We start from the raw sequence: 72,089 nt of genomic DNA on the forward strand, positions 1-72,089 counted from the left end.
CATCGAACCCACGGAGTGGCTTAATACCTGACTACACAGTTTGACTTTCATTTCCATTAACACAATTTTTAAAGGGTTTGGTTGGATTGGTTTAAGTATAAACGATTAATGTTATAGTTATGTGGTTCTTTGAATCAAACATTTCTCACAAGAAAATCTATTTTCTGATAAAACTGTCGACCTTAATAAATGAGTATTTTTAATTTAGACTCCTATAAAATTTTTAATATGTTGTTTGTAAACAAGAATTTGCATTAAAACATATTGACATTGACACTGTTGGCGTTGACAAATCCAATATGTCAGAATACAGTAATCTGTGGAGAATATGACATATATTTTCGTATGCAGTGCCCCATTGCGTTTGATTGCAGAACTAAAAACCGTATTTGGGGTGGGGGTAAGGAAGTGTCAAGCCCCTGGTCAGCGAAGCGCGCTGCAAGCGTTTAAGGGCGTTAGACGCCGCGTTGAGCGTTGTAGTTTTCCCTTCGACAGTCCCGTTTGCAGCGCGCTTCGAGTTACTAGACATTGGAGGGCATTGGAGCGTACACATGTACGCGCGCTCAACGCGGCGTCTAACGCCCTCATGTGTACTAAGCCTTAGCCTAAGTAAGTTAATATTATGTTCAATCTGAACGACTTACAACGTACAAGTATATGTTCCCTTCGGCAACCTAACTAACATCGGGCTCAATTTAGGAATGTATATTAAATTGCAGATTCAGATATTAAAATTTAATATAGGTACATTCCTAAATTGAGCCAGATGTTAGTTAGGTTGATGAAGGAAACATCTACTACTTTATTAAAGAAATGAAATAAATAGTTTTTGTGGACGCACACATTCCGACCGTGTATGTGGGATTTCCATGGTTCTCGCATTCGTGAATGAACCCTTGTCTACCTATACTTCACGAGATTTTATTGAATTTGATTTTCTCAAATGATTTTTGATGAATTATTCATAAGGTGAGTTGGTGGACTTTTCGTTCGAATATTTGTTATCATTGCTGTTTGTCTTAGTAATTTCAGTGATTTCATTCGTAATTTTGCGTTTCTCATTCATTTGTCACTCTGCTGGTTTCTTGTAATTATATATTGTGTTGGGGCGTTTTCGGAATTTCTCCAATATTTATTTTTTATTGTTTTTATCCATTCATATCTCACATACGACACCACATGTTTTAATTTCGCCCTCTTCGCATTTCCAGTCAATTTCAGTTTCAGTTTAGAATTCAACGCCGCCGTGTTGTAGAATTTCAACCAGCTTTTCGCATTTTCGCTTTTCACCCGCTTTAGAAAAAATTCGCATAGTAAAACCGCAGTATTTAGTGTGCATCTTGGTGTTAGTGCATCACAGTTATAGTTCAACCCGCATTATTAGGATTGTAGCTTCACCCGCATTTTATTCAAACCAAGGAAGGTCGGGATTACCACCTGCATCCCGAGCCGCTGTGGGAGTGCTGTCCAGGTTTATAAACTTCATCTTATTTTACCTTCACCCTTCCTAATTTACTTCCTTTACTCGAAGGGGAATTTGGAAATAACGCACCTGGAACTAGCTTGACCCCAAAAAACTTTGTAGTAAGTTAAATTGTTTTTCATTTACAGTCCACTCAAAATAGCATATATAGCATATAGGCCTTTGTAAGTACAAATTGTATTCAATAATTGACCAAAGGCCGTACCATTTTGATCCTTATCGGACCGGATTTCATTTCATTTTATAGATTTCTCAAAATTTCCATTCGACATAAATGTGGTGTGGTCTGTGAGATAGACGTTCCGGTGCAAGTTTTTGCAGTTATTGTTTGGTTTCACATATAGTGTTCTCGCTCATTTCAACTACTTCGCTCTTTCTCTTTCACGTCAGTGAATTCAGTACAGATTTTTTTTTTATAAGTAACATATTTTATATTTATATTTCATTTCAATATGCCGAATACCACGGAAACGGATAAGAGGCAAACTAAGCTGAAGGCCTTGGAATCCAAAAAACAAATGTTTTTCTTACGGCTTCAAAAGCTTTCAGATTATATTAAAGATTTGAATAAGCCTAAAGTTGCAGAATATTTCAGAATGGGTTTATACTCTATTGAAACGACAAAACAAAGCATTATGGAAGTTGTAGAAGAGATAAATATGATTCAATTAGACATAAATCCAGATAGTTCACCAAATTATCAAGCAGTTGAAGCTGCTGAAGATTTATATTGTCGTATTAAATTAGCCGCAGATCAGGTAGAAAAAGGATCGTTGGATTCTAGTAGTAGTAGTGGTACAATTTCAAAAATTCCATTAAAACCGCAACACAAATTACCTGCAATTGAATTGGTAGATTTTAATGGTGACCCTAAAGTATGGCCCATATTTTACCAAAACTTCAAGAGTTGCGTTCATGAAAATGCTGAGCTAGACGATGCGGGCAAAATACATTATCTGCTGAGTAAACTCAGTGGTCGTGCCCTCACTATTTGTTCTGGAATACCTCCAATTGCAAATAACTATGAAAGTATTTGGAAATTGTTGATTAATACATATCAAGATGAAAGATTGTTAGCTTCCACGTATTTACGATCAATATTCGAGTTCAAACCTATAACTGTGGAGTCATCCAATAATTTGAATCATCTGATTTTTGATTTTTGAATTTGACGTATCTGTTAGTGCATTCAAGCAACTTCGTCTGAAGGATCCTCTTGACTTTATACTTGTCACTTTGGCTCTCACTAAATTAGACAATCAAACTCAACGTTCATTCGAAATGACTTTGAAAGATAATGAATTACCATCCTATGAAAATTTAATTAATTTCATTAGACAGCAATCAAGGATGCTTAGTCGTAGTGGTATCGGCCCAAGCACGCATAGCACACCAAAATATTCTTCTGATAAACAGAAATCTACCAATCCTACGTAGCGTCTAATTCACACTCAACTAGATCTGGTTCAATTCAATGTTCATTGTGCAAGCAGTCACATCTCATTTACAAATGTATTCAATTTTTGAAAATGTCTCCATTTTGTCGTTATAAAGTGGCTAAAGAAAAAGGTTGTTGTTTGAATTGTTTAAGTTCCAAACATAAGATTTCCTCATGCAAATCAACAAATACATGCAACGCTTGTAAACTCAAACACCATTCATTATTGCATTTTGAAGATAATGAAGAAAATTCGAATATGAATAAAAATAATAGTAAGGTGACTGAACCACAACCTCAAACCTCATCTTCGGAGCAGGACCCACCTCGGGAAAAGGTTGGTTATGTTGTGTCCTCACACTCGAATGCCTCTACCTCTAATGCTAGAGTTTCTCTATTGCCTACTGCCAAGGTTCTAATCTCATTTCCTGGTGGAAATAGCAAGGAAATTCGCGTCTTAATTGACAGTGGTAGCGAAGAAAATTTTCTTTCATTTCAATGTTGTCAAAATTTGAACATTCCGATTATGGAATCAAATCAAACTATTATAGGAATTGGAAACCATAAAAGTGCCGTCAGAGGCATTGCAAGAAATATTTGCATTTCTTCTCGCTATGACTCAAATGTATTTTTCACTTTAGATGCTTTAGTAGTAGATAACTTGACTGTCAAATTGCCGAGCAGTAATATTTCTCAAGAATATTTAAATTTGTTTTCGAATATTCCCTTAGCTGATGATACATTCACTGAATGTTCGGAAATTGATGGCATCCTAGGATCTACTATTTTCGCAACGATTCTGAATGAGAATAAAATTTCACATAAAAGTGATTCACCAGTAGCAATAGATACAAGTTTGGGTTATATTATTTCCGGAAAAGCGCGAACGGCCGCTTCAAACGAGATTGTTCGATCTAAATTTTGCTATAATGCGGTGATCTCCGATGAACCCCTCGAAAATTTAGTAAAAAATTTCCTGGATCTTGAAGAAGTTCCGGCTATCAAACATTATACTGATGAGGAATTAGTTTGCGAAACTCATTTTCAATCTACTTTTTCCAGATCTACTTCTGGTCGATATACATTGTGTCTACCTTTCAAGATAGAACCCAATAACTTGAGTGATTGCTTTACCACCGCGTTAAAGAGATTTTTCAGCTTGGAAAGAGGGCTTAGCTCATCTTCAGTTCTCAGGGAACAATATTGCGCTATCATTTCAGATTACCTTCAACAAGGTCATATGAATAAAATATGTTCAGTCGATGATGATAGATTTCAAGACATAAGAAATCATCCTCATTATATAATCGCACATCATCCAATTCTTAAAGATAGTGTCTCCACTCCTGTTCGAATTGTTTTTGATGCCAGTGCAAAAACTACACCCTCATCTCTTTCATTAAATGATTGTTTGCACACGGGATCTAAATTACAGGTGGACAAAGTTCAAATGTTCCTCAATTTTAGATTGTTTTCTATTGTCCTTATCGCGGACATTTGTCAAATGTATCGTCAGATAGAAATTTCTGAACAAGATCGCGTCTTTCAATTAATTTTATGGCGATTTTCTCCCAATCAAGATATTGAAGTTTATCAAATCAATAGAGTGGCATTTGGTATAAAATCATCTCCATTTTTGAGTCTCAGAGCAGTAAGACAATTATGTCACGACGAAGCTCATAATTTTCCATATGCTTCAAAAATAGTTTTGAACGATATGTATGTTGATGATCTAGTAACCAGCGTTGATAGTATCGTTGAGGCAAGAGCGCTATTCGTTGAACTGACAAAATTGTTCGAATCTGGCGGATTTGAAATGAAAAAATGGTACACAAATTCTCCGCAATTATTGTCATGCATATCCTCCGAGAAACATTCTCCTGAGATAATTAATTTTGAAAAAGATTTCTTTCATGTATTGGGAATACAGTGGAAATCTGAATCGGATGTACTTTCATTCGATGTAGCATTAATTTTTCAAATTAATCAAAAATATACAAAGAGAACCATTTTATCACAGATTAGCAAAATCTATGATCCTTTGAGTCTCTTAGGTCCTGTAGTATTGTACGAGAAATTGTTTATTCGTAAACTCTGGTCCATTAAATTAGAATGGGACTCTGACTCTCCAGTGGAACTTGTTAACAGCTGGAAAGATTTTGAAAATGAATATCCTCTTCTAACTCAGGTGAAAGTTCCTAGATGGCTAGGAGCTCATACAAATTCGCCTATAACCTTAATAGGTTTTTCCGACGCAAGTCAAACTAGTTATGCCCCTGCTGTTTATATGAAAACTATTTCAAACGGTAAATCCTGCATAAATTTGATATGTTCTAAATCTAAAATTGCTCCACTCAAAGTTGTGTCTATACCCCGCTTAGAACTTTGTGCTGCCCTGCTCTTATCGAAATTACTTAAATATGTAATTTCTGTTTATTCCTCTCGTTGCCAAATAGATAATATTTTTGCTTGTACTGACTCGATGATTGTGTTAGGATGGATAGCGCAGTCTCCGCACAAGTGGAAGACTTTTATAGCTAACCGCGTTTCTCAAATTCGGTCTAATTTGCCTATAGAAAATTGGTGTTTCGTTCAAGGAACACAAAATAGTGCTGATATTGTTTCACGAGGAGTCACACCCTCCAAATTTCTTTTGAATATTGAACGTTGGCTTCACGGCCCCTTGTGGTTAGAAAAGGATGAAAGTTTTTGGCCTTTGAAATTAATACATAATGTAAATCTGTCGGAAAATTTACCTGAAGCACAAATTATTTCAATGGTTGTCACAACAATTGACGAGTTATATTCTTTCATATCAAAATTTTCCAATTTCACTAAACTCCTTAGAAGCATGATATATGTTTTGAAATTTGGTCGTATACTTTCGCTATCCGATGAAGTCAGCATTTGTAATTTTTAAATTTCCCAAAATTATTTAATAAAAATAGTTCAACATTTTCATTTTAGCGAATTGTTCAATTCATTGGAAAGAAATAAAAATGTTCCCTCATCTTTCAGAAAATTCTATCCATTTCTAGATGAATTTGGCCTCATTCGGGTAGGAGGTAGGCTAATCAATGCCTCTGTTGGTTTTGATTACAAACATCAAATACTCCTTCCAAAAAATTCACATTTTGTTACTCTTTTAGTTGAGTATATGCATAAAAAACATATACACGCAGGTCCGCATTTACTTCATTCAATTTTAATGAGTAAATATTGGATAATCTTCGCTCGAAAAATTATAAGACAAACAGTACGTTCTTGCAATCATTGCTTTCGATTGAAACCTAGACCTAACTTCCCTTTGATGGGAAATCTTCCTTCACCGCGTGTAACGACTCAACTCAAGGCCTTCATAGATGTAGGTGTTGATTATGCCGGACCTTTCAAAATTTCTTTAACTAGACATAGAGGAGTCAAAACACAAAAGGCATATGTATAATATGTCTGTTCATATGTCTCGCAACAAAATGTATTCACTTAGAGTTAGCTTCTGACTTAACAACTGACACCTTTTTAGATGCTTTAAAGAGATTTATCAGTCGTAGAGGTCCAGTGAAAACGCTTTATTCGGATCAAGGAACCAATTTTATTGGCGCCTCTAGATATCTGATCGATTTACAAAAATTCATAGTTTCATCAGAATATAGTGGTGCTCTGAAAAAAGAACCATTGAATAATCAAATTCAATGGAAATTTAATGCGCCTCTCTCACCACATATGGGTGGTTTGTGGGAGAGTAACATAAAGATCATGAAGAAATTTTTGTTCAAGTCGATAGGTGAGCAGATTCTTTCATATGAAGAGTTTTACACCGTATTAACACAAATAGAAGCTCTCCTCAATAGTCGTCCTCTTTGTTCGTACATCAGTAATGATCCTTCTGATCCGACTATGTTAACACCAGCTCACTTTTTGTTAACATCTCTACAACATTTTCCTGCTCCTGATGTTTCTAAAATAGAAATAAATAGGCTGAGTAGAAAACAACTATTAGACAAAATAGTCCAATCTTATTGGAAAAGATGGAAAGATGAATATCTTCATCAATTGCAAACACGCTCTAAATGGAATTCTGTTACAAATCCTGTAACCGTTGACACTGTAGTGGTAGTAATGGGTGAAAACACACCCCCCTTGAATTGGCCTCTTGGAGTTATCACAGAAGTATTTCCAGGTCGTGATCAGATAGTTAGAATTGCTATGGTCAAAACTAAGTACCATATTGTATTGTCCGAATATTTAGATTTATATACTGTTCATAACAATGTTGTAATTTCAGCCTGAAGAAGAGAAGAAATATTCTCGAAACGTCGGTCGGTGTGTGAATAGTTGTAAAAATATAGTTGCTAAAGACTGATAGCTTTCGTTCTTTAATATCTTTGGAACGATATTTCTCACATACATAATAGGTCTTTTCGTCTGCTTCTCACTGTAGTGTAATCTACACTACACTTTGTATCAGCTGCTTTTCAGTGTAATTGCGCAAACGAATGAAAAAACACTGACGTTAGGTTGTCACGCTCATAGACTAATAATTTTGATTTAATGAATGGTTACGTTTCTCAGAAAATCTTCTGAGAAACGTAACCAGATGATACTTTATCATCCTCTTGTAAAGTGATGAACTTATCGCACATCTTGAATTTTGAAATAGATTACTGTGACGTCCGTGACATTAACCTCAAATATTGCATTTATGGAGAGTAGAGAGAAGGAGAAGGATAGCTGCTTTGAGACCATAGATTTTTTGTCCCCTAAAATATGTACCAATAGTGTAGTTCATGTTTTCGCCAATAGGCGCGCTGGCGATCAAGGGATGAGCAAGGAGATATAGGAAAGGAGAAGTAGGTCACCAGTTCGTCGGGAAAATGATGATGTCATTGGACGCTTATGTCAAGCTAAATTGACAGAACTCGTGTCGTTAGCAGTGGCGTAGCTTCACTGGACGTAAATTGTTTAGAATAATCGTTGGGAAAGATTAACTTCGTCGTTAGTGAGTGCTGAGGAGACTTTTAATAAAAGTTTAATAAAAGTTATTGTTACTTTATAAATTAGTTTGTCAACATAGAAAATGTTGCATAATTGAAACGCGAGTGCTTTATTCTGAAAACTAAAATTAAAATTTTCGGTCTATAATACACAGGCCAACAAAATGAAAAAAAAAATTTGGTGCCAGAAATCTAACATCTGATTTTAGATGTTTTTAATATGCTGATTCCAAAAATGCCACCAGATTTTTTCGATCATCTCTAGTCTCTGAGATAGACGTTACAGGTTAAATGGTATATTTTTTTCGGATAAAGGACAACAAATGTGTTCTTTTACATAACGGTAACAAATATGGCTCAATTCCTATTGGTCATTCTACTACCATGAAGGAAGAATATGAAACAATAGCATTAGTTTTAAAAAAAATTAAATACGAAGAACATCAGTGGTCAATTTGTGTTGATTTAAAAATGATTAACTTCCTCCTTGGACAAAATATCCTTGTTTTTTGTGCCTTTGGGACAGCAGAGCTAAAAATGAGCACTGGGTTAACAAAAATTGGCCTTCAAGTGATGTCATGATTCAAGAAATACAAAACGTGATCAACGAACCTTTGGTTTCAGGAGAAAAAATCTTACTTCCGCCCTTGCATATCAAGCTAGGCCTAATGAAGCAATTTGTGAAGGCTTTAAATCGAGACGGAAATTGTTTTGGGTATTTGTCACGTAAATTTCCTGGCATTAGCACGGAAAAACTGAAAGCTGGTATATTTGATGGTCCTAAAATAAGGCAACTTGTTAAAGATCCACAATGGGCAAGTTTCCTAAAACTCCAAAACCGAATTTGAGATTATTTATGGAAAGCCTTTTCTACTAGTTATTCAACACGTAAAAGATTCGCTTCCAAATTCAGACATTTCAGAAATACACCCTTCAAAACTTCGACTATGTGAAAGCTTGTGACGTAGAATGCCTTTATTAAAGTATAGTAATTTTTGTTAATTCGACAACACTGGAACCGATCAAGAAGATATCCACAGATTACAAAAATTGTTTCTGTAATCTGTGTCTTTTCCTTCTTAAAACCGATGACATTTTGTGTCATTGTGTGTTTTTCTTGTCAAATGTAAATAATGTGATCATCAAACTTGATATTTATTACATCTATGGTGATCAGAAAACTTTCATGACCATTACTGACACAAATGGGCGTTGCCGGATTGTTAAAATGACGTAGAATGTTCACAAGAGCACTTCTGAAATCAGAATTTTCGTAATCGAATACAGACAAAATGCAATATGTTAAAATTCGAAAAACATATATTTCGAGATATTTGAGTTATAAGGATTTTTATGACATATATTTTGAAATTTAGGAAAATACCCCATTCACCACATCAATGAACGAGACTGAATCTAACGCTTGGAGTTCATTTGTTCAAGTAGTACAAAATTTTCTTGGCAATCATAAAGCAGAGAATTACGTAGAATTAGTGGAAACTATGCTTTCAAATATTCTCGGCTGTAACATGAGTACAAAAGTTCACTACCTCCACAGCCACCTAAATCGTTTTCCAGAAAACTTAGGTGATTGTAGTGAAGAACAGGGGGAAAGATTCCATCAGGATATTAAAACTATGGAAGATCGTTATCAAGGACGATGGGATAGCCACATGATGGCGGACTACTGATGGAGCCTTCAGCGAGACTGCCCTAGTAAACTCCATTCTAGAAAATCGTATAAAAGAAAATTTGTATGTGATTAGTGACTAATGTAATTATGTAAATTATGTAAGGATTTGCAATAAATACTTAAATCCATGTGTCTTTGTTTTTTTTAACTGTCAATAGTAATATTATATATTATAACAGTTATAACGTAAATTATATACACAATTTTTTTTAAAAATCTCAAAAACTAGATCTGATAGACAAAATCTGAGAACTTGTTTACATTCTGCATCCAAAAATTACACAGGAACAGATAAAAAATCGCAGGCACCAAAACGTGTGTTGGCCTGTATAATTAGTGATTATTCAATTCATTTTGCAGATCCTTATTCGGAATTCCCTCGATGGAATTCAAAATGATGTGCAATATTTTTCAGGTCTACAATACAAGAAGATCGTCAAGTAGATCTGCATATTATGTGTCAATAATTTAATTTTCTCAAAGCAAAAATAACTATATCTACTCAAACACTATTCTCTTGTACTTTTATGTAGAACTGACAACATAGTGCTGACTGAAAACCCAAAAATGTTTCGACAGGCATTATAATCTCTTTATTGTATTATACAGTGTGTATCAAATTTCCAAGGCCAACCGACAGCTCTCATAAAAGTGAATGGACTCTAGGAGGTCTGGCTATCAAATAACGAGACTACTGCTGTAAAACATTTTTGTTTCAATTTCGCGAAACTACAGGAGGATTATCAGCGTTCGTAGCTTGGTGGTTAGAGCGTCGGCTCGGTAAATTCCAACCGCAAGGTACTGAGTTCGATCCCGGGCTAGGGAAGAAATTTTCTAGTCGATACGGGTATGGGCCACCATTCACTGTTGGGTTCAGGCATTGAACTTCTTTAGTTCAATGGGTTCAGGGCTGTGCCTAAAGTGGCGTAAGGACACAGTAACAAAGCCTACACAGAACACAACTGGTTCTCCGGTACAGGATTGGTTCTGATGGATATCGAGAGAGCTTTTGATAGAGTATGGCACGAAGGCCTAATCTACAAGATGAAAAAAGCAGGATATTCGACCAAGCTATGCAAGATTATAAGGAACTATCTGAGGAATAGAAACTTTTATGTGAAAATAGATGGAGCAACCTCTCAAACCAGACAATTGGAAGCGGGAGTGCCTCAAGGATCGGTACTTGGACCTCTGCTTTACGTAATATACGTCTATGATATCCCGAAGAATGCTAGAAATATGCTCACCTTGTACGCAGATGACACAGGAATAGCGTTCAGACATCGACGCCCAGAGATCATACACCGGAGACTGCAGGAAGCCATAGATGAATTACTCAAATGGTGCATCAAATGAAAAATACAAATCAATGGAAGAAAGACTCAAGCAATATTACTGCAAAAGAGAAGATTGAGGATGGAAGAAAACCTTGAAGTTGATGGAGAAGAGGTTGAATGGAAAAATGAAGCAACATACCTTGGAGTGACGCTTGACAGAGGACTTACATGGAAAAACCACATCAAATGTGCAGTTGATAAAACAAAAGCCGCAATGAGTAAACTTTATCCACTCATAGGCAGAAGAAGTCATATGAATAAGAACATCAAGTTGACGATGATTAAAACAATTGCGCGACCACAACTCACATATGGATCGGCGGCATGGGGCTTCGCAGCCAAGACCCACATCAAGAAAATACAGGCCACTGAGAATAAACTCCTTAGAATGGCGATGGACGTACCCTGGTTTGTTAGGAACAAACAAATCTACAAGGACTTGGAATGGGAACCAGTTACAGAATTTATGAAGAGAAAGGCGGAAAGGATATTCGACAAAGCCAAACAACATACAAATGAGGAACTACGAAGATTAATCGACTAAGATTCAACGGAAGAAGCTAGAAGGTCAAGAACCTACCACCGAAGACCCAGAGATCAGTTAAGTATTTAAATGTAACCAAAGAAGAGCTTAACCTATAAAAGCTATAGGCAGCATACAAATATCAACACGACTATGATCGTGTGAGAGTCCAGAAACCAAAAGAGTCAACTGGTTAATAGGCAAAATGCCCGGAACCTATGAAGAAGCAGTTAAGGGTTTTTAGTGGGTCTCGAGCTCAGAGAGTGAGAATCCCCACACTGTTCCCCCTCAGGAGAGGGTGTGTCTTTTTCTAGAATTTTCCTCTGGAGAGGAGTGTGAAAGCCGCAAGGCTAAAGTCATAATAATGTCTGGCCTGCCTGGCGGCTATCTGGTAGATGGCCTGCCAGGTAGCCATCGTAACGACGTAGACGGTGCAGCCAGCCACGCCTGCTGTCCGCAGTCCCATTCCTTTTTCCTCTCTCTTTCACATCCTTTATAGGGGTGCTCTTTCTGCTCTCATTTCTCTACCCCTCACCCAAACCGAGAAAGGGGAGCACAAACCCATGAAAATGGTGATAACGAGAAGCCTCGGAAACAAGTCTGAACACCAGGACGATAGGGAAGAGCTCCACAGACAAGTTGACTCTGACATGAGGAGATACTTTGCCGAACTGGAAGGAACAGATCCTCTTCATCGAGTAGCACCTCCACGACTCAATACATCCAAGAAACTGTCACTTATAATCGACATCTTGAATAAGGACGTTTTACCTGAATACCTACAGAACGGAAGTTCATTGGAATATCTGCGTCTAGTTTTTCACTGTGCAGCGCTTACGACAGCGAAAACCATGGGGGCAAAAATTCGCCGAACGAACAACGATGGTCAAAAATTACACAAATTACACGCGCCAGCATGGCAGAAACATCTTCAACACAAAACAGAAAGGCTAAGAAGAGACATTGGAGGACTGACGGAGTACTTGAACGGGAATCGAGGAATGAGGTTGTGAAAGCTGCCAAAGAGATCATGGATAGAAACAGGACACACACAGAACGAGAGACGGAGAATGCTACAGCTCACCATTGCCTCGACACTCTGAAGCAAAAATTAAGTCTGTATGCAGAACGCCTGAGGAGATATAAAAGCAATTATAGCCGGAAAAGAGACAATAATTCATTCGAAAAGTCGGAAGAATATTTCTACCGGTCACTCACATCGTCGAATGGAGAAAATGGAAAGTTACCACCAAAGGAAGCCATTGAACAATTCTGCACCGAACAATTATAAACAAAACCTCAGTTCAATGGAGATACCGGATGGATTGAAGATGAAAAATCTGAAGCTATAAAATATGAGCCGATGCAGCATGACATGATCACAATTGAAGAAGTAAAATCAGCTATCAGAGGACTGCACAACTGGAAAGCACCTGGGCCTGATGGATTACAGAACTTCTGGATCAAGAAACTTTGGATCATGCATGAAAAATTGACCTCCGCAATAAATGATGTCATTGAAAATCCTGAAAGAATGCCAGTATTTCTTACACATGGCACAACATACCTGTTACCTAAAGACCAAAGGAATACAGAAGACCCATCCAAGTACCGACCAATCACATGTCTTCCAACTATGTACAAATTAATCACATCGTGCATTTCAAACCGAATTCACAACCATTGCGAAAGAAATAACATCATCGCCATGCAACAGAAAGGATGCACCAAAGACAGCCGAGGGTGCAAAGAACAACTAATAATAGATTTAGTTATCTGCAATCAAGCGTTCTCCAAGCGAAGGAATATTTACGCTGCGTACATAGACTACAAAAAAGCATTCGATTCTATACCTCACGAATGGCTCTTGACGATCTTGAAGATTTACAAGGTGAATCCCAATATTGTTGAGTTCCTGAAAAACGCCATGTCAACCTGGCGTAGTAGTCTTCAAATGAAAGCAGCAGATTGCTCCATTACAACAGGACCTATTCCAATAAGACGCGGAATTTTCCAAGGAGACTCGCTGAGCCCTCTGTGGTTCTGCATGGCCCTTAATCCCTTGTCTCATAGATTGAATTCTACGGACTACGGATTTTCCATCAAGAGCGGCAGTAGAACTATGATGAAACTGAATCATCTCCTTTACATGGACGATTTGAAACTCTTCGCATCTACCAAAAAACAAATGCAACTGATGCTGAAAATGGTGGAAGGATTCTCGGAAGACATCAAAATGAAGTTTGGACTAGAAAAATGTCGACTGCTAAACATAACGAGAGGGAAAATAGAAGATGGTACGTTCAAACTCAAGGAAGGTGCAGAAATTGAAACATTAAAGAAAGGAGACACATACAAGTATCTAGGCATAAAACAGGCAAGAAAAATCAATCAGACCCAGATGAAGGAAGAATTAACGGAGGAGTTCACCCGAAGATTGAGGAGGATAATGAGAACTGGTCTTAACAGCAAGAATCTGATAAAAACGATTAACACCTACGCATGCTCGGCACTGTGCTATTCATTTGGTATTATCTCTTGGACGACCACCGATTTAGCAGCTTTACAGAGAAAAATAAGGACGATGCTGACTAAACACAATACACATCACCCCAAAAGCTCAATAGAACGGACAGAGCTGCCACGACATCTTGGGGGTAGAGGAATTGTTGATTTGTCCAACCGTATGTCCCAGGAAATTGAAGGACTTCGAAAATATTTCTTGAGCAAGGCAGCTTCGTCAGAACTCCATCGAGTAGTTTGTGTTGCTGACACTTCTACACCATTACAGCTACACCAGGATCACTTGGAAACCGTCGAACACTCTGCAGAAAGTAAAATGCAGAAACTGATTGGCAAACCTTTGCATGGGAGGCACCAGAATGAGGTCAACCATGATTACGTCGACATATCAATTATTAATCATTATTATCATTAATTATTAATCAATCAACGAGTTGTCAAAGTGTGCAGACGTGTTGTTGTTCACTCTTGCGATTTTCATAGTAATTTATTTCAAATTTGTGATTTGGTTTCTCTGCGGTCTCCTATTAAGGTAGGGTTGCCAATTGTTTGTTCATATTCTTGGTTTGAGGGTGCAGATGCGAATAATTTTATTTCCTTTATTTTTTCACTCTTTGTTTATTTTCTTATTTGGCTTTGATTCATACCGGTTCGCGTCGTGCGCCGTGCGCCCAAGATCGTTGCCAGGAACCCGTTCTCCCCACCTTGTTGGACGTCGACCCGCAGCTCCGATTTCCTGACGCTCCTATATTGATATTTAGTATTTCTTCTTGGTTGGGGCGACTGTTTGCTAGTTTTTCACTTGTCCTCAGCGCGAAGTGCATTATATTACGTGTACTTTGCAATTCTTTATTGGCTTTTTGCTCACTTGCATGTAGGATTTTTCCAAAAGTGCTCACTTCCCTGCCACATCACTATTTCCCATCCCGTATTACCTTTTTGTTCCGTGGCCTTCTCTCTGTGATAAGTCTCTATTACAGGCCCAATAGAGTGAAGTGTCTCCCCTTTATCCGAATCCCGGCACTTTTATTATCGGTTCTGCTTGTCTTGTCTTTTTCTTCGTCTTCTATTCTCAATATGAATGCTAATCGCGTGACTGTTACAACCTGTAAAATATGTGGTAAATCAGGAGCACCAACACTGAAACTTCTGAAATGCGCATCTTGCCTAAATCATTTCCATCCTGAATGCCTAAAACTTTCCTCCTCAGAATCTAACGCATTATCTGGCACCTGGTCATGCCAGTATTGCCTTAAGGATGGTCGTATCTTGCGCAGTAGAGCTGGCATTGGTTCCGCATCTGGCGGTGGTACTGGTACTCCAGAGCCCACCGCCTCATTATCGCCTGGTCAATTCGACATTCTCATGAATAAATTAAGCGAAATATCGTTGGATATCTCTGAAATAAAGTCTTCACAGCTTGCACTCAGGGAGGAGATATCTCAGTGCCGTGTAATTCTTGAAAGGCATGGTTTGGCTATTGATGATCACGCTTGTGCTATCGGTAGGCATGAGACCACTCTATCTGAGCACCAGTCCAATATTTCCAAATGTCAATCCGACCTGCTGGATGTCATTCAAGGTCGATCCGAGTTGGGGCAGAATGTTCGGTCTCTTAATGATAGGGTTGGCCGTTTGGAAGCCAATCCTGTTGCCGCGTCCAGTGACTCACCTCAGGCAGCGATGGATCAACACGAGTTACTAGAGCGAGTACGTCGTTCTCATAATGTTCTGATTAGAGGTGTGCCTGAGGGATCTAAGGAGGCTGATGGTAGTATGGTCACTCAACTGTTGAACTCAATCGAACCCGGGGCAGACTCCTACAGAGTCGACGTCAGCAGGGTGGGAAAGGAAAACTCTTCCAGGCCAAGACCCATTAAAGTCTCTTTCACGAACACTGTAATTGTTTCCAGAATCCTCCGCAATAAGAAATTACGCCTTCTGAACCCATCCTGGAGCAAGGTCTCCATCTCTGACGATAAAACGCCTCAACAGACCACCGAGTTGAAGACGCTGCGTCAAGAGTTGTTGTCCAGACGTGGTGCGGGGGAGCAGGGCATCGACATAAAGTACATCAGTGGAATTCCTAAGATAGTCCCAGTGACAAACCGAGGATCAAAAAACTCGACATTGAGCAGCTAGAATGGAACATAACTTATTCCAACGTCCAATCTCTGCCATCTAAACTGCTCGAGTTGACCTTGTTCGCATCAAATTCCAAACCAACGTTCATACTCATCTCGGAATCATGGCTCCACCCCGGTATTCCTGACAGCATAGTGTCCATTCTAGGATACACCCTACATAGGAACGATAGCTCAACTACATTCGGCTATGGCGGAGTTTGTGCCTATGTCTGCGATGCTGTCGCGTCCAGATTTAGCGTTAAGGTTTCTTCCTTGTCCTTGCCTGGTCTCGACAACATAACCCTGGATATTTCTCTCAATGGGACTGAAATCTTAACTGTAGTATGCATTTATAGACCTCGGCCCAGTCCTCGCGATAACAAATTGTGTCGTCATCTTGCTGACCTATCTAGTTCGAGAAAAAACTTATTCATTGTCGGAGACTTCAACATGCCAGACGTTCAATGGCCCTTAACAAGTGATAGATCATGCAGCTCCCCTTCAGCCATTTATGTCGACACTATTAGAGAAAACAACCTTTTTCAGTTGGTGGACCAGCCAACTCGTTTCAGAAAAAACCAGAACCCATCTCTGCTTGACCTCATTCTAGTAAATGACCCTCATCTTATAGCATCCACTGAGTTCCTCCCACCATTTGGTCGGTCAGACCACGTTACTTCTGTATCGAAGGTGCAACTCAGCATTCCAAAATCTAGTCAAGTCACCAAGCGTATTAAGATCATAAATTATGATGCTCTCAACACCAAGCTTCAGAACATTGTCTGGAGTGATGTTTTACAGTCGACTAATTGTGTTGAATCCATGTGGTCTGCTTTCACTAGCACACTGTCACACGAACTCGAAACTTGTACCACGTATCGCTCTAAGGTTGTTATACTCTCCAAACCTTGGATTGATCAGAGCATGCTCCGTATGATGAGAACCAAGAAGTCCTTGTGGCAACGATATTTGCGCAGTCGAAGAGACTCGGACTACGAGGCTCATCGTAGGTACTCTAATCATGTGAGCAATTCAGTGAGAGAGGCTAAATCGAAGTTTGAGTCCACCTTTTTTGTCTGATAGAGTTTTTCAAGTTCGCGTAGGTGACTCGATATCATCTGCTAGAAGGGTGTCTAGCGGTGTGCCCCAGGGTTCTGTCCAGGGGCCGCTTCTCTTCTTACTTTTCACGTCAGATCTGCCTGCTAAGGTAAAGTCATCTTGCGCTCTTTTTGCCGATGACGTTAAAATTTATGGCAATCCATTATTGGGATCAATATTGCAAGGTGATCTGGATGCTATATGGAGGTGGTCCATCACTTGGCAGCTCCCACTCAACTTGGATAAATGCACAGTCCTTCATATGGGAAAACATAATCCGAAACACTCCTACTACTTATCCCACCATGCTATTAAATCTGTTGCATCTCAGTCAGATCTGGGGGTCATTGTCACTGAGGATCTGTCCTGGTCTGAGCATATAGCTGCTGTCTCCAACAAAGCCAAGAGAATGTCGTTTCTCCTACAGAAGACTTTTGGCCGTTGTGATCCTCGCACTTGCAGCGTACTCTACACCACATATATTCGGCCCATCCTCGAATATGCTGGTCCAGTTTGGGCCCCGGTGCTGGCCCGTGATGTGAATCATCTGGAATACATCCAACGAAGATTTACTAGGATTCCCTATGGTAGGAGAAGGCCCACTTACGAGGAAAGACTTTCTTTAATGCACCTCACGCCATTTGCTAACCGTCGTCTGAGGGGTGACCTGATCACAACTTATAGAGCCCTTCACGGCTTGTTCAACGTTGATGTGTCCCATCTCTTTTGCCTTAATGCTGACACTCGTCTGCGTGGCCATAACTTCAAGCTGACGAAGGAGAGGTTCCGGTCCACCAGCAGAGAGTTCTTCCTCCCCAACAGGGTTTTTGATTCCTGGAACAGCCTTCCGACAGCAGCAGTGAACGCCCGCTCTGTGAATGGCTTCAAGAGTGCTATGGACAGATGGTTCGCCAGTGCTTCATCGTGAGACTACTGTGAAATTGTATGTGTGTGTTGTGTACATTTCATTCATCTCTTGTTTTTCTTTTTCACAATGTCAACTCGTATTAATTTTATTTTTTTTTTATATGAGTTTATAGATTACGATCTCAACTCTTCTGTATATTCTTAATAATAATAATAATAATATCTGCGTCGAACTACTGGTTGACTTCCGGAAGGTTGTTTCCTGAGACAGAGGGCTTCATGCTCGCCATCCAGGATCAGTTGATTCCAACAAGAAATTACATGAAATACATCGCCAAGGATGCCTCAGTGGCGGACGATAGCTGTCGTTATGGCTGTGCGACACATGAAACTATCCAGCACATCACCGGGGGATGTCAGAAGTTCGCGGGCACGGAGTACAAAAATAGACATGATGCTGTTGCCAAGATTCTTCACCAAGAATTGGCACTAAAACACCAACTTCTAACTTCGAAAAAGGTTCCGTATTACAATTACCATCCAGATGCTGTGCTGGAAAACGAACATCACAAGCTCTACTGGGATCGCACTGTTCTCACAGACCGGAAAATAACCCACAATAGACCAGACCTCATATTGCTCAATAAGGATGAGGACACAGCACTATTCATCTACGTGGCAATTCCAAATAATAACAATCTTCTAGATAGACACACAGAAAAAATTTCAAAATACAGAGATCTCGAGGAACAAACCAGAAGACAGTGGAAGCTGAAAGATATAAAGACCATCCCTATTGTCATTTCATCTACAGGCCTGATACCGAAGAAACTACTAGAGAACTTGAGAAAACTTCAGTTCGACGAAAATATTTATAAAGTCATGCAGAAGGCGGTACTGCTCGGAACGGCGAGAACTGTACGCAAGTACATGGGGAATGCAGAGGAACACCGTCTGCTCCTACAGGAAGTGCGGGTGAAGCAGGAATCCAACCTACAGCAGGGAGGCGAGGAGCGACCCGGACCCGACCACCACCACGAGCCCGAAAACCTGAAAAGGGCTCCAACAGAGCTTAATCTTTTTGATATCTGAGATATCTGGGATAAGTGAATTTTCCTCTAGAGAGGAGTGTGAAAGCCGCAAGGCTGAAGTCATTCATTTATTCACCAAAAATCATTGTTACAATATATCTCATACTCATGCAATGAAAATGGGAAAGGTCAGATCATATAGGCATATAATGTCCTACTTGCTAAGTTGAAAGATCTTGAAAAATCCGCAACAATTGAATGGGTAAAATCTATATATATATATAAATATATATATAAATACTTTATGGTATTATTACCTTCTTCTTTTTGTCAGTCTTCAATTTCCAAACGTAATTCTTGTAGAAGGTTGATATGGAAAAATTGGCTCTTCTCTCTGTGTTTGTGGCCGGCTTTAGTTGTAATTTTCAATGTGACCAGCCAAGATTTTTTATAATAACCAAGTGTTCAATTATGCTACCTAAAAATTATATTCAAAAAAAGTATTATTGAACAGTGAATTCTTTTAAAATTATCAAATTTAAGGCAGAATGCTGGGTGATATCCTTCTTCAAAATTAATTCTTCAATGATTGAAAACAGGACTGTATTCTAAAAAATCAACATGAAGTATGATTTCGTTCGTTCGCTTCTCTTCAGGAGAAAGTGTACCATGGGAGGTAAATTGAATTTGATTGATAAAAATAGGATTTTTCAAATACGAAAAACAAAATTTTTCAACTGATCAAGAAAATAGAGATTATGATATTTGAAAGATGAATCTCAATATTCTGAACACTGTCCTGATAACCTACTGCATATGGCATCTTGAAGAGTAATTGAAAGTCATCAAGCCCACGAAAGTCCATTAAAATCGGACCACTAATTCTCAGATATCGAAAATTAAGATGAATTCCATAAATCACCCGTAGTATCTTCGGAACTAATGGCCTTTGGGTACAAAAATTGCAATTTTTCTTAGTGGCCTAGATGACTTGAAAGCAAGAGGCAGGAATGAATAAGTTGTTTGAATGATACCATTGTTGCGGAAAATCCATAATGATTCCTATAGAAATATAAATCTAGCCCTGGATGACAGCGACAGTAGTCGAAAAATAATGATTGTTTCTGTTAATGTCATTTTCTCTCCAAAAAAGTTGAATATATATTCTGACGATCAGAAGACCTCATTTTATTCCTTTGACCGGTTCTGACGACGAACATTTGATGCCGAAGCTCGTGTATAAATAATCTGAAGAGGAGCGAACGAAATAATAAAGGACAACCTCCGATACGTTTTCCAAGCCAGAGTAAAAAGGTAATCCGCATTTCTACTGAGGAGATAACGTATAGAGAAGACAACGATAAAGCTTCAAGTAGAATGCAGTCTGACAGACATTAATCCCGACACTCTGAAACTCAGGAAGAAAATTGTGACACTAAAGACAAATCCGAGGACAAATCAAACAAGACAAGAACGAGCAATTCTTCCACATCAATAATACGGATTTTAGAAGTTGAGTTACAGACCCAGAAAGATTTAATGGTTTTAGAAACACAAAAGGCTGAATTACTTCTGCAAATGAAAGGAAAAGAAATACATTCAATGAGAGAAATAGTCAGAAAAAACAACCATTTATTTGGAAAAAGGCAAATTATCAGAAGAATCAGACTCATCAAGTTCAAGTAAAAAATTTGTTGTAACATCAGAAATAATATGTCTTTGGTCTAAGAGAGCAGATTCCAACTTCCAAACCTGAAATGGGACCGTTACTCCAGTGTAGAGTGACGAAAGCTTCACATATTTTTTTACACAGCAATGGATTTCTTCGGACCCAACGAAGTTGCTGTAAGACGAAGATTCAAAAAACGTTGATGTTTATTATATTATTATTATATTCACTTACATGTCTGTCAGAGCCATTCACATTGGAGTAGCTCATTCGCCAACAGCAGAATAATGGCCATACAAAGATACACCAGCCTCATACCTGGTCCACAGGAAATCTTCTCTGATTGTGTAACAAACTTTATAAGTACTAATAGATAGTAAAGCCCGCTTGCAACAGCCGAAAATTCCTTGTAGAATTTACTCGATAATTCATGCGCCGTGAATTCTTAGCGTTACATACGCACTTTCGGAAGAATTAACTGTTCAGTTGCATACAAAATAATCTCTGCCGTTTTTTACCAAAATTTGAGAATTCTCGACTGTTACGAACGGGCTTTGAAGCAACAAGTGAAAAATTTGGATAATAAAAAAATTCAGAATACCCTTATTCATATGGAAGAAGGTATCAAGAGGAATTTCAATCCAGTATGTACACCACACATGGGAGGTTGCTGGGAGAGGTTGATTAGATCTGTCAAGAAAGGCTTGAGCCCAGTACTAACTTTACATTATTCGAAAGATGAAACACTACAGACACTTCTTTGTTATGTAGAAAACTTCGTCAATTCTAGATCACTTACTCCCATTTCTTTGGACGCAACTGATGGAGCACCATTTATTCATAACCATTTTTTATTGGATTATTGGGAGGCAGTTCTTATTTGTTCCTATTGTGATAGACTTTTTAGCACTCTGGCCGCTCCTTACCTTTGCTCGGGCGCCAGTGGGGCAATCAGTAAACCCCATGTCTGTCACAAAATCTCCAAAAATAGAGAGCCGGGGTAGGCTTGAAATTATCAGTGAAGAAGGGTATCAGTGAAGACTTGGGTGGTAGCGTCTTCTAAGTCTCTGCTTTCCAACGGATTTTAATGGTCAAAAAGAGTACCTACCTCTTCTAACTAAAACTTAGATGTAACTGATTTAAAAACAAACTCTCACTGGCAATATTAACTGGCAACACAGTAAATGATCAGTTCTTTATTTCGCCTTAATCAAATTATATACAAAAAATATACAGGTAAAAATAAATGTGGATGTCAACTGGCGGACTGGTCGGTGTGGGGCGATTGATTAAATACGGTCGATTAAATACGATCACTCCAGGAAAATACGGTTAAAATTAACGGTAAATACGGTTAAATTCTGAAAGCCTGGCAAGTCACTCCCTCTGTTGGCGGAAATCGGTACGGGGGCTGGTACCGGTCCAATTGCAGTGCATCCTGTCTCTCTCTCTCTCGGTGACCCTCAAAACGGCTGCCTGTCAGACAGACAGCAGGTCGGAAGGAGCTGTCAACCTGTAACTTGATCGATCGGAAATCGGCAAAATATTAACAAAGTAGGAACAAAATACGGTAGGGGCCCCAAGTCCTCCTGGGACCCAACGTCGGTCCAACGGTCGCGGAAATCGGCAATCTACACAGCCTAAGGCCGCTTCCTGACCTGTCGGTGCATCAACGGTGTGGTATCGGTACGCTCGGTATACTCGGTACCGAAAGCTTACCGAGCGACTATATTTCAATGAGCGTTTCCTAACTGGCTCGGTAGGAGCGGTAGCGAGAAGGAATCGTTTCGTTTTACTGCATCTCGGTATGCTTGTCCATTCGCCTCTCGGCATTTACCGCGCTTATTTGAAGGAGACAATATAGCGACAAATGAAGACATGTCGACGAGACGTCTCACAAACAGTACTGCAGGATTTTATAACGAATAATGTGTAACTGTAGGCAACTCTGTAAAATTTCTGTACAGAGCTTCCGGATCCCGCAACCTTTCTGCACCGACAAGTCCGGAAGCGGTCTAAAATGACTTAGTCAAGTTCAAAGGTTGTTCGGTATTTTCAGCTAGTTAAATGGACTAAAGAAAGCAGGAAATAGTCAAAATATCACCCCAGGTATGCACTACGGAAGGATTAAAAATGCTACAAGTGCATATGTATACTTTCAAACTTGTCGTAATTCCCACTCACGGTAAAAACACTTTACATACTTTTCTTGGCACCTAGATCTCAATCAATTCACTCTTGACTTTCAGCGCCGGGCCTCGAAGAAGTACCCCTCTCCGCGGGAAACTCGCCCCATTATTGGTAACTCATCTCTCCATTGAATACATTCAAATTGCCCAATATGTCCGAAAATGTAGCAAGTGTCACCGATATAAGGTTCCACAGCAGAAACCGACAAGGAATCATTCCTATGTGGTGGAAGAACCTTGTGAAAATGACAGATTCTCCAAAAGGATGGAATTTAGGCCCATGAGAACAACTGTCCAAAGAGTTGTGTACCAGGCTTCCAAGGAAGATGGAGTGAATTCCCCAAAGCAGGAGTCATTCGTAGACCCCAGAGCATTCTTAAACTTTGATAGGGAAATGCGTTCACTGAACGCCAAATTTTCAACCGAGAGTGTTAACAAGGAGGGAGAGAAACACACCGAACCGGATACCGAATCGCAAGTATTATATACCATGTAAATAACCGTAACCGATTTACCGAAACTTTTAAATTTGTCCGAACTAGATTAACACGAGCCTTCGTCCAGCAAAGTCACTATAACGTACGCCGTAAGGACTGGCGTCATAGGATTGGAGACCAAGTGTACCGAAGAGAGCATCCCTTGTCTTCTGCAGTGAAGGGAGTTGCCGCCAAGTTGGCTCCGAAATACTCCGGAGCCTATACCGTTGTAGACGTAGTCTCTCCTGTGGTGTATGACATCAAGGATGGCAGTGGTAAGGTTGTCCGACACATCCACATAAAGGACCTGACATCCCCTGGAATTGAAAGGTATATGCCGTTAAGAACCTGACCGAATAATTTTCCAATTTGAAAATCCGAGAAGGCTAAAAGTCTTCTTACCGACATGGTGGATACGCCAACCGACAGTTTTTAAATTACCGTTCGAGTTCATCAATTCATGAAATGACGCCGAGGTCAATAACCACGCAGCTTTCACTGGCTGAGACCGACATTTAGAAATACCGCAACGATATCTAGGGGGGTTGAAAGAAAAATAAAACTTCGTTTTATTTTTTGCCGACGAAGGAGGGGGATGTGACGAGGCAAATTTTGCCCCGCCACGAAAAGGAAATTCCTTCACCTATACTTGCATAATAAGACCAATCATCCGAAATATTTTCGAAGAAAACCGTTATGTTATCATAGGGGGTCTTTACCGATTTATATTATTCCATCGTTTTCCACCGACCAGTCCCATATTTGTAGCGGAAACCGTAAATGTCTTTTGTTTTCAGAATTCATATATTTTAGAATTCTTTCCGTTGAACCGTACTTTTTCTAACTCGAAAAAGTTCTTTCAACTTGTTCCGTTTTTCCTTCTCTTCAATTGTTTCTGTCTCTTTCCGAGCCCGTTGATTTACCGATCAATTTGAGTTTATCCAATGGGGGACTGAGTTACCCATGGTGGGGACAGTTTTCCGGGGTACCTACTTCTTCGAGTTCCGGCGCTGAAGGTCAAGATCAGTATGAATCTTTGATGAGAGGTGAGCGAGTGAAGTGTGAAGGATTAGTAAAGAGACCGGACTTACAAGACAAAAATCTAAGGCAAGTGATTCTTGAAATTATTACCGCTTCATTGCACCTTTATGGAATAATATTCTCTCTAGACTTTTGCTTGGCTGAAAATCCGAATTAACCGTGAGCTAACCATTCCCTGCTGTATATAGTGCTTTCCGTTACTGTAGGGTGGCATTTGGGTTCCAGGAGGACGTTGGGCTCCCCTGACTTTTCCGATTCTTGAATATTTTACCGTTTCATCCCGATTTCCAACCGTTTAAATTATTAGTTATAGGTTAGATTCGCCGAGTATAGAGATGGGATTCCATTACCGTCAATACCCTCACCGCCGGACTCTGTGGCCGCTGTTTGACAGTCAGCCATCTTGAAGTCACCGAGAGAGAGAGAGACCGAAGGACACCGACGGAGATCATATACAAACTACAGAGACAGAGATAGAGGGCGTACCCCGGTGAACTGGTGCCTTTAAATTTTGACTTGACTGAATTCCGTATATTTTTTTTTCGAAAACCGTTCGTATTTTTCATTCAATTTTGACTTCACTTAGTTCAGATATTTTTCCGAAACCGTACATATTTCGTTACACTTCGTTTAATTGAGACTTGACTTAGTTCAGATATTTTTCCGAAACAGTTTTTATTTCGTTACACTTCGTTTAATTGAGACTTGACTTAGTTCGGATATTTTTCCGAAACCGTACATATATTTCTTTACACTTCGTTTAGTTGAGACTTGACTTACTTCCGTAAATTTTTTTCCGAAACCGTTCATTTTCCTGAAGTGTAATTTTGCCAGCCGTCCTGCGCCGACCAGACCCAGCCGTTGACGTACACGATTTGTTGTAAATGTCTATTTTTTGTGTACAGTTTATTTTAATAGAAATAAATAATTGAACATTTATTTTTGTTGCCAATTATTTTGCCAGTGAGAGTCTTTTTATTGAATCAGTTTCATCTAAGAGTTTATTTAGAAGAGGTAAGTACTCTTTCTGACGCCTGAAGACCGTTGAAAAGCAGACACTCAGAAGACGCTACCGCCTTAGTCTTCATCGATACCCTTCTCCACTGATACTCAAGTCTACCCGGGCTCTCCAATTCTTTGGAGATTCTGTGAGAGACGTGGGGTTTGACTGATTGCCCCACTGGCGCCCGAGCAACCGTAAGGAACGGCCAGAGTACGAAAAGTCTGTCACAAGGTATATCTTGATAATCAAGGCACGATCAACTCTTTAGGTGAGAATATTTCTAGGAATTTACAGCAAGTGTAGTGGTGTATTTATTTGAACTCATTATCAGAAATTATTATCTTTACCCTGTCTTACCATTCTCATCCTGTGTATTTCATTATTTTTTGTCAACTGGAATATTTTCTGATGGTTTGGTGGCAAAGCAAAACAATAACAGAAATCAAATGTTTCCTACTGAAAACAAATTAAATATATTTTAGGTGTTCTAAGGTCGACTTCCTGCTATTCAAAGTTCTTGGAACTCTATACCAATATTTGTAAATTGTGTTGGTTCTTCACTAATTCTGGAAGAATCTCTTCTCTTCTCCAGCTTCTCAGCTTTAATGATGAGCACCTGATGATTTCAAGGACTTCTGCTTGCCCTTGGTATCGCATTATCTTCTGAATTCATGAGTCCTACGTCCTCGCAAAAAAACTTCTATATGTACATATGGACGTTCACCTTATCGAAGGACGTTGTAGAATTCCATTTTCTGGAATCCATATTGGAAAACCTTCACCGAAATACGACTCTAGTCAATGCAGAATTCTTGAGATTGGCTGGTGCATTCGAATCGTCGAAGCTCATCACGAATTCAATGGCTTGGCAAAAATATTTGAGAATTTCGGAAATACGAGAGTTGAGTTTGAAATTTTTTCGAATTCGCCAACTGAATCAAAGCGTCTGTAAAGACCTTACATATCCGCTTGTGTTGACTTTCATTGTGAAAATTGTGCAGATAATCAACTGTGCCTATTCGCTGATTATAATTCTACTCCAGAACGATGGGCATGAAGCTGAAAGACCTATTTTATGGATGCTTTTCATCTTGGTCAATAGCATTCTTTTGATAAAAATATGAAACTCTGTACAAGAAGAAGTAAGTTGGACAATAATGTGAATATTGCGCTTATTATTTAGACTCGATAATATCTATCTACTATCCCGTTTCGTGAGCCAACTAGTGCGGTAAAGATTTTTCCTTTGAATAACATTCAAGCAATTTACAGTACGAGATGCATAATTGAAATAAATTCAGTAAATCAAAGATTTTCAAAAAAATTCTGAGACAGGTCGATTAGAAGGTATATTTTTTTAATTATATACGTTCTTCTGATGCAACAAAATGTTATACAGCTTGTCCCAAATTCGAGATATAACGTCATTGGTCATTGATTATTGATAATTTTTTTAAAGGAAAATCCTAATTCTATTATGCCTTTTCCTAAATGATATATAGAGGGTGTTTTCAACATTCCGTAATCTGAAACTATCATAACATTTTTAGGAATTAAGTATCATAGCAGGTAATGTTTTCTTAGCAATATCACGATCTTCCTTACGAGGCTTAGGTAAATTAAATATCAATCATAGAAATGTCACAAAATTTGAAGGAAATGAAAAACACTCCGTCAAACTCTACTTTCTTAATCATCTCAACACTTTAAACTGAGGATTTTTCAACTAACAAGCTAAACTGTAAAAAGGACTCAGCAAAAAATCAATCACTACCTCCATATCCTTTCCTCTGATGGACGTATGGGTCACTTGCAAAATAAATCACCTATGCACCATGCTCTTCTGCTAAGAAACTTTTCACTTTTCTTCGAAAAACCTTCAATATTTAAGGAAAAAATACAAAATTTTTTGCTCATTGGCGGAGAGGGTTCATGAAACCAGGTTCATCATTCAAGTAATGATTTTCCAGAGCTTACAGACTCATACAGAGATACAGTACCCTAAAGTAGGGAAACCATCACATATTTAGACAAACTAGTTCGATTCAATCGTAAATATTAATAAAAAAATTCGCAAATTGAATTGTCGAGGCTGAAATAGAAATTGTCAATCTGACTAGAAATAAAAAATATCTTGAATTTGATAGTAGATCTAAAGGCTAACTAGTTTTTCTCTCTTGCTCCATGTTAATACATGAACCTACCACTTAATTCTGATAATAGGTTCTGTTCCTATTATGATTAATCCATAATAACTACTTGTTATAACATTTTAGTTGATTGCTTATAATGGAATAATACAGTAATCCTACCAGTCTTTCTTGTATATAAAATCTACCCAAATGATTGAGACTAATACGGTTCTGTCCTTACCTCAATGGTTTTTTTGGCTACAAGGAATAAATGGAAATTTCTTCTGCACAAATGAGAGAATAAAATATTGGATAAAGTGTCTTATGGTGATGGGTGTCCTATTCAATATTTCGTCTTCTATTGGATGGATGATTTTTGTGGTTCACTCAGGTCCTAGACCGTTTTCGAACAAAAATAGCACTGATTTGTTCGAAAGTTTTTTGGTGGACCAAATGCGCATTAAGGTATTGACAGTCTGTCGATCCCTTGAGTTGATAGTGGTTATTCTTCGAATTATCTGGAATATTGCACATTCTTATGAAGTGGGACAAATCCTTGAAAAACTAATGATCGAGAATCCATTCATTCGAATTCGAATTCATATGCGTGAACTTGTTCAATATTCCTTGGAGAAGTTCAATTCCTCATTTTTGTGATACTTGCTGCTGGACGTCATGCGCTATCAGGGACTCAATAGAAATTTGTTTAATACGAACTCTGCTGAAGAGGACAGAAGATACCTTCCTCGCTTTGAACAATCAGTTGATAAGAATTCTCGAAGATATTGAGAGAGACTCATCTGACCAAGAAGATTTAATTTGGGACAATTCAGGTCAAGATTTGAGAATAGCGAACGTTTGCCATGTACATTTTCGATTAGTGTCTTTGATAAAAGATCTTCAAGCCATAGAAACATTCAATGTGGCCCTTAGACTGATTATAAATATAATAGAAGTTGTAAACGTTATGTATACTTTTGTTGTAGCTGTTTTGGAAAGGAGAGGAATATTGTTACATTTTTACTGGGTCATCTACCAATTTTATCAAGACTTATATTATTTATATGTGGGTTTCTCTTGCAGCAAAGGTAAGTTTTTGTTTCTGACATCGAAATGAATCAGTATTTTGCGAAAATTGTTAATCTATGATTCGAAGTCCTTCTCGTCTATGAGGCATGTTTTATCTCTTTCTTCAAGTTTGCCTTTTTGTATGGATACCAGACAATTTCTGGTCATTTTCATTTCTGTCAGTCAACTTTGTGGTTGATTAAAAAAAAATGAAATTGCGCTTCAAGTGCCATCTTTAGGAGGCTATATCTAAGCAGAGGCTCTTCAGAAAAAAATTACACTATTTTTGATGAGGATAAAGAATCACCCCTTAAATTTTTTCACTACTTTACAGGGTGGGCAAAATTCGTTGTCTACTGAGGATTCCTCGAGAACTATAGCAGCTAGAAGAAAACGGATGACACATTCTCGAGATCTTTTTTCATGAATAATCCAAATCTAAAAACAGAATCGGCCTCTCATTATTAGATTTCGAGTTATAAACAGAAATTGAGATTTTGACGATTCCGAAAAATTTTCATAACTTTTTTGTCTTTGAAGTTACAGATCTGAAAATCAAACCTTCTTAGGCACTTTCATACGTAGAATCTACTGACAAAGGATTTTTTTCCAATTAAAAAAAAACATATTCAATAAATGTTTGCATTTAAAAAAATGAATGTTCACCTATTGATCCGAAATGAAAAAAAATTTTGGGTTCATCAGTGGATTCTACGTAAAAAATTGCCTGTAGAAGGTTCAAGTTTCAGGTTTGTCATTTCGAAGACAAAAAAGTTATGAGAACTTTACGAAATTGTCAACCTCAAAAACGAAGTATCGTAGGAGGCTGTGGTTTTCACCATTCTTTGTTTCTCCGAAAATGAGAAATGTGTCATCCGTTTTCTTCTAGCTGCTATAGTTCTCGAGAAAAACTCAGTAGACAACGAATTTTGCCCACCCTGTACATTTACTCCCTGCTTATGAGGCATCAATAATTAGGAACGAATTTCAGTCAGCCAGTGAAGCTGTTGAAGTTTTCCATAGAGTGAATAGTGAATTATCACAAAGGTATATAGAAATAGGTGATACTAGCAACAAAATAACTCATCCATAAATAATAGGACGTATCAACAATTCGGTTTCGGTCTTGCCATCAATTAATGATATGAATTGACTATCCAACAATATGGTTTATCATTTCATTTCTACTCGATATATTACTTGAGTAATTTACTTGATTTGACGTTATGGTTGATAATGGCTTCCACTTTCTAGCCTTTCTATAATATGGCTAATTACAGCTGGTCGTATTGGTTCTATTCTTTCAGCGATTTTCGAAAAGGAAGAACCACTATGGGAAATCAAATTACTGTTTTTCATTGCCATACATGGATTTTACATAGGACGTTTTTTCCTGATGGATAATGAAAACACTGTCTATTCTTTGGGTGAGCATGATGTTCTTTTTGTGTTTCATTCGATTTTGTAGCCCTTCGAAACTCGTGGATCGGCTCTGCTGATACAATTTATAAGCACATCCAGAAGGATCCAAGAGTTTAGTTATCCTTCAGCCCAATTTTTGTTTCAAACACCTCCTCTTATGATGTTTTACGATTTCTTGTCTAGCATACTATCGATATAATTATTTCCAGGTTTTCTGAAGTCTGCCTCATCTTATTCAAGGGTTTTCGAAGATAGCATCACAATATAGAAACTATGTTGGTTCTTCCATAAATCTGATCGAATTGGCACCATTTTGAATGATTGTCACGCGAACAGTAACGGATCCCACCCAAATCGAAAAATATCAGGGAAATTTCTAGGACTCCTCATGAGTTTAGCAGCTGCTATATCTGTAGAGTTGACTGCTGGTTCCAACAAGAAATACTGTATGTTCCTTTGGATTTTCATCCAAGTGAAAGATGTTGTTGGGTTCCATTTCTTAGAATCGATATTGACGAATATCGCATGGAGAATCAGTGAAATAAATGTACAAATTTCGAATCTAAAAAATTCAATGAATTATCAGGAAAAATAATCTGAATTTCTCGTTTTACGAAACATCAGTTTGGAAGTCTTCGAACATTCTGAACTGAATCATCGTGTCTGCCGAGAAATAACGCTCACAATAACTCTAACCTTCTTCGTCAAAATTGTGCAAGTAATAAATTGTACATATTTATTGATTTTGGTTGTACTGGAGAAAGACAGCAGGGAATCCCTCATATCAGCTCTTTGGATCATCTTTCTCTTGTTTTTGTGCACAATTTCGATAGAAATATGGAATAGGATGCAGGAAGAAGTTAGTTATAGCATTTCTCAATAACTACACTGCTCAACAATAAATTGATAGGGTTATCAGGAACATAAGTTTTACATGTGTTGCTGTTAGGAAAAACTGGATATTTTAAGTTGTTTTTATCATATTCTTTTGGCTGCAGATGGTGGTATAAGAAACCATGTGGTATTTGTTGCTGAATCTGTTGTTTTCTTATTTTAATGCAGTAAAACAATAGGAAAATAGTGTGTACTCATAAGAATTATGAAATTATAAAAATATTCCATTTTATTGGCACGGAGATAGCAAAAGAGACAGACTATTTTACGTTTTTATTATTACAAATTGAGGATAAGCACTACCAAGGTTAGAAAAACTCAGTTCTTAAGGGCAGCAAATTGTTTCTGACCTTGGGAAACAAATGAGTGTTATTCAGCCCTGTAGAATAATATCGATGAAGCAAACCTTTGAATCTCCATATAAATATCAATGGGTATAAGTTTAGCGCAGTAAATTAGTAGGTATGACAAGTACGTTTGCGGCTAGCCTCATTTGTTAAAAGAAAACAATCATTAATGAAAGTTCTTCAGAATGAAATTTACTGAAAGTGAAAGATTGAATGATATCCGAGAAATCGTTGAATATGTTGAACCCTTCATTGGGATCATTAACAATAACAACTCATATTAACTAATCGATACATTATACATACATAGGTAAATACCAATCGACCAAGTGACTATTATCAAGTAGAACGATTTCATTTCATGAATTCAGGTATTGTCATTTCCCAAATGTACCATCCAATTAACTTATGAAAATATGATTAGAGTGATAAATACGGTTGTTTATCTGGATATTTTCAGAAATATTAGTTATTTTTCTGTTAGGTGTACCTCAAGAGTTTACCTAACTTGAGAAACTCTAAGAAGATATTAATATATAATATAATATAATAATAAGTATTCGACACCACTCCGGGTGAGTTGGCTTCAAACGTTTAATGCCAATTTCTTCCTTGGGGAAGATCACAGGATACATTACAAAATTATCTCGATGGTTCTTCTGAACATTGCTCATGGTATAAGCATGGTGTATATTATAATGTACGAGTTGAATTTGAAAATAAGCAGAAAACCTAAGTGTTTCATTGTGAAAAGAGACAATTTTTCATTATTGACATTTTCCATATTCATCCTGGCTTATAATCTCATTTTCGAAGTCCAATGGAAATTTTTCTATCAGATATGTCAAAACTGCTCATGGATCGGCGTTATCATAAGGGATGTAATCGGAATACACTTCGTCAGAGTGATTTTGGCGAAATTGAAATATATATTCGAGATTCAACGAAGAGTTGCTACCAAATGCTGGACATCGAAATGACATCCCAGAGGTCCTACAACAAAGCAATATTTCGCTGTTGAAAAAAATATCGTATCATCATCTGGAACTTATGAATGTGTTGAATGATTTCGAATTGGTGATTACGCTCAATATTGCTGTGAGATTGATGATCGATATTGCCGAGGCTGTGAACGTCATTTACTTTTTTATTGAGGCAGTTTGGGGCAATGGCGATCTGATACTCCATACTAGTTGATTGATTTATCAATTTTCCAGGATGTATTGTATTTTCAATACATGGGGCTCTTTGCCATCTGAAGTGAGTGAGGATTTATTATTTTATATTTTTTATACAGGGTGAGTCTTTGACTTGTACATATAGATACTGTAGATTGATTGAACTTTTTTCCTTTACAAGTTCTGATTCGGCCTGGATAAAAAGATATAGCCATTTTAAGTTTTCATAATGAGTTATGCCATCTCTGGAAACCTGACTTCATAGTTCCGCTAGTTATTGAAGATATCTTCTCGGTATACAGGCTGGGCCATCTATAACTTTCCACCCCGAATTTTGAGCTTTGGGATGGAAACGCTCAGACAGGTCAAATTTTGTTGAAAGGGGGACAAATAAGGGTGTCCAAATGAGTTTGATATCACTACCTTTCTAGCCGCATCCCCTAACAGCTCTCATTTTTGAATAGGGAAAAGGGGTCGAGCAGCACGTTGTTTGAAATGCAATTTCCTGCGTGAGTGTATTTTTTTTTTCATCGCTTTATTATTTTACAGAGTGACAACTCCAGTATTCCGTCAATAACTTTCACACGCTGAATTTGTATCTTTGAGATGGAAAAAACGCTCGGACGGGTCAAAAAATTAATTCGATATCACTACCCCTCTAGCCGCTACCACTTAGAAAAATTATTTTTGAATAGAGATAATCGTAAATCGTGCGCTTTCGTTTAAATTGAAATAATTGTTGTCGAATCCATTTTTTGACCCGTCCGAGCGTTTTTTCCATCTCAAAGATCCAAATTCGGCTGGTGAAAGTTATTGATGGAATACTGAGTCACTCTGTATTATAATAAAGCGATGAAAAAAAAATGCACTCATGCAGGAAATTGAATTGCCTTTCCAACAAGGTGCTGCTCGACCCCTTTTCTCTATTTAAAAATGAGAGCTGTTAGGGGTTGCGGCTGGAGGGGTAGTGATATCAAACTCATTTGAATACTTTTATTTGTCCCCTATCATGAAAATTGTCTGTCTGAGCGTTTTTTCGTTATTCCATCCCAGAGCTCAAAATTCGGGGTGGAAAGTAATGGATGGCCCACCCTGTATATATACCGAGGAGTTTATGTTTCTGAATGATCAGGGCCACTTTTTCCAGAAAATATAAATTTTGATTCTGAGAAATATCAATTGAATTGAGTATGCGTTAAGAAATAAAACTGACAATGAAAAAGATTCAGAATTTTCAGGAGACTGAGATGATTGGATAAAAATTTAAAGGTGGCCATTTGAAAGAAGAACAAAGACTATAGTCTATATTTGTGAAACGAAATTTTGTATCATAAAACTTTTGCAGGAATGTTTTTTACTAGGTGGCACAAAAAAGTTAAGGAGAGCGGAAGGGCATTTATAATAATAAAATAATTTTCTAAAATAAATGAAACTGGAACTGAATTTCAAATGAATATTTCTGAAACGAAATTAACGGTTTCTGAAATAAACTTGACTAACCTGAATTTCAATTGATCATTTCTGAAGTACAAATTGAAATGGTGTAGATTCAATCATCGATCTGAAATCAATACAAAAAGTAAACCGAAAATCGAGTTTCAGTAATAGCATATGCATTTCGACGACGAATATCTTCCTTCTCAACAACTAAAACGATGAACAGAATTACATTCTTCCCCTAAAACCCCCAAAATCAGACTCTGGATGCACCACTGGATTAAGGGTATATTTTGAAGAGGATTTTTCGACGGGATCTTAATATTTATATATCTGCTATATCTACTCAATCAATGGGTTTAATGGGTTTATTTTTTTTCAATTTGATAAGTTGCATATTAACCAGAAATGTGTGTGTCTAACCCGTCTAACCGAACAACCATAGGTTATCTAGTTTTTCTATTCTTCTATTATATGTAAAGTTATGACCATACTACCGGGTCCGTGAAGTTAGCGAAAAGTTGAAAGCACTAATTCTGAAACTATGTTAAATATTAAGTGCTTAATTAGTGCATATTGCACTATTGTAGTTTTTGAGAAATTGATAATTCAAGTTCTTGGTGCTGACTTCACGCTCAGCACCAACATTTTCAAATTACCATGAAATTATTATACTAATATTTAGTGCTTTATTAGTGCCTATTAGTGCTTTTGGAACCAATGGAAAAAAATGAACGGTTTTCATAATATCACAGATTATTTCCTTGGTGCTGACTTCACGCCCAGCACCAACATATTGGAATTTCGTGAAAATTTTTGTTGCAATAATTAGTGCTTAGTTAGTGCATATTAGTGCTTTTAAAACGGATGCGATATCATTTTTAGTTTTACAGTAATTGCCTGATGCTTTTCGAACAAGTGTGAAGTTAGCGAAAAGTTGGAAGCACTAATTCTGAAATTATGTCAAATATTTAGTGCCTCATTAGTGCAAATTAGTGCCGTATAAATCTTTGACAGCACCATTGTAGTTTTTGAGTTACACGAAAATATCTGTTTCGATACCGCGTAGCCATCTATGGAGAGGTATGCGAGTCATTATCTGCAATAGATTCGTCGTCAGTGCGTCATTTTATTATCACCTAAAGCGGCTCACACATATACGACTTGGGGCGCCAATATTGATATCGAAGAATAATTGTACTATTGATTTAAGGGGGCACAAAACTATTTTCTGAATTATTCAGATAGTGTTTATATGAAGTAAAGGTTCTTTTTCTCAGATATTGCCTAAACTCTTTTTCGTTTTGTAATAATAATAATACTTTTTGGGTCATCGAGATGAAGAAAGAATAGAGAGTGTATTATATGCTTAAAAAGAATATCAGAAGAACTGTATTATTTTTCAATATGGAAGTACGAAAATTCTAACAGAAAAATGTATAGTGCTATGAAAATAGACATATTATCCCCTATAATGGGGATGCAACAACAAACTCGAAAAAACGCAAAATTTTTAATATGTAATACAACAAAAAAATTATGACGAGAAGGCAGAATCATATATCCATTTGAAAAGCAGTTTACAAAAATTTCAGCTTCATTCAAATAATGAATGTGTGTAATTTCATGCTACATATCAATCTTTTAATAGGTATACCTATATATATTCTTCCCATTGACCCTAATATTTTCTCTAAAATTAGCTGTCTCGTAAAATATGAGTTTCATTATGAATGATAATTTCGATTCCATAAAGATAAATAGCTATCTTTATATCACAGTCGATAAATGAAGAGTATATTTTTGGAGTTTCGATTAATGTGATAATCGTGAGCTGAGTTTCCTCTTCATTTTCTCCTTTGCTTAATATGATCAAGTGTCCTTTGAATAATGAAGGTTAAAGATCACGCAAATCAGTTTGTTTTTTCTATTTTTCCGTACCTATCTCGAACACTTCTCTGCAGTTGATATTGATATGGAAGTAATATATCATTATCAACGGAAGATCAAGAAAATGAAGAAAATATTGAATTCCCGGAAAGACTATCTATTTCACCTCTCACCATCTCTTATATTCGGAAGTGAGTAAAATGTTGCGTACTTATATTAAAATGAGAATATCAAACAGAAACTCCTGTTAATGCTTAGGTATGGTTTTTTCGCATGGACAGATAAAACTTTTCACAAAGCATATTATTTTAACGTTTGTAGATCGACATTGTTCTATATAAGATTACAGAACTCAAGAATATCCAGATTGACCTGGTGGTCAAAATATAACACGATCTTCGACAGACTAGACAAATTCGATACGAATATTTTGTTAAGTCTGTGGAACACTTTAGATTCAATAGATTGGCATTTGCGTCGGATCTCGGCTCTACACAATCGTAATGTTGAGAACAGCGTTGTCAAACTTCCGAACTCGGTAGAAACGACTGCGCAAAATCGGTAGATTTGGAAATCGGTAAGGTAAAAGAATAACTTTTTCATGAAGTTCAATTTCTTGAATAAAACATATAAAAAAAGGGAACATATTCTCTGAGAAAGGTCAGGGTAGTGAAGCACATTATTTAATTACTTAGAATTAAGGTTTTCCAGATCCATACATAGACGAAAATAAACATTTTTTTGGGGGGACGCCTAAGGGAGGTCTGAGGTCACCTCAGGTAAAGATGTCGAGTGGAGAAGATTGCCCTTTTTCGTTGTAGAGCCGATATCTGACGCAAATGCCAATCTATTGAATCTAAAGTCTTCCACAGACTTAACAAAATATTCGTATCGAATTTGTCTAGTCTGTCTAAGATCGTATTATATTATGACCACCAGGTCAATCTGGATTTTCTTGAGTTCTGTAATCTCATATCGAACAATGTCGATCTACAAATGTTAAAATAATAAGCTTTTTGAAAAGTTTTATCTGCCCATGCGACCATGCGAAAAAACCATACCAAAGCATTAACAGGAGTTTCTGTTTGATATTCTCATTTCAAGATCAGTACGCAACATTTAACTCACTTTCGAATATAAGAGCTGGTGAGAGGTGAAATAGATAGTCTTTCCGGAAATTCAATATTTTCTTCATTTTCTTGTTCTTCCGTTGGTAATGATATATTACTTCAATATCAATATCAACTGCAGAGAAGTGTTCGAGAGAGGTACGGAAAAGTAGAAAAAATAAACTGATTTGCGTGATCTTTAACCTTCAATATTCAAGGACACTTGGTCATATTAAGCAAACGAGAAAATGAAGAGGAAACTCAGCTCACGATTATCACATTAATCGAAACTCCAAAAATATACTCTTCATTTATCGACTGTGATATAAAGATAGCTATTTATCTTTATGGAATCGAAATTATCATTCATAATGAAACTCATATTTTACAAGACAGCTAATTTTAGAGAAAATATTAGGGTCAATGGGAAGAATATATATAGGTATACCTATTAAAATATTGATATGTAGCATGAAATTACACACATTCATTATTTGAATGAAGCTGAAATTTTTGTAAAGTGCTTTTCAAATGTATATATGATTCTGCCTTCTCGTCATAATTTTTTTGTTGTATTACATATTAAAAATTTTGCGTTTTTTCGAGTTTGTTGTTGCATCGTTTATGTTTGAATTTTTTTTTGTCAAAATATTGCTATTATGTTTCGTTATGTACCTACGTATTAAGACATTTTCATTTTCATATGTCTGGTTAGATATACATAAAAATATATCTTACTATTATCCCCATTATAGGGGATAATATGTCTGTTAGAATTTTCGTACCATATTGAAAAATAATACAGTTCTTTTGATATTCTTTTTAAGCATATAATACACTCTATATTCTTTCTTCATCTCGATGACCCAAAAAGTATTATTATTACAAAACGAAAAAGAGTTTAGGCAATATCTGAGAAAAAGAACCTTTACTTCATATAAACATTATCTGAATAATTCAGAAAATAGTTTTGTGCCCCCTTAAATCAATAGTACAATTATTCTTCGATATCAAGATTGGCGCCCCAAGTCGTATATGTGTGAGCCGCTTTAGATGATCTATTGCAGAGAATGACTCGCATACCTCTCCATAGATGGCAACGCGGTATCAAAACAGATATTTTCGTGTAACTCAAAAACTACAAAGGTGCTGTCGAAGATTTATACGGCACTAGTTTGCACTAATGAGGCACTAAATATTTGACATAATTTCAGAATTAGTGCTTCCAACTTTTCGCACTTGTTCGAAAAGCATCAGGCAATTACTGTAAAACTAAAAATGATATCGCATCCGTTTTAAAAGCACTAATATGCACTAATTAAGCACTAATTATTGCAACAAAAATTTTCACGAAATTCCAATATGTTGGTGCTGGGCGTGAAGTCAGCACCAAAGGTAATAATCTGTGATATTATGAAAACCGTTCATTTTTTTCCATTGGTTCCAAAAGCACTAATAGGCACTAATTAAGCACTAAATATTAGTATAATAATTTCATGGTAATTTGAAAATGTTGGTGCTGAGCGTGAAGTAAGCACCAAGAACTTGAATTATCAATTTCTCAAAAACTACAATGGTGCTGTCAAAGATTCATACGGCACTAATTAACACTAATTAAGCACTAAATATTTAACATAGTTTCAGAATTAGGGCTTTCAACTTTTCGCTAACTTCACGGACCCCATACTACCATATCACTTAATTCATGTCGAATATCTGATAATCGATTATGTTTTCATAATAGTTGATCCACCTGTTATAATATTTCAGTTGATTGTTTACAATGAAAACCGTATCGAATTGAAATTTACATCAATGTTTCAACCACATATAATTCCTGTCTGTCTTTCTAGTACAATATTTGACACTAATATGTTTATTCCTTTACCTCAATGGATTTTTTTTCTTCCAAGCTTTAAATGGAAATTTCTTCTGGATAGATGAAGGAATCAATTACTGGAAAATATTTCTGATGCTCATTGGTGCCTCAATCGATATTTTGTCGTATGTGGGATGGATGTTTCTTGTGATTCACGCAGATCGTATTATCAGTCTGCCGATCCATTGAGGTGATACCAGTCCGAGTCAATCGCTTGACTGGAGAAGACGTGCTACAGTGCTCCTAGTGCTATAAAAGAGAAAGCGGACGAGAAAGTCACAGTGCCGTAAAAGTGAAAGCGGAGGTGAAAGTGCCCACTAACAAAGCTACGGAATATTTGATTCCGTCTGTGGAGTTTTTGTAGGTTCTATATTTGTTATCGGAATTTTAATTCGTTAAAATTTTCAAAGTTGGTGTTCTTCCTAAGTGTCCAGAATTTGTTTTTCGTTGGTACTGCAGAAAACATCAGGTGAGCTTATTTTTCGTATCTTTTTTCCGATTTTTCTCATAACGTAGAGAATTTTTTATGAGTCGTTTTGTTTTTATGCATGAGATATATTTTTCTTTTTTTGTCTTGAAAAATTTTATTTCAAATTGCTTTGAGTAGCATAGTAATTATTAATTAGATTTTAAAATGTCTGACCATTCGGACTGCGATTCCGTAATGGAAGAAGACGCGCCAGAAATCGCTAATGTCGTGTCCGAACACGATATTTTGAGAGAGGAGAACGCAAGTTTGAAAGCGAGGGTGAATGAGTTAGATAGATGCGTATCTAGCTTAGTTGCTGAGATTAAAAATCTCAGGGAGAGGCTCGAGTTGCAGGAGGGAAATAAGGAAAGTTACTCCAAAGCACTCAAGAAGAACATTATTTTGAAAAATGTCCAAGAAGTGAACTTACCGGTTCGAAAACAGAAGATGGAGGTGGTCAAAACCCCTCAAACCAAAATTTCCCCACCCGCGAAAAGAGTGAGAAAGGATAGCTCCTCGTCAAATGAAGATAAAAACAAGAAAAGAGTCTTGGAAACCCCAGACCAAGAGAAAACCACTCCAGTGGAGAGAAAAGAAAAAATCCCCCCTGTCACCCTGAGAGGTACGTCCGAATGGACGTCAATCTCGAACGCGTTAATGCGAAACGGTATTAAATACCAAAGAGCGACGACAGTAAAGGACGGTATAAGAATCGTCCCACAAAGCGCCGATGATCATAGAAGGATGACGGACTTCCTTCATAAAATAAGTAGGGAGTTTTACACTCTTCAACGGGAGGAAGAAAAGAAAATATACGCGGTAGTGAGATACCTACCGCTGGATGCAGATATCCCGACGATCCTTGACGACCTCAAGGATCAAGGGATCGTCGATGCTGAGGTCATAAGGATGACCTCAAATAAAACAAAAAATCCGATGCCCTTATTGCTGGTTAAAACCCAGAATAAGGATATCTTCGAGGTGAAAAGGCTCTACAACATGAACTGTGTTGTTGAACCTAAGAGAAGGACGATTGGGCCTGGACAATGTTACCGCTGTCAGCGATATGGACATGCCCAAAGTAAGTGCACTTTTCCATGGAGGTGCGTGAAATGCTCCGGTAATCACAGCTCCAAGGAGTGTACGCTTACCAGGGAGAACGAGGAGCGAAATGCCTCTTGTGTTCTCTGTGGAGAGCAAGGACATCCAGCCAGCTACAAGGGATGTAGCGAATGGAAATTGGTCACTAAAAAGACCAAGAGATCGCCAAGATCAAACCAGACCAGCTCGAGGCCAACACAAAATACACCGAGGCCATCCCCAAACTCTTCGGAAGTGAAGAAACCCCAGGAAACTGCAACCAAAGCAGTCAAAGAGACGAAGAAACCAGAGAAAAAGACGGAAAAGGCAAAAACCGTCAAAAAAGCCGAAACCAAAAAAGGAATTTCTGGAATCACTGAGGAACTGGATAAGTTCACGAAAAACCTCCTCAGCACGATGATGCAGAATCTGGAGAAAGAGATTGAGAAGAAGATGCAGCAAATTATTAAGAATATTTAATGGCTGACACGACGATAAAGAACAATCTCATAATCGTCTCTTGGAACGTCGAAGGATTGAGAGCCCGCAGATCAGAATTCGAAGAACTGATTGAAGAGAAGAGACCGGATGTCATAGCTCTCCAAGAAACGAGACTTAACCCCAACGTTCGGATAGCATTTCCCAATTACAATATTTACAGAAATGATAGACCTAACAGCACAGGTGGCGTTGCTATACTGGCTAGAAGGAATATGGATCACCATTTCGACCAAATATTCAATGGACAAGAAGTAGAAGCAATATCGATTATTGTGAATACTAATCGAGGGCAAGTGAAGATTATTTCAACTTATAAATCACCGGATAAGGACATGCTGGAAGAGGATCTAAAAATGCTACTAGAAGGAAGACACCCGAAAATCATAATTGGTGATCTTAACTGCAAATCGCAGGAATGGAATAGTAGAGTGGAAAATACCAACGGGAGAAGACTGAAGATTTATGCTGAAAAACTTGATGCAGTTGTAATAGGACCTGATATACCGACCTACATACCAAGAGTAAATGGACTACCCGATGTACTGGACATTGTCGTAATGAAAGACATCACTGAAGAAATCAGCATTGATACAATAGAAGACGGAACTTCAGACCACAATCCCATAGAATTCATAGTGGGACATGGCCCAAGAAACGAAGAAGAGACACAAACCAAGGATCGCACAGACTGGGAGAAATATAAGAATTTACTTCAGGAGAAAATCAGGGAAATTCCCCAAATAAACACCCAGGATGAATTAGATGAAGCAGTTGAAAAATTGGAAAATCATATAAAAGAAGCCTATGAAGAAAGCACCAAGAGAATAAGGAAACCAATTCCGAAACATTCACATGGAGATACGCCAAGGGAAATAAAAGAACTTATAAAAAAGAACAGAAGACTCAGGAAAATCTACAGAACAACAAAAAGAGATGAAGACAAGAAGAAACTGAATAAGCATAGTCAGATATTGAAAAATGCTTTAACAGAACTGCGTAATAACAGATGGCACCAGAGATTAAGGGAACTGAATACAATAGATCACTCGGCTTGGAAAATGCAAAAACGCTTACGACGAGAACAGACAGTTATACCTCCACTGCATGGAGCAAACGGAATGGTATATACGAGACTTGAAAAAGCCGAAGCACTTGCCGACACAATTGAGAGAGAAGCCAGAATAAATTACAGAAATGATGATGACAATGAAGATCTAGAAGAAGAAGTGGAGGCAAACGAAGAACTGATGATGGAACCACCGGAAGCCGAAATCATTCCAAAACCGGCTTCACCAACAGAAATCAAAGAGATCTTAATGAAACTGAAAAACCGGAAAGCACCGGGAGAAGATAGGATAACGAATTATATGTTGAAGAAATTGCCTAGAAAAGGAATAGCAGCCTTGACGAATATAACAAACGGAGTGATGAGGACCGAATACTACCCAAAGAGATGGAAAACTGCAGAAATGATAGTTTTCAACAAGCCAGGAAAGGAACGGAAATTTCCTCAAAATTATAGACCGATCAGCCTACTATCAGCACTAGGGAAAGTCGTCGAGAGGGTTATCGCCAAAAGGCTGAATGAGGAAACAGAAATGTTGAAGATAATCCCACCCGAACAATTTGGATTTAGACGAGAACACTCGACTGAACTCCAATTACTACGGCTCATAGAATACGTCACCGAAGGAATGCAGACAAAACAGGCCACAGGATTAGTTCTGATGGATATCGAGAGAGCTTTTGATAGAGTATGGCATGAAGGCCTAATCTACAAGATGAAAAAAGCAGGATATTCGACCAAGCTATGCAAGATTATAAGGAACTATCTGAGGAATAGAAACTTTTATGTGAAGATAGATGGAGCAACCTCTCAAACCAGACAATTGGAAGCGGGAGTGCCTCAAGGATCGGTACTTGGACCTCTACTTTACGTAATATACGTTTATGATATCCCGAAGAATGCTAGGAATATGCTCACCTTGTACGCAGATGACACAGGAATAGCGTTCAGACATCGACGCCCAGAGATCATACACCGGAGACTGCAGGAAGCCATAGATGAATTACTCAAATGGTGCATCAAATGGAAAATCCAAATCAATGGAAGAAAGACTCAAGCAATATTACTGCAAAAGAGAAGATTGAGGATGGAAGAAAACCTTGAAGTTGATGGACAAGAGGTTGAATGGAAAAATGAAGCAACATACCTAGGAGTGACGCTTGACAGAGGACTTACATGGAAAAACCACATCAAATGTGCTGTTGGTAAAACAAAAGCCGCAATGAGTAAACTTTATCCACTCATAGGCAGAAGAAGTCATATGAATAAGAACATCAAGTTGACGATGATTAAAACTATTGCGCGACCACAACTCACATATGGATCGGCGGCATGGGGCTTCGCAGCCAAGACCCACATCAAGAGAATACAGGCCACTGAGAATAAACTCCTTAGAATGGCGATGGACGTACCCTGGTTTGTTAGGAACAAACAAATCTACAAGGACTTGGAATGGGAACCAGTTACAGAATTTATGAAGAGAAAGGCGGAAAGGATATTCGACAAAGCCAAACAACATCCAAATGAGGAACTACGAAGATTAGTCGACTACGATCCAACAGAAGAAGCTAGAAGGTCAAGAACCTACCACCGAAGACCGAGAGATCAGTTAAGGATTTAAATGTAACCAAAGAAGAGCTTAACCTATAAAAGCTATAGGCAGCATACAAATATCAACACGACTACGATCGTGTGAGAGTCCAGAAACCATAAGAGTCAACTGGTTAATAGGCAAAATGCCCGGAACCTATGAAGAAGCAGTTAAGGGTTTTTAGTGGGTCTCGAGCTCAGAGAGTGAGAATCCCCACACTGTTCCCCCTCAGGAGAGGGTGTGTTCGTCTGTTTGCAGATTTTCCCCCTGCTACACCAAAAAAAAAAAAAAAAAAAAAAAAAAAAAATGAGGTGATAGTAATTGTGGTTCGAATTATCTGGAATATTGCACATTCTCATAAAGTGGGACAGATAATTGAAAAGCTGATGACCGAGAATCCATTCATTCGAAGATACCAGCTAAATCCTAAAACAAGAGATGGAAGCGGTTATCTACTTTTTGTACTGCTCTATTTAATTATATACATAAATTTTTTCCAAATTCCTTGGAGAAGTTCAATTCCTCATTTTTGTGATACTTGCTGTTGGGCAGGATGCGTTATTAGGGACTCAATAGAAATTTGTTTAATACAAATGATGCTGAAGAGGACAGAAGATACGTTCCTAACTTTGAACAATCAGCTGATGAGAATTCTCGAAGACATTGGAGAAGATTCATCTGGCGAAGAAGGAAACGATTTTTTTGAAGAAAATTCAGATGAAGCTTTGGGAATAGCGAATGTTTGCCATGAACATTTTCGATTAGTATCATTGATGAAAGATCTTCAAGCTATAGAAACATTCAATGTGGCCCTAAGACTGATTATAAATATAATAGAAGTTGTAAACGTCATCTATACTTTTGTTATAGCTTTTTTCGAGAGGAAAGAAATATTGTTACATTTTTCCTGGCTCATCTACCAATTTCATCAAAATTTTTATATTATTCATATGTGGGATTCTCTTGCAACAAAGGTATGTTTCTGTTTCTCCTATGTTAAGATAGGACCATACCTTTCAATTCAAGTTGAACATCTCTGATGATGATCGATTCTGTTTATGTTATAATCGATCGATAATAACTACTTGTAATAACATTTTAGTTGATTGCTCATAATGAAAACCAAATGAACTGAATGACCATCATTGAAAACCACATTCTAATCTTCTCAGTCTTTCTTGTACATTGCATCTTTCCAAATGTTTGAAACCAATTCTTTTCTTCCTTTACCTCAATGGTGCTTTTGGCTCCAAGCCATAAATGGAAATTTCTTCTGCACAAATGAGAGAATCAATTATTGGAAAATGTGTCTGATGCTGATTGGTGTCTTAATCAATATTTCGGCATATGTCGGATGGCTAATTTTTGTCCTTCAATCAGGTCCTAGACTGTTTTCGAACAAAGATAACACTGAGTTGTGCGAAACTTTTTTGATGGATGAAATGCGTATTATTGTATTGACCGTCTGTCGATCACTGGGGTTGATGGTGATTTTAGCTCGAATTATCTGGAATATTGCACATTCTTATAAGGTTGGGGAAATGATTGAAAGAATCATGACCGAGAATCCATTGATTCGAAGGTACCAAATGAATCCTAATAACAGGAGTGGAAGCCCTTTTCTTTTTTACGTAATCTTCTATATAATCATATACATAAACTTTTTCGAAATTCCTTGGAGAAGTTCAATTGCATATTTTTGTGATACTTGCTGTTGGACGACAGGCGTTATGAGAGACTCTATAGAAATTTGTCTGATACGAACTCTGCTGAAAAGGACGGAAGATGCGTTCCTCAATTTAAACGACCAGTTGATAGGAATTCTCGAAAATATTGAAAAAGGTTCACCTGGTGAAGAAGGAAACGATTTTATTGAGGACAATTCAGATGAATTTTTGGGAATAGCGAACGTTTGCTATGTACATTGTCGATTAGTATCGTTGATAAAAGATCTTCAAGCTATAGAAACATTCAATGTGGCCTTAAGACTGGTTATAAATATAACAGAAGTTGTGAACGTTTTGTATACCTTTATTATAGCTTTTTTCGAGAGAAGAGAAATATTGTTACATTTTTCCTGGCTCATCTACCAGTTCCATCAAGATTTTTATATTATTTATATGTGGGATTCTCTTGCAACAAAGGTATGTTTTTGTTTCTGATATCCAAATAAATCAATTTTTTCCGAAAATTGGTAATGTGTACGATTCTATTCCTTTCGTCTCCAAGGCGAATATTTGAAATTGGCATTCTTCCTCTTTTTACCAGTTTTCCTTCTTTAAGTCGAAAGGGATTGGAAAAACTTGAGATTATTTATTTTTGAGAACTTTCATGGATTTAACACATTTGATATATTTTATTCGATGAATAGCTAAGTTGATCAATGCCCTATTTTTTCTACAACTCATACTCTGCACATTGTTCCAAGAATAATGGATCATTCTCCAACACCTCATAAACGAAATATTGTATTCTCTAAAAAATTCTATCCTTTGTAGAAAGAGAATGTTAGTTTTTTCCTCGTTACCGATCTTTTCATTGCCTTTCCACTTATTTTGAGTTTCTCCTTGATAACTCTGAAAGTTTCCAATTCAGGTAAGAGGTCGTTTTAGGCCTCCCCTCTTTTACTGCGTAGAACTTATTGAAATTTTTTAAAATTTATGTTCTAATTTGAAATGAAGGATATATTCACGGCCTTCTGTTTATATTTGAAATTAAGAGTAAAATTGATGGGATGAGGCCCTAAAGAAGGACAATCAATTCGATACCACGCCGACGTTTCGGTTTATTTAAAACCTACCTCAGGGCTCTGGAAGAGCGATACAAAATTCACATTAATTGAGGAGCTATTATTGTTTTGTCTTGAGTTGAACAAGACAACATAATATGATACAAACCAACAAGAGTCACAACATTACAGTTAATAACAACAACTATCAAAATAGAAGGCAGATTTGTGCAATTTCTGAGGGTGTGAGAGAACAATTCACAAAATAAAAAAAAAACAATCATTAAATAAAACCATAAAAAACACTCTTTTAACATGAAATTACTTACAATATCAACTCGGTCCCTTGTCAACTTCAAATAAAAATTCCAATAACTCAAGCAATTCAGAAACTGAGCTATACATTTATTTCTTCTTATATAAACAAAAAGAATCAACATGCCAAGCGTAATATGAACCATCCGTCCAGGTGTCAACCGAAAACACAGATACTTAACATGATATGAAACAAAGAACAAGGACAAGAATGGTCATCGAAATAGAAATGATGTACCTTTTTATTCTCTTCATTTTCTTTACCAAACTATAATATGCGGTGTTTAGCTGCTCTATATCAGTCCTCTTATTTATGGAGTTGGGTTCTTGGACAATAGAGATCATTTCGTGAATTAATCTCTTTTTTAAAATACTCTGCTGTCCAAGAACCGTCACATTATCAAAGTCAAAGGTATGCAACTCTTTAAGGGAGTGTTCTGCTAAGGCAGTATTGTTATCCTTCTTTTTTATCGGGTTGTGGATATTGATACTATCTCTTCGATGTTCGGATAGCCTTGTTTCAAGATATCTACCAGTCTGTCCGATATAAGAGCTCACACAGTCTTGGCAGTTTATCTTATAGATAACATTCGAAAGTAGTAATTTGGGTGTAGTAGATTTCAACCTCGAAAAAAATTTCTTTAACGTGTTAGAGGGTTTGTATGTGACACTGACACCTGTCGATCCAAGCATCGATTTGACTCTCTCAGACAGACCTTTAATATATGGTATCACGAAAAATTTTTTAGTGCTGTTATTGTCACAATTATTCGTTGTTCCGTGATCATTATCATCATATAGAACTCTTTTGATAATCGTTAAATGATAGTAGTTGTTCTTCAATAGGTAGGTTTTAATTTTCTCTAAATTCCCACAATGAAACATCTCGTCAGACAAAGAAGTAGCCCTGTATTTGAGATTCTTAATAATGTTGATCTTATGTGACAAATGGTGAAATGAATTAAAATTGAGAAATTTCTCGGAAAACGAAGGCTTATGGTACCAGTCAGTTTTAATGACATTGTCTGATTTTATAACTAATATGTCTAAAAATGGTAGTTTGTTATCAATTTCCACTTCAACAGTGAACTGTAGTCGTGGATGAAAAGAGTTGAAAGTACTAAACATAACATCTACTCCATCCGATGGAATGGATGCAAAAATGTCGTCAACATATCTACGAATTAGAGGAACTCTGAAAGGTACCTTATTGAGAGCAAACTTCTGTAATTTGGCCATAACAATGTCAGAAACAATTGGGGCCAAACAATTACCCATCCCCAAACCAAATATCTGTCTGTAGTATTCACCATCAAAAACGAAGAAACTGTTATCAACACAATACCTAAACAACTCTAAGAATTCAGTAGGTGAGAGTGTAGTGTGTGGTTGAATCTTTTCATAATCTGTTCGAATGATATCGCATGCAAGTTCAACTGGTATGTTTGTGAAAAGCGAAGTGGCATCCAAAGAAACAAGTATGTAATTATCCGGTAATGTGACATTTTTAACACTGCCAACGAACTGAAAAGAATTCTGTACAAACTTGTCATTACGTTCGAAAACATGAGTCAGAAGTCGAGCCAAAAATTTGCTCAGGTTGTACAGGGGACTTCCTACATAGCTTACTATCGGTCTAAGAGGGACGTCATCCTTGTGAATTTTCGGCAAAAAATTCACTTTTGGACAGACACCACTAGAACAACACAAATATCTCCTAGTAGAATCATCAATATGCCCTTGCTTATATAGTTGAGTAACTATTTTATTAAATTTATTCTGAACAGACTTTGTTGGATCTGACGACAACCTTGCATAAGTATTTTCATCATTAAGAGCCAGACTGGCTTTTTAATCATATTATTCTCTCAACATGGCTACCGTTGAATTACCTTTATCAGCCCTGGTGATCGAAATTTCTTCATGACTTCTTAAAAAATTTATAGTCTTCTTTATGTAGTCAAAGACAGAATTATCATTGCTGTGATTGAATGGTGCATCATTAATATAGTTTGTACAAAGATTAATAAATCTGTTACGTCTTTCAATGATTTCACTCTCATCTTCATAAAAAGACAAAATATACTCAGTATCGATCAAAAGTTGTTCAAGGGGCGGTGGCTGATTTTTGTTATAGGGTAAGTTGTATTCTTCACCCAAACTCAATAGATACTGAACCTCAGATGGAATATCGGTTTCAGTGAGATTCACAAACCAACCGTTGTGTATTTCAGGAGTTGGACTGAGTGACAGTTGTGCTGACTTCAGTGACAAAAACTTCCGTTTTTGTATTCTACTAATTTTAGAAAATTCGCGAAAGTAAAAAATTTTTTGACGATTTGAAAATTCTTCATATAAATCAGATGGAATTATTTCCGATAATTTTGAAAGAACTCGTTGTAAATCTCTACTCAACTAACCAACCTTCCAATGTACATAATCTATCTCCACCCTCAGCATTTTAAGTTTGAATGTATAGACTATACTATTACATCTGTTTACAAACGGGTTTTTTGAGTCTAACATTATTGGTAATATTGTCTTTGAAACTTGTTGTATATAATTGGGAAATACATTCTGATTCTTACAGGTCAGCAGAAACTTCTAATGATTCGAGTAGTGTGCCATCTTCTTGTTGAGACTTTGACAAGTTTTCAGGTCCCTCACAGTTTCAGAACCAAAAGTTTCTCTTAGTTGGTCGAAGAAACCTAACTATTGAAGAACAACTATCCTTTAACGATTATCAAAAGAGTTCTATATGATGATAATGATCACGGAACAACGAATAATTGTGACAATAACAGCACTAAAAAATTTTGCATGATACCATATATTAAAGGTCTGTCTGAGAGAGTCAAATCGATGCTTGGATCGACAGGTGTCAGTGTCACATACAAACCCTCTAACACGTTAAAGAAATTTTTTTCGAGGTTGAAATCTACTACACCCAAATTACTACTTTCGAATGTTATCTATAAGATAAATTGCCAAGACTGTGTGAGCTCTTATATCGGACAGACTGGTAGATATCTTGAAACAAGGCTATCCGAACATCGAAGAGATAGTATCAATATCCACAACCCGATAAAAATGAAGGATAACAATACTGCCTTAGCAGAACACTCCCTTAAAGAGTTGCATACCTTTGACTTTGATAATGTGACGGTTCTTGGACAGCAGAGTATTTTAAAAAAGAGATTAATTCACGAAATGATCTCTATTGTCCAAGAACCCAACTCCATTAATAAGAGGACTGATATAGAGCAGCTAAACTCCGCATATTATAGTTTGGTAAAGAAAATGAAGAGAATAAAAAGGTAAATCATTTCTATTTCGATGACCATTCTTGTCCTTGTTCTTTGTTTCATATCATGTTAAGTATCTGTGTTTTCGGTTGACACCTGGACGGATGGTTCATATTACGCTTGGCATGTTGATTCTTTTTGTTTATATACGAAGAAATAAATGTATCGCTTAGTTTCTGAATTGCTTGAGTTATTGGAATTTTTATTTGAATTTGACAAGGGACCGAGTTGATATTGTAAGTAATTTCATTTTGAAAAAGTGTTTTTTATGTGTTTATTTAATGATTTTTTTTTTCATTTTGTGAATTGTTCTCTCACACCCTCAGAAATCGCACAAATCTGCCTTCTATTTTAATAGTTGTTGTTATTAACTGTGTTGTGACTCTTGTTGGTTTGTATCATATTATGTTGTCTTGTTCAACTCAAGACAAAACAATAATAGCTCCTCAACTAATTCGACATCTTGTTTTGATTTATCCAAACTGTTGATCTTCTTATAAACACCCCGTACATTCTAAGTTTTTCCGAAGCTTTTCTTCAAAAATATTAAAACAAGCGTAACTTTTCATTTTTACCACTTCTTTCATGAAAATCTCAATAGAAAAAAATTAATAAACTTTTGGGTTTCACCCAAGTTGTGATATACACTTTTAGAATTGCCACGCATTCAGCTATCTAAAAATGCTATGATATACTGGGTGTGCCATTTGAAATAAGAAAGTAGTATGTTATTGCCCATTCCAAAGATTGCCTTGAAAAAAATTACCTTTTGTGGTCGAGATGCTGTGAGATTAGAAGTGATATTTTGAGAAAATCTCCTGATCTGTGTGTTTGGCCGAGTCGACGGAGGTTTGACAGGTTCTTGTTCCATCAAGGTACATCCTCATTTGTTCGAGCTTTTGAGAATGGACAATGATGAGAGAGGCCTCCAATGTTGCCACACGAAACTTTTCAACTAACGATGATCAGAATTAGATTAAAAAATGAACGAAAATCGGTCAATTCGAAATTTCACAAATTATCAGAATAAACCATAGAATTCATGGGTTTCGGCCAACTTTACCATATTTGACTAAATTTGTTGATAAGCGAAGTCCTTCAGAAAACATGAGTTTTCTGAAAGAAAGAGGAGGACTATGCATTTATGATTGAAAAATGAACAATGATGCGTCGTTTTCGCATCTTTCGAGGTTTTTTACGATTCTAACGCACTTATCGCATTTTTGTATATGTATTATGTACCTATTTCGTCAATTTGACGAGTAGCATTCATTGAAAAGTTTCTATAAATAAAAATATATCTATTCATATGATAGATCTACCGTCTAACTAGATTTTCCCTTTTTCTTCTATATTAAGATATGACTATACCTTTTAATTCTAGTTGAACATCTCTGATGTTCTGTTTATATTATACTTGATCGATAATGACTACTTGTAATAACATTTTAGTTGATTGCTCATAATGAGAACCAAATGGAATTGAAATAAACATCATTAAAAAACACACACTGATCTTCTCAGTCTTTCTTGAACATTACATCTTTCCAAATGTTCGAAACTAATTTATTTCTTCCTTTACCTCAATGGCTTTTTTGGCTACAAGCAATAAATGGAAATTTCTTCTGTACAAATGGGAGAATCAATTATTGGAAAATATTTCTGATGTCGATTGGTGCCTTAATCAATATATTGTCTTATGTCGGATGGTTAATTTTTGTCGTTAAATCGGGTCCTAGACTGTTTTTGAACAAAAATAACACTGAGTTGATCGAAACTTTTTTGATGGATGAAATGCGCATTAATGTACTGACAGTCTGTCGATCCCTTGAGTTGATAGTGGTTATTGTTCGAATTATCTGGAATATTGCACATTCTAATAAAGTGGGACATGATAATTGGAAATCTGATGTCCGAGAATCCATTGATTCGAAGATACCAGCTGAATCCTAAAACAAGAAGTGGAAGTCATATTTTACTTTTCGTATTTCTCTATATAATCATATACATAAACTTGTTCAAAATTCCTTGGAGAAGTTCAATCACTTATTTTTGTGATACTTGCTGTTGGACGACAGGCGTTTTAAGAGACTCTATAGAAATTTGTTTGATACGAACTCTGCTGAAGAGGACGGAAGATGCGTTCCTCAATTTAAACGACCAGTTGATAGGAATTCTCGTTAATATTGAAAAAGATTCACCTGGTGAAGAAGAAAACGATTTTACTGAGGACAATTCAGATGAAGATTTGGGAATAGCGAACGTTTGCTATGTACATTTTCGATTAGTATCGTTGATAAAAGATCTTCAAGCTATAGAAACATTCAATGTGGCCTTAAGACTGATTATAAATATAACAGAAGTTGTGAACGTCTTGTTTACCTTTGTTATAGCTTTTTTCGAGAGAAGAGAAGTATTGTTACATTTTTCCTGGCTCATCTACCAGTTTCATCAAGATTTGTATATTATTTATATGTGGGATTCTATTGGAACAAAGGTATGTTTTTGTTTCTGATATCGAAATAAATCAGTTTTTTTAGGAAATTGGTAGTAAGTAGGATTCTATCCCTTTCGTCTCTAAGGTCAATATTTGAAATAGGCATTCTTCCTCCTTCTAACAGTTTTTTTTATTTCGAAAGGCATTAAAAAAACTTGAGATTATTTATTATTGAGAACTTTCATGGATTTAACACATTTTTATATATTATTCCATGTAGTTAAGTTGATCAACAAATTATTTTTTCTACGACTCATACTCCGTTCCAGAATGAATGGATCATTTTCCAACACCTCGTAAAAGAAATATTGTACCTATGCTCTAAAAAAATTCATCCCTTGTAGAAATAGAATTCGAAAAACGAACTGTAATCAGTGCCTACAACATGTTTTCAGACATTTCAGTATCCATCTATCAAAATATACAAATGACAAATTCGTGAATCGACAACGTAAACCTTTAATCCATTATTCATTTTTACATATTAACAAAGCTCATTAACTGTGGTAAACACGATTAGACGTAATGAACAGAGTCACCCTTGTATAATGAATTATATCCAAACTTGTCACGAAATAAGCTTCTCACACTCACATTCAATATCATCATAACTATGCTGAGAATAAATTTCGTTTCAATAATTAATCGATGGATTTTCCCAGTTTTTGGACTAACGACGTTTCAGAAAAGAGAATCTAACAAATTCTGCCTATATGGTGCAACATTCCTCTTTCACATTTTGTATTTTTCCTGTACAGTTTTAGCCGCTTTTGCCCCACGCCAGGTGGCAAATGAAAGAGGTGAGTTAGTGTCATTATCTAAAACTACCAGTTTCCAAAAGTTTGAGGCGATGTTGTGATAGGCTGATTTTCTGGGAGATCATTTTTGTGTTTTTACAGGGCGTTTTCAGAGTCGAAGCTTTTTTTTAACCGAAGGTAGAACTCATCAAAATAAGTCGTTTAACAAAAAATTGTCTATATAAAATACCCAAGAGGGCTGAGTTACAAGCCCTAGAAGTTCGACAAAATTTCATTGAATTTCAAGTACTTGAGTGTGGAAGGTCACTACGTCATCGCAAAATCGAAACAAAAGATAAACATATGACTGGACAATGAATGGTTCAGTATCAAGTTCATCGGATTAGATGCATCAGGTCACTTTTGAGAAAATCATAATTGTTGTATCGTGCAATTTAGGCTGAAAGAAAAAGTAGAAAATTGAGGCAAATGCTCGAAAGTGATGTTAGTTGTGTTGAAAAAAAGCTATGAGGTTTCCCCATTTCATCCCATTTTTTCGACGATTGTTGGAATGTTCGAACAAGAAGATTGTGATGCCCATTGTTAAAAAATTCTTAAATTGAAACTAATTTTATTGATGAGATTTTGAATTATTATTCTATTTCGTCTAAAGTCTCTTGTGTCAATTGGTATCGAAATGAGTCATTTCATAAAATCGTGTAAGTTACTAAAAAATAATGACAACAATTCGGTAGTCCAAAGTTTCCATTTTTATTTCCACGTAAATATCGAACGAGCCAATATCTTAAATGAAACCACATGGTCGAATCAGGAGATAAGGTTTTTGCCTTGCTTTGCTATAATTCAGCTAACAAACAGTCTATAGTATATCCAAATCCAAGAGGCCAGCGGTAAACATTGCAGCATGAAGTGATCACGCGTCAAGAACGTGATAACGCAGAGGTGTACTAATAAATTGAATTCCGAGAGCGTTATATTTTAAAACTTTTTGAGTGTTCCAGGTCCGGTGAAAAATGTGTATGCTTATCTACGAGTCTGAGTAATGAACAATTAATCTAAAGTTCCCACTTTAATAAATACTATGTATATAAATGTGTAACAATATTTTTTTTGTAAAAGTGACTACCCCGTAGTGTCGTCAGAAGATGCAGAACTTTCCTCTAAGTTGACGATGACTGGTGTTATATCATCCATAATATTATCCAGTTTCCACATGTCTACCTCAACTTTTTGTTTGACATGTTTCACGCACTTTCTCCATCTTTCGGAAGTAACCCGTGAGAGAGCCTCTTGAAAAAGATTTTGGACGTCAGCCATTTTAAATGTGGTGTTTTTATCTGCCACAAAATTCTTGACATCGGCCCAAATCAATTCAATAGGGTTCAGTTCGCAGTGGTAGGGCGGTAATCTAAGTACAGTAATATTTTGGGCCTTTGCGGTTTCATCCACAATGTATTTTTCAAAGTTTTCTTTGTTCTGCCTGACTATCTGCAACTATTGCGCTTTTATGAGGTCAGGGGTGAAATCAATATTTTTCTCCCTCAACCTTTGTTGGATATCACTCTTTCTGAATTGTGAATTAGGAATTTTTTCCATTTTCCTTGAATGGTAAGGAGCATTATCTAAAACTACTATAGAATTTTCCTCCAATTTAGGAACTATACCCTCGACCACTTTTCGAAGGACTGACCATCCATTTCTTCATGGTAGTCACCAGTTTTTTTGGATTGGAAAGTCCAGAGTCCTCCAGTTAAAAAACCAGTGTCACTGCCAATATGACACACTATAATTCTTTGCCCTTTGCCTGGAAAAATATATTCACTTCATTTGAAAATGAATGTTGAAATTGTTTTCCACCAAAAAGGTACTTACATCAAGTTTCACAAAACTTTGATTGCTCGATCAACGATTTGGCATTCGATTTCCCGAAGGAAATCATTGAAACTTTCATATTTCCGAATATATTGGAGGAGTAGCAGTTGAGAATCATCAAATGGGCGTGTATAGATAATTATTTGGTGAAAGAATGATATTCAGAATGCTTATGACCAACTTATCGACTGAAAACTAATTGACGTTCATCCGTCACTCGATCGTTGATTCTCTGATCAAGCTTTATGAAACCAAAGGGTTAAACTCAAAATTCAAGACCTTCCCAGACGGATTTTTAATCCAGTAGATAATCCAGCAAGTAACGCTTGCCGAGAAGATGTAACTGTTTCATCGGTCCACACTTTGGATTTAGTATGACCGGTATTTACCCAAGTTTCATCCATGCAGTAAATCTTCCTGTTTTCATCACGGAAGGTCCTAATTTTCGTGAGATAGTTTGTTCTCCAACATTTAATGTCGTCACGGTTCATTAAAAAACTGTTGCGTTGGCGACGTCCATATTTGAAATTAAGTTTTTTCAATATTATAGAGAAGGTACTCTTCTTAAAATTTGGCAAGTTCGAGTCTTCATTAACTATTTTTTATACTTTCTCTATAGTCGGGTGTTCATTTCTGAAGAAAAACTCGTGAACTTTTCGCCGTATTACATTTTTATCGAAATCTGATAAGGACTCCCATTTGGTGGTCCGATTTTGATTTGTTGCCGGCTGTGATAGAACACCGGAATTTATGTATTCGGAAATAATTCTCCTAACACTTCGAGCTCCAATGCCAAGTCTCTCAGCAACTTGGAGTTCTACGTCCTTTAAACACATTCCTGCATTTTGAATAATCTCAATTTTATAAGTATTCAAAATCATATCTTTTATCTCGGCACTGAAGTGTCGTTTCAGACGTCTCTTTTTTGGAGGACTTAAGTCAACACGCGATTCCTCAGCAGTATCATTACTTGACATTATCTTAAATGCTTGTAACTTGAATAACTTGCTACAACTATAAACCAATTTACGAAAGAAAAAGCAATGATGAATGATCTCTGCAGTTCTGCACAACAATTCGCATACAATCAATGAATCAAACGTAATGCGGTACTGCATTACTCCCACCTGCAAACATGGCGTTCCTGAAGCTTTGACCAATAAGAGGAGTACCTTAAATAAGATCACGCGTTAGTCAGTTTGTTTACGCTGGCCTCTCGGATTTGGATAGACTATAGGGTCGTATAAGGATCTATTTCAGAAATCATTTTAAATTTTTTTTCAACTTTGTCGAACTAGGTGTTGTATCTCAGCCATCTTAGATATTTTATATAGAAAATTTTTGGTTGGATGACTTATTTTGAGGAGTTCTACCTTCTGTCAAAAAAGCTTCACTTTTGAAAACACCCTGTATTCATTAGTGAACTTTGAAAGCTCTTTCAGTACATCGAATGCTGTTAACAAATTACTGAAAAATCTGCTTGACAGAATTATTATTTCTGGGAGTAACACTTAGAATGTTACTTGTGTACCTACATTTTTAGATGACAATATTGTCAGGGGCCGTCGAAGTGAATGGGTTTTCCTTTTAGGTTTGATGGGAGAAGTACTCCTAGTATGTCGTTTGACTACAGGAATATTTTTAATATTGAAGATTTTCCACATCTATAGAACAGCGGAAAGTTTCGAATACTTAAACGCCAAAAAAAACATTCAAAAGAAACGTATAGGTTTTCGCTTGAAAAAATTCAAACTGGTCGTAAGTCATACATTTTTCCTCATCGCCTTGATCAACACAACTGGTACCCTACTTTATTGGAAAATAAGTAGAAAAACTGGGACAATGAATGAAATAATAAGTTGGAGCCTCTCGATGGTGAGGGATTCTGCAGAATGTGACTTCATGAGGATCGTTTGTAGAGAACTCCAAAATCTTTTGAATCATATAAATGAAAGACTCGAGACCGTCGTGAGTAGAATTGGAAACATACAAGAAAAATATCCGATGGACGAACTTCGAAAGAAGAAATGGCCAATTTTCATTGATGACCTAATCTTGTCGTTGCAATATTTGTCGGAAATTCATTGGAGGACTACGAAGCTTGTCCAGGAATTTGGCAACATTCTCATATTTAGTGTAATTCTACAACTAATGAAGAATTTTCTCGATATCGTGACAGAAGTTTATTTCAGTGTGACTATCGTTTTTTATTCATTCAATTACAATTTTTATCTGGCCTTTTCTTGCTTTATGATAACAGTACCTTTAACTGTTAGTTTGATCGATTCTTGGGCAACCTGCTCTTTCCATGTGAGTATATTATTTTGCAATTCTGCAAGGACGCCTCATTTAGGTGAAAAATTTATTCATTATCGAATTCGGGACTCGAAATCATTATCATCTCCGGGAACTTTGAATTGAAATATTTCAGGCTCAAGGGCGGTCCTAGACTGATTTTCTGGGGGGGGAGGTAATAATTGTAAGAACAATTGAAATTTCACATTAAGACTTCAAATAACACCCTGTAGGTATTTCTAGGTAGCATTTGCAGTCCCAAATCTCTTTCTTAAAATTGTACAAGGAATCTTTCCTTTACATTTCATTATAATATTGCTTCTTTTTAGTTTCTTCATGAGAAAAATTTAAAAAATCGGATTCGTTATGGGCTCTGGGAGGGGGGGTTAATTACTCCCCCCCCCCCTCGTAGGACCGCCCTTGTTTAGGCTCCATACATTATTGTATGAGTGCTTCTGCACTTCTTTCCTGAATTAGTAGGTTTTTACCAGTTGTTTCAAGTTCCTTTTCCTCGTTTCCTCCAGTTCTTGTTTTAATTTCCACTTTCCTCTCTTTCACTTTGTGTTTGAAGGTTTATATATCAGTCTCTTTTAAACAAAAACAGTGATCTAACTGTTCATTTTTCCGTGATTGATTTTCCACAACGAGTGCACTTTTTATTTAAAAATCTCACTCCTGACATCACTGCGGTGAAAAACATACCGTTACCAGTTCTAATTTATTTACACCATTAAGATACACTACTGCTATACTATTCACACAATTACACTACTTGATTAATTTGAACGGTTATTTATTTCCACTCCTCGTAGTGGATTTGCATCAAGAGAACAATAAAGAATTTTTTTTCAGGCAAACAGAACAGTGATCATTTTACATGATATATGGAATAAGTATGTCGAGAAAAGAGGGATAGATAGAAAGCTGTTGTATCTACAGTTCATTTCTATGAGGTTTTTGACCTGCAAATTGAAATTTACAGCATATGGATTTTTCCCTTTAGATTGGTCATTTCTACACACGGTAAGTTGCAGAGTAAAAGTTTAAATATTGACAGAAGGATTACTGACTGGAAGTGAAACTATAGGTCCTTTCGTTTACATAAAAAGTGTAGCACTTTTCTACACTCGATTTGATTTACACCAGTGTAGAGGAGATGTAGTTTATCTACATCTCCTTCTGACTATGTGTAGATAAACTACACTTCCTCTACACTGGTGTAAATCAAATCGAGTGAAGAAAAGTGCTACACTTTTTATGTAAACGAAAGGACCTATAGTTATATAGGACACATAGTCAGAAGGAGATGTAGATAAACTACATCTCCTCTACACTGGTGTAAATTCAATCAGCAAGCGAATACTAAAATCGAGTGTAGAAAAGTGCTACACTTTTCATGCAAACGGAAGGACCTTATTTCATGAATTTTAAGTCATAGATAGGTAACAGTAATAACCTTTCCAACGTTTTCGAACACCAGATGTTTTGAAACAGTTGACAATCAAATAAAAGAGACTAAACTCTATCATTACTATTCAGCAATTGATTCGTTGGCCAAACTCATATATGAATATCTTTTCATACTTCTATGCTTATGTCATGATTGTTGATATTTTTACATGATAATGAGATGAGTAATTGAATGATTAATTAATTTTAATTTTTTCGTTTATTGCAGATTGTGGCTTCGGCGACAACTTATATCATAATACTGGTCCAACTGAAGAAATGAAGTACCTATTTTTGCAACGGATCTGTAAAATTTTGCTTATATTCATTCATATATGAACTATAATATATTTAAGTCAAGTGTTCTCAATCACATTAGATGGTTTGAAATATACTTATTTCTGTCTTCTATTTTTATCAGTAATGGATCTTTTGAAACGGGAAATATTTAAATAAATTCTGAATATTTTCAATAATTTCCATTTTATTTATACTGTAACTAATATGAATTGCTCACTGATATGAGGTAGTTCATCAATTTTATTTGCCGAATAAACAAGAATATTCCTGTTTGTGATATATAAAAAGACTGAGGTGGATGTTTTTTCTCTTGTTTTGCCAGACTAATGTGAATTGTTTTTTATCCTAGTCTCTCACCGAAAAAAAAAACAAATCATCAATTAGGTATAATAAAACAATATTTTCATTTTTATCTAATCCATTACGAGCTTTTTCTTTTCGAAATACCTTGTTTGCTACATTCATTTCCTGATTCCAAGGAGAAAGTATCCAATTCCAGAGTGAGTAAAAAATAAAGCACAAAATTTTGGCCTCGTATTTTTACTTTTTTGTAAAAAAAATTCGGAGAGCTCAAATTGTGTTTCGAATTATTAAACTCTTCATGTTTAATTGAGGAGTTTGTCATGCACCCTATACGAAGGGTAGAGGGTAGATGACTTCAACATTTTTGGCAGAAACGAAAAAACCTATAGTTGCTGAGGAGAATTTGATCATTGATGAGTTTTCTCATCAAGTTTTTCTACAATGAAAAAAATATTTTTAAACTTAGTGAATTCCTAGATTCACTTTCATATATTTCGAGGTCAATGACACAATTTAGAAGTGATAGATGTTTTTTAAGTGTCATAAAAGATGCCTTTTTCGTTAGGCTGCACGTATTTGATGAAAGATGAAATGGTGTTGATTTTATGTACCTACATCTTTTTTGTAAAAGTGATTTATATTTCAATTAATCAATTAGTATCCTATGAGAAATAGGCATGTCATCCACCTTGAAAAAAATGCAGAAAGTGAAAAATTCTAATTCAATAAATTCAATTTTTTTCACATAATGAGAAAATTGTTGATGCAAAAATTACCAAATCATCCTCATAAACAAAAGGTCTATCAATCTCTGACAAAAGAGGTCTTCTTCTAAAAAACTGAATCACCCTCCATCCCTCGTAGAAGGTGCTTCATGAACTCTCCAATGATAAAAACATTGTACTGTTCGAAAATTTTTCCACAAAATAGTAAATTGTCATTTTGTGCTTTACTTTTTACTCACTCTGTATACCTAACTGAAACTCAGAGATACATAGTTCATCGTCGTGCAGTGCGAAAGCTGTTATTTTCATTGACTTCACCTCATTTGTGATGAAGCCTCTTATACCTAAATGGACACAGTGGATTTTTAGCATAAGTGGAATTTGTATATTGGAGAATGATAAGTTCAGAAATACAAAACTATTTTCAACGACCCTACTACATGTTATTGCCTGTTCGTATTCATTACGAATGTTCTTCTCGGTGCATTCGATATGGCGTCTAAGTGAGTTGATACAAATATATATGGCCTGTAGTTTAAAAAAAAATCTTATTCGTCATATCAAAATTAATTTCCAAATGAATTAAATGAAGTTTCTGCTTTTATAAGGCAAACTAGTTCAAACCCATAATTAACAACCAAAAACAATAATCAACATTGGAAAATTTCGACGTTCCTGAAGAAAAACTCAACAATTCCCTATTTGTCTTGATTCGACGATATCACTAATTCAACTCGAAATTGATCTTTTTACCTCGCCTTGAAATAGCTGTCACGTGACAATGTTGGGTAGATTTTATTTCTTGCCTGAATTCGTATTATTATAATATGCTGGAAGGAGCCCTTTTAATCAGGAATAAATCTTTATTGCTAAGAAGAAAATTACTAAAAGCCATACTCCAATTTTATTTTAGTGGAACCTTACAAGATTATTATTGCATTTTTTCAGCTTTTGGTGAAAGAGTAGTCTATTTCGTGAGAGTAGCAGATACGGTATGTCTCATCATAAGATGGGTATGGGCTGTTTTCAATAGCTCGAAGTATGATATTGTGATGAATAATATATGTCATTGGTATATCACTATGCGAAAGATGGGTAGAATGAAGAAGAAAAAGTTTGGATCTTTCATTCTGATAGTAATCTTCAACAATATGACGATACTCATACATTTGTGCCTCCAAAGAAAAAACCAATATTTGAAAATGTCGGATTTGATTTTTCCATTCTTCCTTACCACCAAACAAGCCTTACAGTGTGAGTTCCTGTTACTTACATGTGGAAATATCCAACAAATATTTCTCATTTTGAATAACAGAATATCAGATCAATATAAAAGAACAACTAACATATTAAGAACCATGAAAACTATGGTTCAGAAGAAGCAACTGTTAGATGCTCGAGATTTGAAACAAGAAATTTTGAATTTAAGGAAACTTTCAATGATTCATTACGAACTGATGGATTCAATGGTGAAACTACATTCCATAATGTCCTTAGATACGGCTGTTTGGATGGCCTCGAATTTCATTGACCTTGTAACGAGTATATTCTTCGTAAGCACGGGGATGATTTCAAACAAGCTAAACTTGTTTAACGTTATATGGTTATTTTATGAAATATTCAAGATCTATTCCATCATCGCGATTTGGAGCAGTGTATCTAATGAGGTAAGTTTTCAATACCTAATCTTAAGAATTTGCACCCGAAATATATTGAAAAAAAACGGGTGTTGAATATCCTTTTGTGTTTTGGAAAATTTGTCAAACTTTTAGGGCCTGTATAACGTAAACTAGTAGTCTTAGATAATAAGAGACATGGACCGAGCATTCCCTTTTCATCTGTGCATGAATACGGTCAAAAAAAGTGACAGGGAGAAACAGAACATCAGGTCAGCTAGTTGTCTTTTTGTAGAATTTTGATTTGTCCACACTCACGCCTATGTCAACAGAAAAGGGACAGGTATTGCCTGCCGAACATTTCTCTCTTTCTATAAAATAGCCAATTTCATGATGGTATTGCTCAGTCCATGTCTCTATGTCTATGTCCTAGATAACGTGCGTTCAAAAAAATTCAAAAATACAATGACATGTGAAAGTGTGTTCGAGACCCAAAATATTATGAGATGAATTATTGCAAATTTAGGTGACGAAAAATGTTCGATGTTGGATGTGTTTTAACTTTATCTACAACACAGATAACAGAGAGGAATCTTCCGAAATTAGAAGAGTCCATCACTCATAAAGAAAGAGTAGAAATCATGTTGTACAACAATAACGACAGTATATTCGTCAATGAGCAGAATCCCTTCAAAAATTTCGAAGTTGGGCATCTGAAACTTTTTTCAATATACCATTATTGCTTTCCTAAGGTGTGACAGGTCTTGTATACACCGGGTTGCCCGCCCCAGACGCGGCGCTAATTTTGAGGGAGTAAATAGAGATATTTTGAAAATCTTTTCTTGTGGTGTGTAGGGTGTTCAAAAGCACAATTTAAAACTATTGTTATATATACAGAGTCAAAATATAGACCAAAGCTACACTTTTTTAAATGTAACACTCTGTATTTGAACTCAAAAATGGAATGACAAGCTCAAATTATGATGATTTTCTTCAGATCACTTTATACCTTAGAAGGACCATTTACGAGACAATGGCGAAAATGGTTCATTAGTTTTGAATTAAAAATCGAAAATTGCTCAGAAATTATGAGGTTCAGATGTAGAAAAATTTCATGAAGATTAATTTTTACGTTCAACGAGATATAGAAATACCGGGTGTGCCATTTCAAATAAGAAAGTTTTCGACGATTATTTGTAGTTGATGTTTGAGAATTAATTATGATCACTCTGTATATTCCAGAGTTGAAATTCTCTTTTATACATAGGAGTAGCCACTTTATCTACTCGAAAAAATTCTGTCTGTATCCCTGGCGTTTCTTCATTAATTGCTATTTAAAAAACTCCATATTTTCAACTTTTCACCAAATTCTCGTAAATGGTGCTTCTGAGCTATATAGTATTCTGAAGAAACTCATTATTGCTTGAGCTTGCCATTCCATTTTTGAGGTCAAATATAGGGTGTTACATTTAAAAAAGTGTAACTCTGGTTTATATCTTTGTTTTCGAACACCCTGTATATATGATAATAATTTTAAATTGTGCTTTCGGATGTCCTACACACACCACAAGAAAAGATTTTCAAAATATCTTTATTTACACACTCAAAATGAGCTCCGCGTCTGGGGTAGGCCACCCGGTATATTATAGGCCCGTCAGAAAACGACAGTCTCTTTATCTCAAGAGCGTGATAGCCTGTAGGTTTTTGTTCGTTTTGTTATTTGTTGTGTTTGCATAATTTTCTTGTTGAAAGTACAACTTTCGGCGATATGATAGTATTCTCATCTCTTGAAGTACCTACTTCCAGATGAGAGGTAAAATATTCGAAGATAAAGAAAGATGCACATCTTGTTTTCATAGTGAATCCTAAATTGATGATGCCAATACTTGATGAAAATTCATTATTGGACTTATATAGGATCATTTTGTGAAAATCGTATAATCTGTTTCAAGTTCAATTATGGATTTTCATCACGTATCGGCATCATGATTTCAATATTCGATCGAATCTGTACTTTTGGAATAATTGGAAAAATATTTTCTTTGTGTTGCTCTATTAACACTTGGATGAGCCAACCGGATGCTCTAATTAATTATCCTGAAAGGCACAATATTTTTTTCTCATCCTATTCACGCACTAAAAGAAACACACAAATAATGAAGTTTGTTTCATAAAATAATATTTTCTCTTCAGCCTGTACATTATAAGCATTCTCAGTCCAATACACCCATTTCCTTACATTCAATTCTTAATTCCATTCAGGAAGTTTTTTACTTCCAATCATAATATACCCCTGCAACTTCTAATATAAAAACTTCATCCTTCTGTGAATGCTGTAGCTTAATTGACTTACCTCGTTTGTAATGCAACCTTTCATACCTAAATGGACAATGTTGATTTTCAGAATAAGTGGCATTTGTCTGATAAAGAACGATAAGTTCAGAAATGTGACTATCCTACTACATATTATTGCCTTTTGGTTTTTCATACAAGGGTTCTCTTTCGTGCACTCGTTATGGCTTCAAAGTGAGTAGAATAAAGAAAATCCAGCCCAAGATAAATACAATGACCCTTTAGTTTCAAAAAACTTATTCATCACGTCAAAATTTATTAAAAAAAATATTTTATTACAAGAACTGACTGAACTGAAATGAAATTTCTTTATACGATATCACCAATCAGCAGCAAACTGTATCTACTTCTGTGATATTTTCATAATCTGTATTTCCACTCTCCATCTCGTTCAAAACCCAACTCTTTTGGGAGACACCCTGCTATATTAAAGTTATAATTTTTTCGTCGCATATCTAATAATCCCAAGACGAATTTGGAGTGTCACTTTACATATTATGAAATTAAAACTTCGATAATTATATTTCACACAAAGAAAAACCAATAAAATTTTTTTCAAACAGAAAGTAAGAAAAGCATACAATATAAAGTTCTACTTTTACTCAGAGTGAAGTATACTGATTTACATCGCTGGATAAGATGCTATTCTCCTTACTTATTTCTATTCAACTTTTTTGTTTCACAAAACATGATCATTTAAAAATTTTTTGATATGTTGATGTATATTGAATATCTTTTTAACGACAAGGATTTTTGATATGCATGTGATGCATCCTTTGGGACTGGTCATATGCGCTATTATATTTTCTTACATCCAAAAGGGCGCAATGAAATTATACTCACGAACATTTCCGAATGTTCTGTGTTTGGTTGTGTGAATATTTTATTTTCAAATCCCTTTCAGCTTTCAACAAAAACATTGTTAAGGTCGTAAAGGTGTCAGAATTTATCTCTATCACGATAGGATTAATATGGGCTGTTTTCAAAAGCTGGAAATATGATGTTTTATTGAATGATTTATCTCATCGTTATGCCATGATACGGAATATAAAGAAAATGAAACCAAGAAAGTTTGGTTCCTTTATTCTGATAGTAACCTGCATAAACATGTCGTTATTCATAAATCTCGAAATACATAGACGCAAGATAGATTTCGAGAAATCGAACTTGAGTTTTCCATTTTTCGTTATCTACAAACAAGCCTTACAATGCGAGTTCCTGTCACTGATATGTGGAATTATCAAACAAATATATGTGATTTTGAATTATGGAATATCAGATCAATATAAGAGAATAGTAAGGAGATCAAAATTGATGAAAAATGTACAAGATGAAAAGAACCAACTGTTATATGGTCGAGATTTGAAAAAAATAATTCTGAACTTGAGAAGACTTTCAAGGATACATTACGAAATTCTGGATTCATTGGTGAAACTAAATTCCGTGATGTCTTTAGATATTGCTGTTTGGATGACTTCGAATTTCATTAACATTGTAACAACAATTTTTTTCATCAGCATGTCGATGCATTCTGGGCAGCTAGCTGTGTTTCACTTTTTGTGGTTTTTCTTTGAATTATTCAAGGTTTATTTCATCAGCTCGATTTGGAGCGAAGTATCCGATGAGGTAAGTTTTTCATAACTATGAACAATCTTCACCTTATAAAAACATCAGCAAGTTAACATTAGTTTTCTCTTGAAATGAAAATTTCAAAAATGAAGGATTTCAATGGTGTGCTGTTTCCAGTGTAACCGAAAGCTTCGTAGCTCTAAAAATATTTCAGGGAAAAATTTTACAGTCGAAAACCGCAACATGCAGCTCAAAATTGTGTATATGTTACGAGTTGAAAACTCGTTTTAAGTGAAAACGCTATTTCTCTATAGTCTATCCAAATCCGAGAGGCCAGCGTAAACAAACTGACTAACGCTTGATCTTATTTGAGGTACACTCCTCTTATTGGTCAAAGCTTCAGGAACGCCATGTGTGCAGGCGGGAGTAAGAAGCACCCTCCGCAGGACCGCATTACGTTTGATTCATTGATTGTATGCGAATTGTTGTGCAGAACTGCAGAGGTCATTCATTGCTTTTTCTTCCGTAAATTGGTTTATAGTTGTAGCAAGTTATTCAAGTTACAAGGATTTAATATAATGTTAAGTACTGATACTGCTGAGGAATCGCGTGTTGACTTAAATCCTCCAAAACAGAGACGTCTGAAACGACACTTCAGTGCCGAGATAAAAGAAATGATTTTGAATACTTATAAAATTGAGATTATTCAAAATGCAGCAATGTGTTTAAAGGACGTAGAACTCCGAGTTGCTGAGAGACTTGGCATTGGAGCTCGAAGTGTTAGGAGAATTATTGCCGAATACATAAATTCCGGTGTTCTATCACAGCCGGCAATAAACCAAAATCGGACCACCAAATGGGAGTCCTTATCAGATTTCGATAAAAATGTGATACGGCGAAAAGTTCACGAGTTTTTCTTTAGAAATGAACACCCGACTATAGAGAAAGTATTAAAAATAGTTAATGAAGACTTGAAATGCCAAATTTTAAGAAGAGTACCTTCTCTATTATATTGAAAAACTTAATTTCAAATATGGACGTCGCCAACGCAACAGTTTTTTAATGGACCGTGACGACATTAAATGTTGGAGAAAAAACTATTTCACGTAAATTAGGGCCTGCCGTGATGAAAACAGGAAGATTTACTACTTGGATGAAACTTGGGTAAATGCCGGTCATACTAAATCCAAAGTGTGGACCGATGAAACAGTTACATCTTCTCGGCAAGCGTTACTTGCTGGACTATCTACTGGATTAAAAAATCCGTCTGGTAAGGTCTTGAATTTTGAGTTTAACCCTCGGTTTCATAAATAAGCTTGATCAGAGAATCAACGATCGATTGACGGATGAACGTCAATTAGTCGATAAGTTGGTGATAAGCATTCTGAATATCATTCTTGCACCAAATAATTATCTATACACGCCCATGTAATGATTCTCAACTGCTACTCCTCCAATATATTCGGAAATATGACAGTTTCAATGATTTCCTTCGGGAAATCGAATACCAAATCGTTGATCGAGCAATCAAAGTTTTGTGAAACTTGATGTAAGTACCTTTTTGGTGGAAAACAATTTCAACATTCTTTTTCAAATGAAGTGAATATATTTTTCCAGGCAAAGGGCAAAGAATTATTGTATGTCATATTGGCAGTGACACTGGTTTTTTAACTGGAGGACTATGGACTTTCCAATCCAAAAAAACTGGTGACTACCATGAAGAAATGGATGGTCAGTCCTTCGAAAAGTGGTTCGAGGGTATACTTCCTAAATTAGAGGAAAATTCTATAGTAGTTATAATGCTCCTTATCATTCAAGGAAAATGGAAAAAATTCCTAACTCACAATTCAGAAAGAGTGATATCCAACAATCGTTGAGAGAGAAAATTATTGATTTCACCCCTGACCTCATAAAAAAGCAATTGTTGCAGATAGTCAGGCAGAACAAAGAAAACTTCGAAAAATACATCGTGGATGAAACCGCAAAGGCCCAAAATATTACTATTCTTAGATTACCGTCCTACTACTGCGAACTGAACCCTATTGAATTGATTTGGGCCGATGTCAAGAATTTTGTGGCAGATAAAAACACCACATTTAAAATGGCTGACGTCCAAAATCTTTTTCAAGAGGCTCTCTCACGGGTTACTTCCGAAAGATGGAGAAAGTACGTGGAACATGTCAAACAAAAAGTTGAGGTGGACTTGTGGAAATTGGATAATATTATGGATGATATAACACCAGTCATCGTCAACTTAGAAGAAAGTTCTGCATCTTCTGAGGACACTACGGACTAGTCCCTCTTCTCTTGCAAAAAATATTGTTACACATTTATATACATAGTATGTATTAAAGTGGAAACTTTAGATTAATTGTTCATTACTGAGACTCGTAGATAAGCATACATATTTTTCACCGGAATTGGAACACTCAAAAAGTTTTAAAATATAACGCTCTTGGAATAAAATTTATTAGTACACCTCTGCGTTATCACGTTCTTGACGCGTGATCACTGCATGCTGCAATGTTTACAGCTGGCCTCTTGGATTTGGATATACTATAGTTGAAACCAGATTTCATCAATTGAACCCTTTAGAGAATACATGCTTCATAATAAGTCTTTAAGTCCTCCAAATAATGAAAAGTCGGATTGCATTGGTGTTTGTCCGTAAATTTGCAATAATTCAATTCGTGATATTTTTGTTCGGAAATACATGTTGAAAATAATATTATATTCTTCACTCGAGAGTACAACTACAGTAAGATGGACAAAAAAATCTGAATAGTACGATTCTGATCCAAAGGTACTGGAAAATTTTGTTGACCCTTCAATGACGAATATTCATTGATTCTCTCTAAAACTCTGTTTTTGGTTGATATACAAATATCAAGGGTACTTTCTTCAAGGAAGAGCTTTGGGGAATATCAAGCACCGACTTCGATCAGTTATTGAATGCTCTGTATATCAACAAAACACCTTGATTGGATCAACATATCGCAAGTTTTGATAGGAATAATGCACATGTTGTTTTCATTAACTTTTTATTGTAGAATGTTTGAAAATGTTCTAAAATTTCAGGCAAACAAAAGTGTTACTTTAATCCACGACATTTGGAATGAATATATGCAGAATGGGAGATTCCAGAGGGAACTACTGTATCTGAAGTATATTTGCATGAGGATGCATGCAACAAAATTGAAACTCTCTGCATACGGATTCTTCCCTTTGGTCAAAACAATTCTGCACTCTGTATGTTTTAGCGATAAGATGAAAATACAAATTTTTTCACAATTTTTTTATTACAGATTGTGGCTTCTTCTACAATGTTCATTATTATCCTCATTCAACTGAAAACATGAGCCCCTATTGTTAGAAGACGAATGTCAAGGCGACACATCAATTGGGGTGTACTAGAAGTTGTTTAGTTAATATGCACCTCTTTTTCGAGTAGATACATAATAGTATCAATATTGTTGTGACCGAACTGTGCTGAAAAACCAAAGAATAAAATTTATGTTGTGCAAATGAATATATAGAGAAATATTTGTGTTGAAAAAAAGGCCTATTCTAGATGATACATAAACTTAGAGCTTTTATTTTCGTCGATACACATCTATCAATCCAAGAGAAGTGGATTGGTATAAGGCCGATTGAATGGCCACTATGCTCCCCAGACTTCACACTATGGAGAGTAGAGAGAAGGAGAACGATCGCTGTTTTGAAACCACAGATTTTTTGTCCCCTAAAATATGTTCCAATAGGGTAGTTCATGCTTTTGCCAACAGGCGCGCTGGCCATCACGGGATGGCGAAATTTTGATTTAAACTAATTGTAGTTGGCTGAGTGAATTGTCTTCCTGGTGACAGATGATAAGAATATTATTGTTTTCAATTTTTGATAAGAGAACAACCATGGTGAAATGTTGAAGAGTGCGCTAGTGTAAGAGTGTTTTGGCATCGGAAAGAAAAGGAGAATAAAATTTCCGATTGCATTTTTGAGAGAAAATTGGAATAAAACCTCACCTCGAGAATCGATTCGGAATCAATTTGTGTGTCAAGAGCACTTTTGCGATGAAGATATCAAAAAGATGATGGATTCATTATGAACGAAATCGAAATTGTCATCCCTCGTGAGAAGTGGACTCTTCTGAATAAGAATATCTAACCAATAAAACTACATGGTTCAGAAGTAGATATTCATGAAGCATTTTGTTGGCATAACATAATATATCGTTTATAACGGTTCTCAGCTGAGTATTGCAAACAGAATCTACTGTAATACCTAAGTTTTAAATCTGAGATTGCTACCTTTTGTTGTCTTGATGTGTACTACTCCTCACTGCGAATTTATACAATTTTGAAGATTACAGTAAACCAACTAAGATACTTGTTTTCAATAAACAATGATAAGCAAACGTAGGTAAAATTTTTTCGATTTTTTCTTTTGAATTTCATTGATTTCGTCATTTTTATGAATGAATGAAGCTCATAACGTAGTCCCCTTTATTCAATGACTTGTATTTTATTGCATATAATTCAGAGAACTCATATTTAATATAGATTTGAAGAAAGGTATTTGAAAAATCATCAGAAAAACCACGATGACACATAAACTAAAATAAAATGAAGGCTGTTCATTTAACTCTTATAAAAATGGTTTTATATTTTCACAATGTTTTTAAAAAATCTATCTTGATTAACCATTTTATGAAACAAAATTAATTAATTGATATAGGGCCATTAAATAGTGGCCTAAGTTAAATAATTTGCCTAAGTTTTCCCCTGACGCGTTGCATCATTCTTTGGACGCCCAGAGCATCGAATTCTCTAATTTTTCTGGATATACGGCATCGCAGTTGTTCATTTTGTGCTGTCCAACCGTTAATATGGACTTTCCTGCTCAATATTACCCAGAACTGTTTAATTGGGCAAGCCTGAGGTATGTTAAGGAGATTGTCTACTTTCGATAAAAAGTTGAGGTTTTTGGCTTTATACCTGTTCTCAGTGATTCTTTCGTAATGGCATAAAGCACGATCTGGCCAGAACATTATTTCGTCATCTGCATGTGTTCAAAAACTTAAGGCTACGAGATGAACCTCAATAGTATATTATTCAACGAGCACAAAATGATTGCTATTTGGAAAAATTGTAATTTTGTGCGAGTAGAATACTTTACTTTGTCCACAACTTCCTCGAAAAAAATTAGTAATAATCTGAATTTTCAAGAATAAAAATAGTTTTCAAAAACTGAAAACTGCATACCTACTATGGAGAGTAGAGAGAAGGAGAACGATCGCTGCTTTGAGACCACAGATTTTTTGTCCCCTAAAATATGTACCAATAGGGTAGTTCATGTTTTTGCCAACAGGCGCGCTGGCCATCACGAGAGTGCGAAATTTTGATTTAAACAAATCAAATTGTAGTTGGCTGAGTAAACTGTTTCCCTGGTGACAGATGATAGGAATATTATTATTTTCGATTTTTGATAAGAGAACAACATATGACCATGGTGAAATATTGAAGCGTGCGCTAGTGTAAGAGTGTTTTGCCATCGGAAAGAAAAGGAGAAGAGATAAAATTTCCGAGTGCATATTTGAGAGAAAATTGGAAAAAAACCTTCCCTCAAGAATCGACTCCGAATCAATTTGTGTGTCAAGAGCACTTTTGCAATGAAGATATCAAAAAGATGATGGATTCATTATAAACGAAATCGAAATTGTCATCCCTCGTGAGAAGTTGACTCTTCTGAATAAGAATATATAACCAATAAAACTACATGGTTTAAGCCGGGTCCAGACTATGTAACAAAACAGGTTATATAGCAAAGTTATATAACTTGTTAGAGAAATTCAAATGAAAAAGTTATATAACACAATGTTATACAACATTTTTCTTGCTATATAGCAAATTTTATGTTATTCGTTAGGTGTCGGTAAAGATCAAAGAAAGTAATATAACTTTGTTATAAAACACGCCGCAACTTGTCCACACTTGTGTTATTAAACATTTACTGCAGCGCCAATCTTTCTTTTACTGGTATTGCATCTCGAAATGTCGTGTCTTTTTTGGCCTATTTTATGGCCGATTTGATTTATCAGGTATTCGAAATCAGAACTTGTCATCCTTAGGAAATTTTTGAAACTACCATCACATTTAATGTCCCCTGTCAATGGGTCTATGTCATCCATTGCTAGATCCTTCAAAAGAGTTGTTCCACTATAATGTTCCTCTAGCTCTCAACGATGAGATTTCACTCGTCTACATAAAATCACGCAAGCTGCTGCTGCCAAAATGACATCTTCTACGTTTGAGGACATTTTCAATACTACAGATGCCACTGCTTCCAGATGAGCACTTTTGTTCAGTTTTATTTTGTTACATGGTCTGGATGTCTCTGCTATTTTATAACAAGTTATATAACACATTTGTTGAATAACTTTGTTAATAAAATG

The 72,089-nt window shown here is 36.2% G+C and overlaps 1 protein-coding gene across 1 annotated transcript; it reads left to right on the forward strand.

The window, feature by feature from the left end:
- Positions 1 to 32,537: 32,537 nt before the first annotated feature.
- On the forward strand, positions 32,538 to 59,167 carry LOC123322822 (gustatory receptor 68a-like). The gene is made up of 3 exons (XM_044910850.1): positions 32,538 to 32,614; positions 58,177 to 58,347; positions 59,003 to 59,167. The coding sequence occupies exons 1-3, from the start codon at positions 32,573 to 32,575 to the stop codon at positions 59,054 to 59,056; spliced, it is 267 nt and encodes an 88-aa protein (XP_044766785.1). The 5' UTR covers positions 32,538 to 32,572; the 3' UTR covers positions 59,057 to 59,167.
- Positions 59,168 to 72,089: the final 12,922 nt, after the last annotated feature.

This window comes from Coccinella septempunctata, chromosome 1 (genome assembly GCF_907165205.1).
Source record: "Coccinella septempunctata chromosome 1, icCocSept1.1, whole genome shotgun sequence".
NCBI classification, from domain to species: Eukaryota; Metazoa; Arthropoda; class Insecta; order Coleoptera; family Coccinellidae; genus Coccinella; species Coccinella septempunctata.

Excerpts from the sequence above, each read along its gene's own strand:
- LOC123322822 (XM_044910850.1), top strand. The coding sequence starts at position 32,573 with ATGTATTGTATTTTCAATACATGGGGCTCTTTGCCATCTGAA. Across the intron at positions 32,615-58,176 it reads GGGGCTCTTTGCCATCTGAA|GCAAACAGAACAGTGATCAT; the intron begins GTGAGTGAGGAT and ends ATTTTTTTTCAG. Across the intron at positions 58,348-59,002 it reads ATTGGTCATTTCTACACACG|ATTGTGGCTTCGGCGACAAC; the intron begins GTAAGTTGCAGA and ends CGTTTATTGCAG.